This window comes from Sander lucioperca, chromosome 17 (genome assembly GCF_008315115.2).
Source record: "Sander lucioperca isolate FBNREF2018 chromosome 17, SLUC_FBN_1.2, whole genome shotgun sequence".
NCBI lineage: Eukaryota > Metazoa > Chordata > Actinopteri > Perciformes > Percidae > Sander > Sander lucioperca.
Window position 1 is genome coordinate 417,662 of NC_050189.1, and position 65,300 is coordinate 482,961.

The 65,300-nt window shown below is 41.4% G+C and overlaps 6 protein-coding genes across 9 annotated transcripts; 1 reads left to right on the plus strand and 5 right to left on the minus strand.

Annotated features, from left to right (window-relative positions):
- Nucleotides 1-1,968: 1,968 nt before the first annotated feature.
- LOC116064570 (myelin protein P0-like) lies at nt 1,969-9,616 on the minus strand. The gene is made up of 3 exons (XM_031319809.2): nt 9,494-9,616; nt 3,183-3,518; nt 1,969-2,175 (listed from the first exon to the last, which is right to left on the minus strand). The coding sequence occupies exons 1-3, from the start codon at nt 9,549-9,551 to the stop codon at nt 2,006-2,008; spliced, it is 564 nt and encodes a 187-aa protein (XP_031175669.1). The 5' UTR covers nt 9,552-9,616; the 3' UTR covers nt 1,969-2,005.
- Nucleotides 9,617-11,915: 2,299 nt separating this feature from the next.
- On the minus strand, nt 11,916-17,134 carry LOC116064569 (myelin protein P0-like). Of its 2 annotated transcripts, XM_031319808.2 has the most exons (3): nt 16,108-16,239; nt 13,883-14,218; nt 11,916-12,260 (listed from the first exon to the last, which is right to left on the minus strand). In XM_031319808.2, exons 1-3 carry the CDS (start codon nt 16,163-16,165, stop codon nt 12,079-12,081), a joined length of 576 nt encoding a protein of 191 aa, XP_031175668.1. In that variant the 5' UTR covers nt 16,166-16,239; the 3' UTR covers nt 11,916-12,078. The 2 variants fall into 2 exon arrangements, 1 of the variants encoding a protein (XP_031175668.1); XR_004895612.1 differs by lacking the exons at nt 11,916-12,260; nt 16,108-16,239 and adding an exon at nt 16,879-17,134 and having other exon boundaries at nt 14,090-14,218.
- Nucleotides 17,135-18,273: 1,139 nt separating this feature from the next.
- On the minus strand, nt 18,274-31,233 carry LOC116044070 (coxsackievirus and adenovirus receptor-like). The gene is made up of 4 exons (XM_035994298.1): nt 31,176-31,233; nt 30,161-30,520; nt 18,750-19,103; nt 18,274-18,623 (listed from the first exon to the last, which is right to left on the minus strand). Exons 1-4 carry the CDS (start codon nt 31,222-31,224, stop codon nt 18,445-18,447), a joined length of 942 nt encoding a protein of 313 aa, XP_035850191.1. The 5' UTR covers nt 31,225-31,233; the 3' UTR covers nt 18,274-18,444.
- Nucleotides 19,968-24,965, minus strand: LOC116064568 (myelin protein P0-like). Of its 2 annotated transcripts, none has more exons than XM_031319807.2 (3): nt 24,841-24,965; nt 21,265-21,600; nt 19,968-20,636 (listed from the first exon to the last, which is right to left on the minus strand). In XM_031319807.2, the coding sequence occupies exons 1-3, from the start codon at nt 24,896-24,898 to the stop codon at nt 20,455-20,457; spliced, it is 576 nt and encodes a 191-aa protein (XP_031175667.1). In that variant the 5' UTR covers nt 24,899-24,965; the 3' UTR covers nt 19,968-20,454. The 2 variants fall into 2 exon arrangements, with proteins under 2 accessions (XP_031175667.1, XP_035850201.1); XM_035994308.1 differs by having other exon boundaries at nt 21,265-21,594; nt 24,841-24,948.
- Nucleotides 31,234-35,869: 4,636 nt separating the features above from the next.
- On the plus strand, nt 35,870-40,463 carry LOC116044069 (Fc receptor-like B). The gene is made up of 5 exons (XM_035994225.1): nt 35,870-36,099; nt 36,657-36,692; nt 38,497-38,757; nt 38,837-39,079; nt 40,192-40,463. The coding sequence occupies exons 1-5, from the start codon at nt 36,063-36,065 to the stop codon at nt 40,461-40,463; spliced, it is 849 nt and encodes a 282-aa protein (XP_035850118.1). The 5' UTR covers nt 35,870-36,062.
- Nucleotides 40,464-47,614: 7,151 nt separating this feature from the next.
- Nucleotides 47,615-52,976, minus strand: LOC116061921 (HLA class II histocompatibility antigen, DP alpha 1 chain-like). Of its 2 annotated transcripts, none has more exons than XM_031316293.2 (4): nt 52,692-52,974; nt 52,036-52,284; nt 51,148-51,432; nt 47,615-48,101 (listed from the first exon to the last, which is right to left on the minus strand). In XM_031316293.2, exons 1-4 carry the CDS (start codon nt 52,762-52,764, stop codon nt 47,980-47,982), a joined length of 729 nt encoding a protein of 242 aa, XP_031172153.1. In that variant the 5' UTR covers nt 52,765-52,974; the 3' UTR covers nt 47,615-47,979. The 2 variants fall into 2 exon arrangements, with proteins under 2 accessions (XP_031172153.1, XP_031172152.2); XM_031316292.2 differs by having other exon boundaries at nt 47,998-48,101; nt 51,077-51,432; nt 52,692-52,976.
- Nucleotides 52,977-65,300: the final 12,324 nt, after the last annotated feature.

Sequence of the window (65,300 nt, forward strand, 5' to 3'; positions counted from 1 at the left end):
CCCAAACTGAAACAAAAGAAGCTGCATACTGTCGACTTTAACTTTTATGGACAAAGTGCTCCACAAGAGAAAGAGAAAACTGTAATGCAGACGCAAAACTTCTTCAAACACAGAAATGAAAATGGAAAAAGCTGAAGACCTTAAGTTTTTATCTTATTCTTTATTTTATAAAGGACAACACACATTAATTAACATTTCTGTAAATGTGCCAGTGTTTTGAAGCAACACTATATAACTTTTCCTCTTCGGTCCCCCTACAGGTTGGAAGCGGAATTGTCCCATTATGTCTCATTCGAACTACAGATCCGCTACCCGATCTGGCAAACTTGCATAGTGCTGTTATAGCCGGTAGAGGGCCGCAAAGCGAATGCAAATGCAGAAGTGCCGTTCATCCTGTTAAGAGTTGATGAACCACTGAAACGATTTTGGAAACATTATTTTAAGGTACAAAAGGTTCTCTAGTGTTGCTTTAAATGTACATTTTCAACTGTAGTCCTTTGGCCAGATGATTTTAGAACAGAGCAACAGGAAACAGCGAGACATTAGTACAGGTTAAACTATACAGACAGAAGTCAACAAGACACCACACACACAGCTAGAGCAACAAATAAGTTTCTCAGTAAGCCATGCGGAGCTACAGGAAGCAGCAAGACATTAGCACAGTTACACATCAATACACACAGTATAAGAAGCCATGCAAGCATCAAAACACAGCCAAGCAACACAGACCCGAGCCATCTTCTTACACCGTTCAACTATGCAAAGTAATTTACCCCCCCAAAAGAAATATTTCACAGGGTGTAAATCATTAATGAAGTTGTTTAACTTGATCATCTTATTGAAATGAAAACTAAAAGCAGCTCGACCAGCTGCAGAAACCACATCAGACAATGTGTCTGTACATGTTTATGAACAACGCGTGATGCCTTTGGGATTAATTTTCTCTCTTTGTTGCAGAAGTTAAACCAAAAAAAGAAAAGTTGTTTACAGACAGGAGCATGCAGTCGGCACCTCGTCCTCTTAACCCTCGTGTTGTCATCCCGTAGACCGTGAACTTCTTGTCCTTTCGGGTCAAAATTGAAAATTAAGTTTTTTTGGCTCTTTTTCCAATGTTTTTTGAAATGTTTTTGTCACTTTTTTCAAGTCTTTTTTTAAATACATGGTCAATAAACATTTAAATGACCTAATACCTATTTTTGTTTGTTTAAAAAAACTTGAATTGTGGATTATTTTGACTGATGGTTAAGATAAGAGGATGTTGAGTGGATCACAGTTTATTTCAAATGCTATAAAATTGAGAAAAAACGCCCACAATTCAATGAAAGTAATCATTAATTTTACCTGCCAAGAATGTTACATGGCTTCCACACAATGTACATCCACGCATTCATGTTGTTTTGGGGCAATTTGGTTCAAAGAAACACATAATTCTGATATAAAAATGGGTCAAATTAAAACTCAGATTAAAAACTTATTAGTTGTACAAAATGTACGTTTTGTCATTATCACGGCTAGGATTTTACAGTAATTTAAAAATAAGAGGAGAATAAGAAAGTCTAATGTCATGACGGGCCAAAACAAATAGGGAGGACGGGCCAAACTTTCCCCGCGGGCCCCAAATTGGGCGCCACTGATCCAGAACAACCACTTCATTAAAAAAAGGAAACGTTTTCAATCGTAACATATTTATTTACAGAATAAAACTCAAAACTCTTCATTCTCTAAAATAAAGTGCTGTGCACAAAGTAAAACATAAAGAACAAATCAATGCATTCAATTAACTGTCTGATCAACATTAATGAGCTTTCGCTGCAGATTATAGAACGCATTTCAGTTTTCAGATGCTGAAACTTGAGAAGTCAAAAGGTGTGATGCGATATGAAAATCACAAACGGCTGATATGAGCGTGTTAACGGCTGCGTTATCATTTCTACGAGCTTAACTCTTATTGAACAGATTTGTCTTTTCTAAACTGTTGATTCTTTCAGCAGGAGGACTCAGACACTCAGGTCACCTCGGTGCTTTCAGCAGCCGGAGCTTTGTATGAAGGATTCTTGGTGGGACCGTTACACCGTTTACAACACAGAACAGAAAGAACAACAAAAACAATAAGAAGAAAGCATCCAGCAACTGACACACAGACCAGATATCTGCCCTCCTGTCCAGCTGGGGGATCTGCAGAGCAGAAAACAAGAAGAGAGGAATCACTAAATCTCTTCAAGAACTCTACAAACTTGCGACGCACCGACGAATCGGCCGATGTTCGCCTCAATGTTTATGCAACAATGTGTTTTTTTTCTGCATCAATTTATGGTGCAAATGTCTTTACAGTATTGATGTAAAGGGAAATATAATTCCCCTGTTTTCTATTTCTATCTACAACAACCAATCTGTTAGAGAATGAGACTTTGTTAAAAGCAGAAGCTCCAAAGTTTAAATCTACACAAAAAGACATTTAAAAATCACAACAAAAAAAAATCAAATCTTGATTTTTCACAACCCCTGTTGTGTTTTTCAACCACCCTCCCCCCCCCCTGATGTCGCACAAGTAGAATTTATATTTCACCGTCAGATCGTTTATAGATCTCACCGTTTCCGAGCGCACTTGGGGTTGAAGGCAGCTTCATTTCACAGAAAACGAGAGAAAGAAAAGGGACGGAGGGCCTGAGAGGTTAGGATGGTACGATCCACTATGGGGGTGTCTGAAATTGTTGGGAAACACGTTTACAGATAGGAAGGATATATACATGTTTTGAGCCCCCTGAACAGGTATTTATTCCTCTTTTGGGGAGTACGTTGTCTTTCATTTTTTTTGAGGTCACTTCAGAGCTCAGAGGGTGCCGGGTGCCAGTGTTTTAGTACTCAAGATCGGTCTAAAATACTTTTTGAAGGTCTCGTCTCGGAATCAACCCCATTTTTACTAGTCTTGTCTCGGTGTTGGATGAAGAGGACTCCGGACTTTAGTTTGAGACCGGTCAGGACCACAACTGCAGGGACATCACTAAACTGCCTCTGCATTGTCTAAGTGTTTGTGTTCCCATCATTACTGTGATTGGATGTAAAACGTCCTGCTTCAAATGCAACCAATAGCTTGACTCATTTGTAATTTGAAATGTGTTACTGTGGCGGCCTTCTTGGCATCGCCGCAGAGTTTCACAATCGTCGCGTCTCTACAAACTCACCGGAGTCGGTGACGGTCAGGTCGATGAGCTGCCTGCTCTCGTTGCCCCCGGCGATTATGACTCGACAGTCGTACGTCCCGGTGTCGTTGACGCTGACGTTCTTCAGAACAACGGACACGTCTCCGTGCCTCATCTCCGGGTCTCTCAGCTCCACCCGACCCCGGTAATGCAGGTGCTGGTACTTCTCGTAAGCGCGCTGGTTCCTGTAGAAGAAGACGTAGCCGTCGTCCTTCAGGTCGCGTCTCTTCCACTCCAGCAGAGTGACGGCGCCGTCGGAGAGAGCCCGACACCCGAGAGTAACGTTATGCTCGGGCTTCACCGTTAACTCCTCTGGCTCTGAAACACAATCACATCAACACAAAAACAATCACACAAAAACATCAATAACAAAAACACAATTTCAATCACAACACAAATTACACTCTGTTATATCAGACACACACACTATGCATGTGATATAACACGCTGTGACTGCTGAACAGGCAGGTGGGTGGGTGGGGGTTCAAGAGGTGATCTGGCACCTCTCCAGCTACCAGTCCACACTCCGTACTTCAGTCCGTGGGGGGGACTTGAACCGTGACCCTATGGTTCCCAACCCAACTCCCTACGGGCTGAGCTACTGCCACCCCCTAGGCTCATTTATTGATATCTATGTAATATCCATATATTGTCCAGGCCGAGTCAGAACAAGTAGCCTACTCTATGGTGAGCAAAAGATAAAAGTCTAACCGTTGTAGTTTAGTGTGGAAGTAAATGTTGTTTCCTCTGTGCTGTCACATCATGGGATGTTCTGCTCATCATCACATGAGAAACAAAAAAGTCATCAAACTTCCCACTTTGTTCTATTCCTGATGTCTCTTATTCTGTCGCTGACGTTCACATTAAATATCTTATCTGAAGCCCTGGGAGGAGAGCATTGTTTTATCTCTAAGTGAAAAGGGACATCACTCCTCCTAACTAATGTAGCTCAGCGTAAATTCTTACAGGAAGACCTCATATTCCTTTTTCATCACTCCTAGTTGATCAGCTGTTTCTTGGCATGTCACTTGTCAGTAGTCAATCAGATTCAGCTGTGTCGTTAGTTAAACCAATCAGAGTTGGGCATTTGTCACGAGCCTATCACAGCATGACATCCTGTTTTAAATCTGCTCTCTCCTTTGCGGTTGTCAGTTGTCGTTTCAGGAATAGAGTGCGTCCCGCCTCCTCCCCTTCATCCACCGGAAGTCTCGCCCACTTCTTCGGGTATCGTCAGCGCTTGGCTCTTGATTGGTTCCTGTGCACTTCATCACCACCACCAGTGTCTGGACTCCATCGGGGGATATGTTTGGGTTCATCTACCCTTTTTATGACATAGCCTATGGTTTCGATGGAGTTCAATCTCCAGAGATTATATAATTCCCATTTCATGTTTGTCGATACAATAAATATGTCATATTTGCTAATGAAGTCTCTCCTGATTGAAATACGTGCATGTATTATTTATGATAATTTTTTTTCATTGGCAACTGTTGAATCATACTTTTCATTTCATTTGAAATGATTGGATTGATATTTTGGTTTTCGTCTCAGTAGCCTCGTTATGGTCCGCACAAATGCATATCAGGTCAATTAGCCTCTGGAGATTTAGTTACATTTCAATTAGGCTTTTATTTTCACTCCAAATGACTTGAATATTGTCAGATTTTTGCATTATTCATGGTCGTTATGACTACATTTATTCACTTTGAGTAGCAACTTCTTCTTCTTCTTCTTCTGGTCGGCTCTTCAAAGATACTGCATATCATTATTAATGGTCTTTGGATGTTTAAGACTTTTTCCAAATCATTTCAGCAAATGATCAGCTTTGTGTAAGCAGCGTTACATTAATTTCATTTTTCCACAGGTCTAAAAGATGTAGAACAGTTAATTAAGAGATGTATTTTCACATCCTGTATATGCAGTATATTTAGCTCTTCTCTTCTTTCTCTTCAATCTCTAAATATCTTTTTTTTTAATTTATATTATTTATTTATATTTATTTGTGAAAACAGGAAAAATATAATCCAATCTTACTCCCCTCATTTTAATTTTTTATTTGTGAAAATGTGCTCATTTTTGTTTACAGTCTCATTTTTTCTAAGATTTCTTTTTCATCTGTGAAAGAGTGTAAGGGCCCTATCTTGTACCCGATGCAGCGCAAAGCCCGACGCAAGTGTCTCTGCTAGTTTGAGACCGACGCAGTTGTCAGTTTCACAGGGGAGGTGTGTTCAGGTGCATTCTGGGCATGCTGGTCTTACAGGGAGGTGTGTTCAGGTGCATTCTGGGCCTGCTGGTCTTACAGGGAGGTGTGTTCAGGTGCATTCTGGGCGTATTGCTATCTTGAGGCAGCGGGAAGTGATGGCACCATTGACAAACAAAAACCTGGTCTAAAGTCAATAACGCAGCATTTCATTGTTATTTTAACAGAGCATTAGTAAAATGCTCCTAGGCTCGTGCACAGCGCGTGCACACTATGCTTGTTACACACACATGCAGAAGATTACAAATAAAAATATTAATGTGCAAATCCTCCATCATAACAGCAATGCTCCAAGGTGCAAAAGCGCCTGGCTTTTAAAGGGAATGGGAGATGATCTCTGATTGGTTGATTGCATGTTACGCCCAAAACACACCTCTGAATTAATGAAGACACTAAGTACAACCCTTTAGAACCATGCGCCCGGCACACGGACCCTTTTTTTCCGCCGTCAAACTAGAAAAAGTGGATTTGGACACGCCCTAAACACACCTGCGCCATGCGCTTCATGCCGTGCGCTTAGATCATTAAAATAGGGCCCTAAGTGTTTTGTTGTTGTAATACTCATTTTGGCCAAAACAATGATTTACATCAAGCATAAAACATACAAAGTGAATAAAAAGGGAATTCAACAATGATAAAACAACAACAGATTTGAAAACTTAAGAAGCACAGAAGCGTAGAAGAAGAATAGAGCTGGTGGATGCCCAATTTTACCAGCCACTTATATTTTTTACCAGCCACTTTTTCCGGACTTCAAATTTATAGAAGAAAGTGCAGTAGCATATTTTGAATTGCTTCAATACATTATTTTTTTTATTATTAATACATATTTTATTAATATAGGCAAATAAAAAGTGATGTATAAAAAAGCCTGCAAGACCATGGTAACATTTTGTTTGGTCAGTTTGGTCATATTCTACAGTAATTGTAGGCCTACATGTTTAATGAACAAAAGAAAATATTGACTCATCTCTCAGTAACATAGCATTAAACAGTCCCTCCAGGATTTTGCGGCCTTTTTTTTTGAGATTGTTGTGGCCCAAAATGCCTGATTTTGCGGGAGCTTTTGTAAAAAATTGCGATAAAAGTTGCAATGTCTTTGGTATTTTTGTTGCAATGAAGTTGTGAGAGACAGTGAAAGTTGCTTTTTTGTATACTTATTTAAAAAAATAAAAAGGAAACTTATTTTGGGGAGAATAAAATTACTCTGGGCTGAGTTTTTCCTAGGAACCTTTCCAAAAAGGCTCAGGATGCTGCAAATGTTGGTATAATATGAAAATGGCTGGTGGAAAAAATAATAATTTATTGAATTTTATCAAATTTGAACATTTCTGTCAGTGGCTTGTTGATCTTTACATTGTTAATTTCCTATCCTGGCCTGGGACACACATTCATACGGTTTGATAAAGTTCTTATTGGACTTTAACTTATCATTGCACTTATAATATTGACCGTAGCTGTCCTCAATTTAGGACATCGTGTAGTCTCATCTCCGGTTTTTCCTGCATCCACCGTGTGTATGTGTGTGTGTGTGTGTGTGTGTGTATGTTTGTGTGGTTGGGTGTGGGTGGGGATGGGTGGGTGTGGGTGCGTGGGTGTGTGGGTGGGTGTGTGTGTGGGTGTGGGTGTGGGTGGGTGTGGGTGGGTGGGTTAGGGTGTGGAACTGAGCAGCAGAGAGCCGACAGGATTAAAACAGCAGCAGCTTTCAGCGATTTGTCAATGCGGAAAGTATGCTAAATATCTACCTTCTCTTTTTCTTTACTTCGCCCTCAACAGTTTGTACATTCATAGCTAATGCTGACTCCGCGGCGGGCCTCTTAACACCGGGGATATGTCGCCATATGTTTGTTTTTGTTTTTTTTAAGATTATTTTTTGGGCTTTTCCACCTTTATTGATAGGACAGCTAGATGAGAAAGAGAGGGGGAGACATGCAGGAAATGGTCACAGGTCCGATTCGAACCCTGGACCTCTGCGTCGAGGCACAAACCTCTCAGTATATGTGCGCCTGCTCCACCCACCGAGCCAACCCAGCCACCGTCGCCACATGTTTTTAAGTGATAATTTTCCTTTCGTCTGTACCTCAGCTCAGCTACATGATGTCACGGACTAGCGCTGAAAACTACTTGACAAAAGTCTGGAGTTGACGGAAATATTGCGTGGTCAAAGCCCCGGCTGTGAACGGTTTTGAAAGTCCTCCGTTATTTTGGTAGTTGAATGTTTTTATTATGAAGCAGCGAAATCCGGAAATGCAGGGCATTCATTAGCAGTAACATAACGTGACTCCTATAAACATTGTGCATTGTTTCTTAGCAACAGCATTCTTTGACAAAAGCTGTCCAATCCGTCACAAGGAATGTTTTACAATCCACCCGCCACTGTGGCTGGTATACAAGGCAAAGTCACCCGCCACTTTGAAAAAGTACCCGCCATTGGCTGGTGGCGGGTGCTAATTTCCCACCCTGATCACAACGCTTATTATCTCTCTCTCTCTAAGAAGAAGAAGAACGGTTATCAATCGAGTATTGATTGGTCAGTAGGTGGTGCTTTAACACCAGTTGATCTCTAATCTCCAACATAACCTGCTCCCGACCAGGTTAGGTGTTCAGCATAAGTTACCACGGCGATTGAACCCGGTAACAACTAATCCACCGTCGTGCTACAGAAAACCCTGGGTTGAACCTGAAGTTAGCTCGTTAACGCCTAATCTTGCTTCGTAGTACAGGCCTCTGAAGAGTTATGGAAGTTTATTCCAGATCTGCAGTGAATAGAAACTAAAAGCTGCTTCTGCATGTTTACTAGAAGTAGTAGAAGGCTGAACCTGTCTGTCAGCATCAAAGGTTAATAAACTCCAACATGTAATCAACTCTCATGCTTTGATAGCTTTACTAAAAAAGTCTTCTGAATATGTCCTGTAATAATCCTGCAGGACTGCTTTTTTTTTTTTGCATTATTAACCCTTGTGTTGTCCTTCGGGTCCCTTTGTTATGTGCCTTCTGGTTTTTCCACCTACTGGTTTCCGAGCCTGTCCAGATGCCTTGTATACCTATCAACAGAGCCCACATCAGCAGTCAACATTTTACTGGCCTTTGCATGTCGCACCTCAATATAAACTGTACTGAACTGAACTGAATATCTGAGCACTAGAATGATCCGTGTCGCGCTAAATTCGAACCTTCCTCAGCAAAAATAACATTATGCAAGTCCACTTCGCTCTTCACTACACTATCAACACACATTCATTTTAAGGACATGACTTTGTTTTCTCTCAGTAGGCAATGAATCACTGTTTATCTGGGTACTCCGAAACAACAGGTTACCTTGATTTAGGCTTAAAAAAGTAACTATATCGTGCACTCTAACCTTCTGCTACACCTCTGCACTATCCGTATGCAAATATGTCATAAATTATACCAAGCAGCACACGGATTCTTAAACAATGGGTCTAAAACAACTGGTTACCCTGGCCTGGAAAAGCGTGATCTCGAGGCTCTCAAACAGCTACAATAACAAGTTCCTTGGATTTATGAAAAGAAGTAATATTTCTATTGACATGGCTCAAATGCCTACATCTACATTCCCAATAGCCTTCAATGTTATGTTTAGGCTATATTATGTCACCTATATATGCACTCTAAAATCAGTTTTGAAATTGGTGTAAGATGAAAGGTGAACGTTATTCAACAGTCGTCTTAAAAAGTGCATCGTTACAAGTCTGGACAGGCTCGGAAACCAGTATGTGGAAAAACCAGAAGGCCCATAACACCGGGACCCGAAGGACAACACAAGGGTTAATTCAGCACCTTAGTGCTTTTTTGTACAGCATTTTGGTCAGCTTAAGCTGTGTTTAAATGTGCTCTAGAAATAAAATTAACTTACTTACTTTAAAAGAGACAGGGTTTAGAGAGCAATCCTCAACAAAGTAAACAGAAGTACATAACCCTTGTTAAAGGGTTAAACATGCTAAATGTTTGATGTTGCATTCACGGTGCGACATGTCTGTGTGCACACACAAGGTGACACACAGCACTTTACCTTCAGAGGCAGAGAGCGGCAGGAGGAGCAGGAAAACCAGGACAGCGGAAGGCAACATGGTCAATGTTGAAACCTCAAACAGCTGTTGTGGTTTTCAAGAAGAAGAAGGAGCCCTAACCAATCCTCTGCTGCTCCAGTATGAAGCATGGACAGACTGACTCTGCTGTCTGTCACCTCAGACAGCATAGTGTCTCTCTCTCTCTCTCTCTCTCTCTCTCTCTCTCTCTCTCTCTCTCTCTCTCTCTCTCTCTCTCTCTCTCTCTCTCTCTCTCTCTCTCTCTCTCTCTCTCTCTCCTCTCTCTCTCCTCTCTCTCTCCTCTCTCTCTCTCTCTCTCAAAAGTTAGCATTATAACTTTTATTCTTTGTCTTTAGTGCTTTTTGCTGCTGAAATGTGCTCAATAAATACTACCGGTATATGTGCATGCAACCATGCAACATATATATATCCCCCATTCTGCCTAATCTTCCATTTCACTGTAACTAGTCGTTTTGGTGACTAAACATAACTGTCATCGCCGCATGACAGTCACCTTATGTCGCCTAAATTTTATTGCAACAGCCTGACAAGGGTCCTAATATATCTGTCTTAACCCATACATTACGCAGTTACTCACCCTCTCATGAAGTCGCTTCTTCCTGGTTGTTGCTGCCGGAGGAGCCGCGGAGCTTTCCGCCGCCACCGAGCGCGATGTCCGGATCCATCTGTCCGTCTCTGCCGGTGTCGGGCCGGAGATATCCCCCATTCTGCTTAATCTTCTGTTTTACTTCAACTAGTCGGTTTGGTGCCTATACGTAACTGTCATCGCCGCAGGACAGTCACCTTTTGTCGCCTAAATTCTTATTGCAACAGCCGATGAAAGGACCGTCCCCTCGCGGTGCTCTGTATCCAGCTCACAGTCACCCTTCCTCGGATAAATATATCTGTATAGACCGCTGAAAGCGAAGGGCAGGGGGGAGATTTTTGGCACAACACCGGAGGAGCCGCCGAGCTTTCCCCCGTCACCCAACGCGATTCCCGGATCTCTCTGTCTGTCTTTGTCGACATTATAAACCGCAGAGAACAGATCCATACTGTGGGGGAAATCCTCCGTGTTGTCGGTCTGTCTGTCTCCACGCTGCTCGCTATGAATGAAGACCTCCGTGCATGTGAGACCTCTGCTTCTCCTCAGCCAATCAGTGCCCGAGAAAGTTTGAGGTACTCTTTTTTTTATTTTGCTGCTGCTGTCAGGAGGCATGAAAAGCTGCTGTTATATATACAGGTTTACTGTCAGGTAGTCTGATATATACTGGTCTGTCAGGAGGTCTGGAGGTCTCACTGCAGCATTGGTTAGAGGAAAGCATTGGCACTCTGCCACACACACACACACACACACACACACACACACACACACACACACACACACACACACACACACACACACAGCAGGAAAACCTGATATGAGACTACACGATGACCTAAATTGAGGACAGCTACGGTCAATATTATAAGTGGGCAAGTGCAATAATGTATTGTATTATGCCTGTTCCACTTCACCATCAGAGAAAACAGAAAAACATAGAAATCACATTCCTGAAATATAAGGTAATCAAAGCTAACTATCTGTGTATCTGTGAGTCTATACATTATACAGGGAATACAACTTTAATACTAAGAATAAGAATCATTCCCTGACAAAACCAAGTAGGCCTGCCTTGTTGCACCGTCCACATTTACTTCAGAACTTGACATTTTCAGCGTGTAGCTCGCTAGCTACAAGTTTGTCAACAGAGTTAGACAACGGAAACACACAGAGAGCAGACATCAGGCTACATCCTGGAAATGTACTTCCGTTGATCCAGAAGAGAGGCGCCTCATTTCTTTCATATGAAGGGCCAAAATGTGTCTGGATGGACGGCCACGGGCCAAAAATAAAAGTTGAAGGATACCGCAAATCTTCGTAGACAACCTTCCGTATGTCCCAGCACTGCTTTACATCGCCGTAATACTCTGATTAAGTACTTTCTAGCTGCACAAAATGTACGTTTCGTCGTTATCACGGTTAGGATTTCACAGCACTTTCAAAATAAGAGGGGAATAAGAATGTCAAATGTCATGACGGGCCAAACTTGGCGGCATTGATCCAGAACAACCACTTCATTAAAAAAAAATAAAAGGAAACGTTTTTATTCGTAACATATTTATTTACAGAATAAAACTCAAGAGGTGAAATAAAGTGCTGTCTAACATAGTTTTAAAGTGCAGAAAGTGAAACCTAAAGAACACCGATAAACGTTCAATTATTGGTCTGATCAACATTACTATTTCAATCGTTGCCAGAGAAACAGAGAACATTAACAAGCTTATTTAACTGTTAGGAGAACATTAACAAGCTTTCATTACAGATAGTAGAAGACATTTCAGTTAGGGTTAGTTTTCAGATGCTGAAGCTTGAGAAGTCAAAAGATGTGATGGGATATTATGAAAATCACAAACGGCTGATATGAGCGTGTTAATGGCTGCCTTATCATTTCTACAAGCTTAACTCTTATTGAACAGATTTGTCTTTTCTAAACTGTTGATTCTTTCAGCAGGAGGACTCAGACACTCAGGTCACCTCGGTGCTTTCAGCAGGAGGAGCTTTGTACGCAGGATCCTTTGTGGGACCGTTACGCCGTTTATAAATTATATAATACAAAGAGACAGAAAGAAGAATAGCAAGAAGGCCTGCAGAAACTGACAGACCGACCACGAGTCCAGGATATCCGCCCTCTTGTCCAGCTGTGGGATCTGCAGAGCAGAAAACAACAAGAGAGGAATCACTAAATCTCTTCAAGAACTCTACAAACTCGTGATGCACCAATGAATCGGCCGATGTTCGCCTCGGGGACCGCCATCGGCAAACAAGATGGCGTTCACCGATCGCGGTGGCCGATGTTTGTGGGTTTTTTTGCGGTTGGACTCGGGGAGTCCGCTAGCACAAGGTGCTACGGCAGCAATCACCAGCTTACAGGGTTGTTTCGATTGCTTAAGCACTATTTTGAAAGCGGGGACCGGTTTTTCAAAACACTACACACAATCAGCAGAACACCTCAGACCCTTTGCAAAATTAAACACTCTTACAAAAACTATACACTAATTTATAAAAACCATATTTTGTTACCATATGAAACACACACGTTTCACATGACTTAGTTCAGTTTGACCCTGTTACCCACTGCTGTCGCTAACCTAAAACACTTTTAGTAATTCTACTTCTCAGTGATTAGAGTACTGTTAATGAAGTACACAGAGAAAGTGCAAATATACAATAAGTTCACCAAACACTACACAAGACCAATGCTGCAGACTGAGGAAAATATTTATATATATATATATTTCTCTCCATGTACCCAAATCAGTCAACATTAGGGGTGCACGATTCAGAAAATGTCATGATTCGATATCGATTTTTAGGCTCAAGATTCGATTCAAAAACAATTTTCGATTTTAAAAAAACGATTCACGGGCGCCCGGATAGCTCAGTTGGTAGAGCGGACGCCCATATATAGAGGTTTACTCCTCGATGTAGTGGGCCCGGGTTCGACTCCGACCTGCGGTCCTTTGCTGCATGTCATCCCCCCCCCCCCCCCCTCTCTCCTTTCATGTCTTCAGCTGTCCTGTCGAAATAAAGGCTGAAAATGCCCAAAAACAATCTTAAAAAAAAAACGATTCCCAGTATGTAAATGTAGTTACTTTCCCCATGTGATTGCAGTAGACATACAATAAAAAAATATATATATGAATCGATTTTGAATCGGTGGAGCTTGAATCGCGATACGATGTGAATCGAATTTTTTGCACACCCCTAGTCAACATGTCAACATGGAGAATCACAACAACAACAACAACAAGTCCCAGTTTTCATACAGCTACTACAGTACTGTGTATAACACTGTTAGCTCAGCAAACAACAGACACACATAAAATACTGTATCCAGTACAGGTTACAAGTACAGTAAAAAAAATAAAAGATCTGAAAAAACTGAAAAAAAAAACAGTACAGACAATACTAGACTTACCTGTTGCATTTTGATAGTGCTTAAACCTGATTGGTTTGTCTACAATTAAGCAGCCATGTGTTTGCGCAACTGATGGCTGTGTTTCACAGATTGGCTCATAGGTCATGTGACAGTCAGTGCTTTGGAATTGCAAGGAAGTGACATCATGATATACTTCTGTGTCTAATGTAAACAAGTGTGTTTAGTGTTTTGGGCCAATGTTTTGCTCCTTGAGTGTAAGGTTTTGATAATTGTGTAATACTTTTGATTTCTGTGTGTAAGCGATCGTCAAAAACTGTTAGCCCGCGCATTAAGGCGGCCTTCTCGGCATCAGCGCGGACTTTCACAATCGTCGCGTCTCTACAAACTCACCGGAGTCGGTGACGGTCAGGTTGATGAGCTGCCTGCTCTCGTTGCCCCCTGCGATTATGACTCGACAGTCGTACGTCCCGGTGTCGTTGACGCTGACGTTCTTCAGAACAACGGACACGTCTCCGTGCCTTATCTCCGGGTCTCTCAGCTCCACCCGGCCCCGGTAACGCGGGTGCTGGTACTTCTCGTACGGCTGCTGGTTCCTGTAGAAGAAGACGTAGCCGTCGTCCTTCAGGTCGCGTCTCTTCCACTCCAGCAGAGTGACGGCGCCGTCGGAGGGAGCCCGACACCCGAGAGTAACGTCCTGCTCGGGCTTCACCGTTAACTCCTCTGGCTCTGAAACACAACGTCAGGAACTAGTTAGAACGTCAGAAGAGTTTTACGGTGAGCAGAGAGAAGTCAAACTTAGTTTACAATATTCAAAAGCTAAGACGATGTCTAGTTTCATTTATTGATATCTATATAATATCCATATACTGTCCAGGCCGAGTCAGAACAGGTATTCTACGGTGAGCAAACAGCTCAACATGAAGGAGGAGTTGTAGATTAGTGTGGAAGTAAACGTTGTTCACTCTGTTTTTGAACAGAAGATCCCGTGATGTGCCGTCACACATCAGAGATGATGTTCATCATCACATGAGAAACACAAAGTCATCAAACCTCCCACTTTGTTCTATTCCTCATGTCTTTTATTCAGTCGCCGATGTTCAGATTAAGACACAAATATCTCATCTTAAGCCCTGAGGGGAGGCTCTTCTCTTCATCAATCTCTAAATATCTTTTTTACATTTGTGAAAACAGGAAAAATATACCGTATTTTCCGGACTATAAGTCGCACTTTTTTTCATACTTTGGCTGGTCCTGCGACTTCAAAATATCAATATCAAAATATTTATAATTTCACGTTTTTAAATGTTATTTCATGCTGAAAACATCACCGTCTAAAGCCGCCAGAGGGCGCTGTAGGCTTCTGACGACTAAATGCTGCTCCGAAAAACAACTGAGAAAGAAAAGAAACTGCAGGTGACTGCAGGTAGTAAAATATGCAGCCGAAAACGGTAATCGAGCAGCAGAAAGAAAGTTTGGAGTGAGAGAGAAACTTGTAAAGGTGACTCTTACTGCTATGAAGAAAACAAAGAAAGCTAGTCGCGCGCTGAAAGCAAGATGGCCAGAGCTGGAGGAACGAGTCCACAGATGTAGATGCACGTCAACGGTGCAGTTACGTCTCCACGCCCTGGTAGTTGTTCTGTATTCTGTTGTATAGTTGAATAACTGTTAATGTGTTACGTTAACATACCGGACACCTACCGTATTCAGCCCCTTGTTCTGTGTGCTATTGTGTAGTTGAATAACTTACCTTTCCAGATTAAATGTCTGTTCTTGGTCTTGGATTTTGTGAAATCAATTTCTAAATAAATGCGACTTATAGTCCAGTGCGACTTGTATATGTTTTTTTCCTCTTCATGACGCATTTTTTGACTGATGCGACTTATACTCCGGAGCGACTTATAGTCCGGAAAATACGGTAATCCAATCTTACTTTCCCCCCTCATTTTTATTTTTTTTATTTGTGAAAATGGGTTAATTTTTGTATACAGTCTCATTTTTTTCTAAGTTTTCTTTTTTCATCTGTGAAAGAGTGTTAAGTGTTTTTTGTTGTAATTTTGGCCACAACGATGCTTTACATAAGCGTTAAGTGAATAAAAAGGGAATTCAACAATGATTCAACAACAGATTTGAAGACTTAAGAAGCACAGAACAAAATAAATGAAAGAACAACAGTCAGAGCAGATCTGAATAGTTATGTAAGATTATCTGCAGAACAGAAACTGAAAGCTGCTTCTGCATGTTTACTTCTTCTGACCCTCCTGGAGACAGTCAGTCTCTCTTTACAGAAGTGAAGTGAAACAGCTGCTGCAGGCTGAACGATCAGTCAGCATCAAAGGTTAATAAACTCCAACATGTAAACAACTCGCATGCTCTGATAGCTTTGCTAAAAAGTCTCCTGAAGATGTCCTGTAATAATCCTGCAGGGCTGCTTTTTCTGCATTATTAAACATGCTAAATGTTTGATGTTGAATTCACAGTGCGACACGTCCGGAGTGTTTTTATCAAAAACACGGATGATTCAGCTTAAAGTGTGTGTGTGTGTGTGTGTGTGTGTGTGTGTGTGTGTGCGTGCGCGCATGTCTGTGTGCACACACACAGTGACACACAGTACTTACCTTCAGAGGCTGAGAGAGGTAAGAAGAGCAGGAAAACCAGAACAGAGGAAGGTAACATGTTGGTCAATGTTGAAACCTGTAACAGCTGTTGTGGTTTTCAAGAAGGAGAAGGGAGTTCCCCTTGTCACGTGTCAGCTCACGTGGAGCCCTAACCAATCCTCTGCTGCTCCACTATGAAGCTCTGAGTCTCAACTACACACGGAGAAGCAGCACTTTCCATGCTCGACATACTGTATAAAACGTATTATTATTATTATTATTATTATTATTATTATTATTATTATTATTATATGGAAAGAAACTCCCAGAACACTGCAGGTCCACAGCGACCCTCACTTCTTTTAAATAAAGACTAAAGATTTCGGTTTGATTCTGCCTAAAAAAAAACAAACAATAGTTCATTTCCTAAACTGCATTGCAACTTTTATTCTTATTCTACTTCAGCTTGTTTTTATATTCTATATTCTCTTTAGTGATTTTTGTTTTTAAATGTATTTGTTGAATGGTCTTGCTGCTGAAATGTGCTCAATAAATAAAGCTGCCTTGCCACGTTGGGGCAGCAGAAACAACTGGTGAACATAGGCTACTGTATATATTCCTGTATTGACGTGATGCTGAAGTCTTTTATCCAAATACTACCGGTATACGTGCATGCAACCACGCAACAAGACAAGCCCGAGTGCTTTTAAACTGATAGGCCTACAATGAAACGTCAAATTCACAAAGACAAGCATCATTAACTACGATGTCAAACTGTATGCGGTTAGTCACCCTCTCATGGTGTCCCTTCTTCCTGGTTGTTGCTGCCGGAGGAGCCGCGGAGCTTTCCCCCGTCACCGAGCGCGATGTCCGGATCCATGTGTCCGTCTCTGCCGGTGTCGGGCCGGAGATATCCACCATTCTGCCTAATCTTCCATTTCACTATAACCAGTCGTTTTGGTGCCTAAACGTAACTGTCATCGCCGCAGGACAGTAACCTGTTGTCGCCTAAATTAATAAATAAATAAATAAAAACAACCGGTGAAACGACCGTCCCCTCGCGGTGCTCTGTATCCAGCTCACAGTCACCCTTTCTCGGATAAATATATTTGTATAGACCGCTGAATGCGAAGGGCAAGGGAGACGGGAGAGAGGAAGAGATTTTCGGCACACCACCGGAGGAGCCGCCGAGCTTTCCCCCGTCACCCAACGCGATTCCCGGATCCCTCTGTCCGTCTTTGTCGACATTATAATCCGCAGAGAACAGATCCATACTGTGGGGGAAATCCTCCATTTTTCAGCGGATCTCTGGTCCACTAACGTCGGTCTGTCCGTCTCCACGCTGCTCGCTATGAATGAAGACATCCGAGCATGTGAGACCTCTGCTTCTCCTCAGCCAATCAGTGCCCGAGAAAGTTTGAGGTACTCTTTTTTTTTTTTTTTTTAAACAACTTTAACAGGTAAACACTAGTCTTGCATAAAACATAGTAAGTAGCGCAAAGCCAGGTAGGGCTGCAACTAATGATTTCACATGAAATGGATCTTCATTTTCAAACAGTCCTGACTTAGAAATAGTTTTATACCGATATATGTAAACAATGAAAGACAGAAAAGCCTCTCAACGTCTTGAATTAGCTTTAAATCTGGACGTACTGCTCCTTCTCTTTTACATGTTGTGATTTGTATAGTCACAGCATGTACAAATAACAAGGTCACATGACACACAGCCATCTTCTAACTGTATACATACTGGGAACTATATTCTCAGAAGGCGAAGCACTGCTACTTCTGCTACTTGGGCGGAGTGATTTGCTCGCAGCACCTGAAGCCCTGTGGTGAGGAGCAGAGAGTTTGCCTGGAGTTCGCTCAGAGTTGGAGTAATAGAGTCACCAATTAATAGATAGTAAAAGAATAGTGACCTTGTTATTTGTACACCTTGTGACTATACCAATCACAACATGTAAACAGGAACACGTTGGCGTTATTTTGTCACTTATTTGGAGCAGTAGGCTAGATGGAGCCAGTTACCTCCAGGATCTGTGCTAAGCTAGGCTAACGGTGGGGGCGTCAGACAGAGTTACAACACGCACAGAGATGAGAAGGGTATGTATGGACTTATCTAACTCTGGGGGATACGATGAATAAGACAAAGTTCCAATAAGTCGGCGTGTTCCTTTTAAGTAATAGAACTTTGACTTGAGTAAAATGTCTTTGTACTAACAGTACTTTTACTTTATAAAAAGTATGTGGATTTCATAGAGGGAAGAGATTGGTTGAGAAAAAACAAACAGCAGATTTAAACATGACATCACACCCACAGTAAGAGGAGTCTTTAATATACAACACGTGAGAAATCAGTCAGGTGTAAAGAGCTCTGAACTGAGCGGCCGATGCTTTATAATCATCATCAGCAGACGGTCCTGATCTCTTGTCCTTAAGTCTTTTATATGTCAGGACACCAGCCACTGCAACAGTTACAACAGCTGCTGCCAGTCCAAGGTATCTGCCTCCAGGAGAGGAGTTTCCATCCTCAGAACCTGAAGATAATAAAACATATGAGTCAGTAAATGTGTGATAGTGGAGCAGTCTTCATCCTCTCTGATGTTAGAAACTACAGCTACAACCTGATACTCAGAAAAACTCACTGAGAGAGACTACCTCACCTGTAACCTGCAGACGGATGATTCTGATTGGCTCAGAGTCAATGTTGGCTCTCTTTTTCCGTCTTGAACCATCTGGTTTAACTCGACACTCGTATGTTCCAGCGTCGATGCTGTTCACATTCTTCAAAATTAAAGACACGTCTCCGTCCTTCAGCTCTCTGTCCACCAGCTCCACCCTGTCCTTAAAGGATGGATGCTGGTAGGTTGGATCCAGGTGTCCGACAATGGTTAAGAGGATGTAGTCTGGTGGCTCCAGGTCAGTTCTGGTCCACTCTGCAGCTCTGATGGAGGAATCATCAGCCTGACATGGCAGAATGACATCATCTCCAGGATGCACTGTTACCTCAATCAGGTCTGAAAAACAATAATAATAAAACTTCATGTTATTTCAAAAGACCTCAACAGCCAGGACTCTGTAGAAAAGTAATTTCACAAAATCACTAGTTTCAAAACTAATTGAGTTGTAAAATTCAATTCAATTCAATTTTAATTATAGTATGACTGTACCTCCAAGGACCCAGCTGTCAAACTCTTAAAATTTGCAGACGACACCATCGTCGTAATACTCTGATTAAGTACTTCTGTTGGAGTTTTAATAAGTATATTGGTATTTATTCATTTCACTGAAAAACAAACAAGATGAGTTGTATTTATTTTTATTTTTCTATTTCATTTCTAAATTGTTAAATTAAAATTTTTGACTTTAAATCTAGAGAAATAATTACTAGAATACGCCAACCTCCGCTCCTCCTCCTAATTAGGTCACCTTCACAGGTATAATGAGGGGCTGGATGACAGCTTGGGAAGTTCTTTTGTTTGAGTAAGAGAGGTGGACAGAGAAACAGTTTAGTGACCGTAGTACAGTTTTAGTAAAGGTTTAAGTTTCTGTTGAAAGTCAACCATGGAGAATTTATTTTTTGACGTAATAAATCTCGCATTATTTGAACGAAACGTAAGGATCTCCGTGAGTGCTTATTTACCCTACGAGTCACAATCCACCTCAAAAAGGCGACTAAGGATATAAGATGAGTGAAGCAGTCGCCACAACAGCTTCTTAGCTGCACAAAACGTAAATGTCGTCGTTATCACGGTTAGGATTTCACAGCACTTTCAAAATAAGAGGGGAATTAAGAATGTCAAATGTCATGACGGGCCAAACTTGGGCAGCATTGATCCAGAACAACCACTTCATTAAAAAAAATAAAAGGAAACGTTTTTAATCTTAACATATTTATTTACAGAATAAAACTCAAGAGGTGAAATAAAGTGCTGTGCAACATAAGAACATAGATTTAAAGTGCAGAAAGTGAAACATAAAGAAGTCATACAGAGATATGACATTTATACATTCAATCAGCTGTCTGATCTACATTACAATTTAAATCTTTGAACACTTGTATACATTCAATTATCATCTGTCTAATCAATCTATTTAGATGTTTGCCAGAGAAACAGAGAACATTAACGAGCTTATTTAACTGTCAGGAGAACATTAACGAGCTTTCATTACAGATTATAGAAGACATTCCAGTTTTCAGATGCTGAAGCTTGAGAAGTCAAAAGGTGTGATGGGATATTATGAAAATCACAAACGGCTGATATGAGCGTGTTAACGGCTGCGTTATCATTTCTACAAGCTTAACTCTTATTGAACAGATTGGTCTTTTCTAAACTGTTGATTCTTTCAGCTGGAGGACTCAGACACTCAGGTCCCCTCGGTGCTTTCAGCAGCCGGAGCTTTGTACGCAGGGTCCTTTGTGGGACCGTTACACCGTTTATAACACAGAACAGAAAGAAGAACAATAACAATAAGAAGAAAAAGGCCTGCAGCAACTGACAGACCGACCACGAGTCCAGGATATCCGCCCTCCTGTCCAGCTGTGGGATCTGCAGAGCAGAAAACAACAAGAGAGGAATCACTAAATCTCTTCAAGAACTCTACAAACTCGCGATGCACCGATGAATCGGCCGATGTTCGCCTCGGGGACCGCCATCGGCAAACAAGATGGCATTCACCGATGGCGGTGGCCGATGTTTGTGGGTTTTTTTGCGGTTGGACTCGGACTTAGACTTCGAAAACTTTAATGTCCATGAGAGGCAATTTGTTGTACAGTACATGCATATTGACACATAATCCACAACACAACCATTGAACCAGACATCTACAGCACTATTTATCTAACACAATAACATACACACATCAATAAATAGAATAGAGTAAAAAGGAGTATGTTGCACTTCCCTAAAAGGCCTAATGTCATAAATAAATGAAACTACTGCACAGTACTTGACATATCTTCCTCCCCACATCTTAATTAATTGTGTTATTGCCATGGGAATGAATTAGTTTTTTGCTCGGTTGGTTCTGAAGTTAGGATATCTATATCAAAGAGTCCACTAGCGCGAGTTGCTACTGCAGCAATCCCCAGCTTGAGCCCCGGTGAGCCCGCGCATTAAGGCGGCCTTCTCGGCATCGGCGCGGAGTTTCACAATCATTGCATCTTTACAAACTCACCGGAGTCGGTGACAGTCAGGTTGACGAGCTGCCTGCTCTCGTTGCCCCCGGCGATTATAACTCGACAGTCGTACGTCCCGGTGTCGTTGACGCTGACGTTCTTCAGAATAACGGACACGTCTCCGTGCCTCATCTCCGGGTCTCTCAGCTCCACCCGGCCCCGGTAACGCGGGTGCTGGTACTTCTCGTACGGGCGCTGGTTCCTGTAGAAGAAGACGTAGCTGTCGTCCTTCAGGTTACGTATGTTCCACTCCAGCAGAGTGACGGCGCCGTCGGAGGGAGCCCGACACCCGAGAGTAACGTCATGCTCGGGCTTCACCGTTAACTCCTCTGGCTCTGAAACACAACGTCAGGAACTAGTTAGAACGTCAGAAGAGTGTTACGGTGAGCAGAGAGAAGTCAAACAGGAAGGAGTTGAGTAGAAAGTAGGAAGTACAGTGCTAAGCACAAGTGAATACGTACCATACTATGCATCCTGATGAAGTTCCCTTGGCCTTTGGAATTAAAGTACCCCCCACATCATCACATACCCTTCACCATACCCCCACATCATCACATACCCTTCATCATACCCCCACATCATCACATACCCTTCACCATACCTAGAGATTGGCATGGGGTACTTTCCATAAAATCACCTCTCAATGCAAATCAAACCAGCTATTAGGCTAACTGAAATAAAACCATGCCAATCTCTAGGTATGGTGAAGGGTATGTGATGATGTGGGGGTATGGTGAAGGGTATGTGATGATGTGGGGGTATGGTGAAGGGTATGTGATGATGTGGGGGTATGGTGAAGGGTATGTGATGATGTGGGGGTATGGTGAAGGGTATGTGATGATGTGGGGGTATGGTGAAGGGTATGTGATGATGTGGGGGTATGGTGAAGGGTATGTGATGATGGGGGGTATGGTGAAGGGTATGTGATGATGTGGGGGTATGGTGAAGGGTATGTGATGATGTGGGGGTATGGTGAAGGGTATGTGATGATGTGGGGGTATGGTGAAGGGTATGTGATGATGTGGGGGTATGGTGAAGGGTATGTGATGATGTGGGGGTATGGTGAAGGGTATGTGATGATGTGGGGGTATGGTGAAGGGTATGTGATGATGTGGGGGTATGATGAAGGGTATGTGATGATGTGGGGGTATGGTGAAGGGTATGTGATGATGTGGGGGTATGGTGAAGGGTATGTGATGATGTGGGGGTATGGTGAAGGGTATGTGATGATGTGGGGGTATGGTGAAGGGTATGTGATGATGTGGGGGTATGGTGAAGGGTATGTGATGATGTGGGGGTATGGTGAAGGGTATGTGATGATGTGGGGGTATGGTGAAGGGTATGTGATGATGTGGGGGTATGGTGAAGGGTATGTGATGATGTGGGGGTATGGTGAAGGGTATGTGATGATGTGGGGGTATGGTGAAGGGTATGTGATGATGTGGGGGTATGGTGAAGGGTATGTGATGATGTGGGGGTATGGTGAAGGGTATGTGATGATGGGGGGTATGGTGAAGGGTATGTGATGATGTGGGGGTATGGTGAAGGGTATGTGATGATGTGGGGGTATGGTGAAGGGTATGTGATGATGTGGGGGTATGGTGAAGGGTATGTGATGATGTGGGGGTATGGTGAAGGGTATGTGATGATGTGGGGGTATGGTGAAGGGTATGTGATGATGTGGGGGTATGGTGAAGGGTATGTGATGATGTGGGGGTATGGTGAAGGGTATGTGATGATGTGGGGGTATGGTGAAGGGTATGTGATGATGTGGGGGTATTTTAATTCCAAAGGCCAAGGGAACTTTATCAGGATGCATAGTATCCTGGATCCATGAAATAACTGACCTTTCAAAATAAAAGTCTGCCTTCCTCTATGGGAATTTAACATAGGGGTGTACTGACTTATGCCCCCTGTATTTTAAATAAGAACATTTATTTATTTACAATACATTATTCATTCACAAAGGAAATTGGTGTCCTTAAAGGTTGGATTTTTCCTCATTTTTTAATTAAGGCATTAAGATCAATTTCCAAAAGATGATTTTTTTTATTCCTCTTTTAAGTCAACCTTAGCATGGGTGTACTCACTTATGCTGAGCACTGTATATATATATGTGAAGTGTGAACTAGGGCTGGGCGCTATGGAGAAAATCAAATATAACGATATTATTAAACGAATATGACAAATAATCATCAATAACAGAAACAGACAAACAAACATTGTGAAATTGAATAATAGGCGCAGTGGACAGTTATATAAAAATACAAACTCATAAAACTTCCCACTTTGATTTTATTCCTGATGTCTTTTTTTATCTGTCGCTGCTGTTCTGACCGACGTTCACATTAAGACAAAAAAAATATTTTGATCTAAAAGATAACACTACGGAACGGAAGCCCTGAGAGGCAGACGAGCATTGGTCTTCAGGCTCCTCTCTTCTTCAGGCTCCAAATTTTGAAAACAAGTAAAAGAAAAACTCTCTTTTTTTCCCACTAATTTTGTGTGTTTGTGTGAAAATGGGTTCATTGTAGTTTTCAGTCACATTTTTTTCTAAGATTTCTTTTTTTATCTGAGTGTTTGTTGTTGTCATACTAATTTCGGCCACAAGAGGGCTTTACATAAGCATAAACTTACAAAGTGGATAAAACATCTGTAAAAACAGGTGACTTTTGTATTATGAATAAAACAGGACATTCAACAGGTAGCCTTTTTTTTTTTGCATAAAAGTGTATCTGAATGCAGGAAATTAAGTCGTTGATGCTTAAAACTTCCCTGGGGGAGGACACCCAGACCCCCCACTATGATATGCCCCCCTCCTCCCCCAAAGGCAGATTCTGGCCAATAAACAGTACAGTCCACCCACTACAATACATTAGACTAAACTGGTCACTTCCCCATCAGTCAGGCACAAGATCTGACCATAATTACGGTTTTACACCAGTTGATCTCTAATCTCCAACTTAACCTGCTCCCGACCAGGTTTGGTGTTCAGGATAAGTTACCACGGCGATTGAACCCGATAACAACTAATCCACCTTCGTAGTACAGAAACCCCTGGGTTGAACCTGAAGTTAGCTCGTTAACGCCAAATCTCGCTTCATAGTACAGGCCTCTGGAGACGTTGAGCGAGTCTGGAGACTGAGAGAAGCACAGAAGCGTATAAATGAAAGGAACTTCTCAGAAAGAGACTGAAATAATAATAATTATTATAATAATAACAACAGAGTAATTATCAAAATGACTGATCTGAGAGAGAAACGCTGAGATGAGTACACAACGCAGCAAGAAGGAAATACACAATGTTGAAGTGACGCAGCTGCTGCAGGCTGAACCTGTCATGTCAACAACTCTCATGCTTTGACAGCTTTACTAAAATGTTCTGCAGCAGTTATATGATTTCTGAACATTTCTTTGCATGATTAAAAACATGCTAAATGATTTTGTTGCATTCCCAGTGCGACATGTCTGGAGTGTTTCCGTCTAAACTGAACATTCAGCTTAAAGTGTGTGTGTGTGTGCGTGATTGTGTGTGTGTCTCTGTGCGCGCACACACACACACACACAGCTCTTACCTTCAGAGGCAGAGAGCGGTCGGAGGAGCAGGAAACACAGGACAGTGGAGGACAACATGGCGGTCAATCAAATGTTAAAGTCTGAACAGCTGGTGGTGTTATTGTTTTCAAGAAGGACGTTCATCGTGTCACGTTTTCAGCTCACGTTGAGCCCTACCCAATCCTCCTCCTCCTTCTCCGACCTGAACCAATCAAACATACCAGCTACATCTGTCTCTGAGTTGAGTTGGGTCTTTTATCCAAACACTACCGGTATATGTGCATGCAACCACGATACAAGTCCGAGTGCTTTTAAACTAACACATTAAAACGTCAAAGTCACAAAGACAAGGGTCCTAATATATCTGTCTTAACCCATACATTACGCAGTTACTCACCCTCTCATGAAGTCCCTTCTTCCTGGTTGTTGCTGCCGGAGGAGCCGCGGAGCTTTCCCCCGCCACCGAGCGCGATGTCCGGATCCATCTGTCCGTCTCTGCCGGTGTCGGGCCGGAGATATCCCCCATTCTGCTTAATCTTCTGTTTTACTTCAACTAGTCGGTTTGGTGCCTATACGTAACTGTCATCGCCGCAGGACAGTCACCTTTTGTCGCCTAAATTCTTATTGCAACAGCCGATGAAAGGACCGTCCCCTCGCGGTGCTCTCCATCCGCCGCACAGTCACCTTTCTCGGAGAAATATATCTGTATAGACCGCTGAATGCGAAGGGCGGGGGTCTTTCCCCCCGTCACCCAATGCGATTCCCGGATCCCTCTGTCCGTCTATGTCGACATTATAATCCGCAGAGAACAGATCCATACTGCGGGGGAAATCCTCCGTGTTGCAGCCGAACTCTGGTCCACTAATGTCGGTCTGTCTGTCTCCACGCTGCTCGCTATGAATGAAGACCTGCGTGCATGTGAGACCTCTGCTTCTCCTCAGCCAATCAGTGCCCGAGAAAGTTTGAGCGACTCTTTTTTTTTTAGTTTTTGAAACAACTTTATGAACAATAGGTAAACACTAGTCTTGCATAAAACATAATAAGTAGCACAAAGCCAGGTAGGGCTGCAACTAATGATTTCACATGAAATGGATCTTCATTTTCAAACAGTCCTGACTTAGAAATAGTTTTATGCCGATATATGTAAACAATGAAAGACAGAAAAGCCTCTCAACGTCTTTAATTAGCTTTAAATCTGGACGTACTGCTCCTTCTCTTTTTAATCAGGACTCAAGGAACTAAAATTACAGTTTTCTCTCTTGTTGTTCTCATGATTTCACATTCATCTTCAACAGATAACGATGTAAACATCTCAGACTGAAGTCTAATAAACGTGCAGATGAATAACATATAAGTGGTGTAGTCTAGTCTTTAGTAGTGAGTATACTGTGGTTTTTCCCTACCAGCCTCATACTCGCCCGTCCCAGTGCAACACGAAATTCTTGACCTTTCCTAGTGGGTATACGGCATATACCTGCGTATCACGTAGACTACACCACTGCATATAAATACTATTTAGTCTGTTTGTCCAGAACACACAATACTTTGTGCACCTAAAAAAAACGAATGTCATTCTTTAAAATCCATTTAAAGAAGGAATCTCAGTAATGCTTCTAAGGTAAAAAAGTTCAGAAAGTGTCCTCAGCACATACAAAGCAGACTTTTATTGTTTTGTAGGATTGGTTTTTACAATGATGACAATAATGAACGAACAAACTTCTTTTTTTGTTCCTGTCTGCTGAGAGAGAAACCACAGAGAGTCAGTGAAGGAGGGAAGATGGAAACAAGACGAACACTTCCCCTTCTGCCGTCGTTTCAATCTCAATAATTATATTCGAAGCATGTTATTGATATGAGAGGAAACCAGGCAGCGTAGAGGAATCTACAAGGAGCGTGAAATACATTCACTCACAGATTATGACAAACTCTATGCTCAAACTTTGACTCTCAAAAGTTGAGTTCACAAATAATGTGAAGGGTTTCATACCAGTGGTGTTTCTTCTATATACATTTAGTTTTTATTTTATTAGTTTATTTGATAGGGACCATGCATATTTATGAACATTGTTGTATAAAAAACACCATGTAAATATGCCAGAATTAGTAAAAAATAACTACTTTTCTTCTGCAGTCCCTAGGCAGGTAACATAGGACTAACATAGAGACAGCCAGCAGTCATACAGCACTCATTCACTATACATTAAAAAGGTACACATAATGGTGACATATTGACAAAACAAAACAAAAATACATGAGGACAAATATATTGTTCATCCACCTCGTTAGGGAAATTATGATACATACTTTCCCTCTTGTTATTATTAAACTGTTTGCATAGAATAGTATTATACTGAATACTCTAAACAAGATAACATGGGAGCTATTGTCTTGTCCTTGTCTGGAGCACGGTGTGATGCTGAGGAAGGAACAGGCGCTCCCTGACTAGATAAGGGAGACGTCATCGTCTCTTACCAGGTAACAACTGACGACACCAACTCTTGTATCATGATTTATTGCATTTCACTTGTTATTATAAAAAGCAGCTGTAGAGAGCTTTTCGTTAGGTCATTGTCTGTACTATTGTGGTGCGGAGACGGCCTCCTTTGTTGGCTTCTCAAGTAAAATGAACTTTAATATATCTTCAGTGGTCTCTGTCTATTCTTGATAATGAAAATATTCTAACACACCTCTATAGAGCATTCAATTTAACAGTGAGAGTGTATGGGTGATGAAATGTGTGACAGTTAAAAGTGAGTGAGTATTTTAAAGGTGTTGAATGTAGGACCCTCTCTTATTGGGAGGGGCGAGCTATTCCAGAGTTTACCTCCTATTATTGACAATACGTTTTGTCCAGAAGTGGTACGTCTAAATTGTATCACACAGTCCTCTTTTACAGAGGACCGTGTACTACCTCTGCTCTCAAGTCTTTGGAAAAAGCCATGCAAACAATCATACTTGAAATGTTTGAAATTGTCAAAGCTTAAAAATGTATGTCTCTCTAAGATATCACAATGGTGAAATGACAATGCCTTTTCATCAAGTTTTTAGATTTTTAGTTATGCTAGTTAATGACCAGTTTATAAAACAATACTCAGTATGTGAAAATATCACAGCATATAAGAACAACTTGGCAGCTTTGGTGTCAAGAAATGGCCTAACTTGTTTACAATTCTGCAAATTGAATTTAACTTTATTTGCCACTTTTTTTTACATGGCGTCTGAATGTTAGGGTGGACTCATATATGACTCCTAGATACTTGAATTCATTAACAATATCCAGCTCCTGTCCTCTAAGGAACACATTAGAATGTGACACCTCCATGTTTGGTTTGGTAAACGCCATACAGACTGTTTTGTTGGTGTTTAGGTAGAGACATGACTTAGTGAGCCGGTCATCAATGAGAGCCATTGCAGATGTAAGTGTGGATGCTATCTCTTGGTAGTTCTTAACATGTGTAAAGATTACAGCATCACCAAAACATCTGAACATCAACATGTTTACATGCCTCTGGCAGATCATTTATATACAGTGTAAACAGGATTGGACCAATCATGGAGCCTTGGGGGACCCCTACTGGACATTCACAGATTGGGGACTTTGCATCATTAATATGAACACATTGCTTTCTGCTGGACAGGTATGATTTCATCCAGTTTAGGTCTAGGAAGACAGCACCAACATAAGAACTCTTATCTAGGTAGCCTTTAACCTTTTCCAAAAACAAACAGTGGCTGTACAGTTGAAGGTCTTATTTAGAGACAGACTCGTCCTCTATGTCCCCTGAGATATTCTGAGCTGCATCAGATGATTTTATAATTACAATAACATCAATATTCACAATGTAATCAACTCCTCAGTTTAAACCATTCAAGGTTAGTTGCTGAAATTTCAAACTAAAGAAACAACATTGCCTGTTAACAGCTTGCTGTAATATATCAGCGCTGAGCAGGGCCTGAAGTTAACTTTTTTGGCCACACAGGCTTTTTACCGAACAATTTGTTTGCCTCATAAAAGGTGAAATACAGGAAATGCACGAGCATCGTTCTTGAACTTGTTAAGAATACACATTTAAGTGCTGTCAAGTTATTAACAAAATCAATATAATTAATGACTCTTATCAAACATATATTTTTTTATCTTTTTATTTAATGATTTCCTCTGTCAGAGACAGTTATCATATACCGACTGCTCCTCAAAAAAAGGAGCAGAGACACTCCTCTTCCTCTGAGCCGTACACACGACCGTCACAGCAGTACATTTGTTCTGTACTGCTGTCGTAAATCAGCACCTCATGAAGCTCGCCGTTGTCGCCAACTGTCCACTTGGTACAAAAACGTCTTTCTTTTCTTTTCTTCAAGTCCTCCTCCTCATCTTGTTGTTGGTCGCTTGTTTCAGCCGGCCTCTTCACCCCAGTAATGCGCCACCACATTTTTAAACTCAAATCCAAGGAAATGGCAGACTTGGTTGAAATGTGAAAGAACAACAATGGTAAAAAAACAACTCTGAATCACTCAATTCTCATTGGCTGCCAAGGTGGCAGGTAGATTGACAGTTTTACCCACCAATGGCAAAATTCACCCGCTTTTGGCCCGTGGTCGGGTGTTAATTTCAGGCCCTGGCGCTGAGTACAGCAGGTATGAAGTAATGGATTACATTTGCTCATTTAATGGAGTAAAGTATTTCTGTGTTCTGCTGCTGAGTTTATATTGTCTGAACATTTCTGTGTTGGCTGCTTCATTCTGCTCTTAAAGAACATTTTAACTGACTTCTCTTTTATCTGGTATGAAATAAGTAGCCTAACTTTGATTTTTACTACGTTCATTCATTTGTTTTTCTTTAAAGCAACAGTACTTTTACTCAAGTAAAATGCTGTAGTTCTCTGAAGGTAAAGATAATTTGAAGTGAATCTCTCTTAGTCTGACCCTCCTCTGGACCATCTCATCATGGAGACCCTACAGGATCTCAGAGCTCCAGATAACACAGATCCCAGACTCATCAGGTACACAACCCCCCCTGGGAGCTCTGGGAGTTGTCAGACGGGCTTATCGGCTGATGCTTTATCATCATCATCGGCAGGTGATGATCTCTTGTTCTTATGCCTTTTATACATCAGGACACCAACCACTGAAACAGTTACAAGAAGCAGTCCAACTGATACACCTGCTGCCAGTCCAAGGTATCGGCCTCCAGGAGAGGAGTTTCCATCCTCAGAACCTGAAGATAATAAACATATGAGTCAGTAAATGTGTGATAGTGGAGCAGTCTTCATCCTCTCTGATGTTAGAAACTGCAGCTACAACCTGATACTCAGAAAAACTCTCTGAGAGAGACTACCTCACCTGGATCTGTAACCTGCAGACGGATGATTCTGATTGGCTCAGAGTCGATGATGCCTCTCTTTTTATGTCTGGAACCACCTGATGCAACTCGACACTCGTATGTTCCAGCGTCGTGTCTGCTCACATTCTTCAGAATTAAAGACACGTCTCCGTCCTTCAGATCTCTGTCCACCAGCTCCACCCTGTCCTTAAAGGATGGATGCTGGTAGGTTGGATCCAGGTGTCCGTCTCTGTATAAGAGGACATATTCTGGCTCCTCCAGGTCAGGTCTGGTCCACTCTACAGCTCTGATGGAGGGATCAGCAGCCTGACATGGCAGAATGACATCATCTCCAGGATGTGCTGTTAGCTCAATCAGGTCTGAAAAACAATTATAATAAAACTTCATGTTATTTCAAAAGACCTCAACAGCCAGGACTCACTTAGATCGTTAAAATAGGACACATGTGTTTGGTGTGGGAGCTCCGGCTCCGATTCCTACTGAGATACAGCAACCAATGTGTCCCTGAGAAGACACCGTGTGGCCTCTGACATACAGAGCAAATGTAAGTCGCTTTGGATAAAAGAGTCAGCTAAATGACATGTAATGTAATCATCAGATATGGCAGCACGATATGAACCCTCTCAGTCCAGTCACAAGATCTCTGTCTCTCTCTTTAACCCTTTTTAAAAACTACTCCGTTAGAAACAGTGTTCTCGATCACTCTTATATTTAATTAACTGAAAAAGTCAAAAACAACAATTGTTAATGATAACAAAATGACATTACACAATAATTCATATAGTCCTACATTTTGAAATATCACATGAAATATATAGGTATGTTACACTTTTTTTTTTACACCAAAATCTAGTCTCATTATCATAAAATTTTTATCATTGTCAGAACAAATTAAGTATTTTTTTTTTTTATCAAAGTATATAATTAATCCTTGTTTCAAACACATTCACCATAACAACACAGGTCAGAAATAAAGTCTTCATGAGTCTTTTCACAATCAAAGCTGATATTTACCAGAAGCTGCTTCAGACAGAAGGACCAACAGGAGCAGAAATATATCCATGAGAGCTGAGAGAGTCATGAAAAGCTCAGGCTACAGTATATATATACTGGTTTACTGTGAGGCTGTGGGCCATGTGCAGAAGTGCAGAAGTGGGATGATCTCACTGCAGCTCCACTAACAAGAAAGCAGTCAGGGCTTGGCTCTCTGCCAATGTTTTCTGTGTCACAACAGAAACTCCCTAAATCTGCAGCCCTCTCTGAGCATCTTGTACAGATCTGGGATTTAATTCTTAAAGAATCCATTCAGTCAGAGTAGGAACAGGCTGTCAACTTTAAAATAAATAAAAATAAATTGGAAATAACTTCTGCAATATATGAAGTACAATTTGTGTTCCTGTTTTTTTTTGTTATTTAGGTCATTGATATAAATGGGTTGGACAAAATAATGGAAACACCTGTCAGTGTAACACATGACACAAACTACATCCTCCACAATGACTCTATCAACACAAACTGGTGTGTGTGTGTGTGTGTGTGTGTGTGTGTGTGTCTCTGTGTGTGTGTGTTTGGTGTGTGTGGCTGTCTGTGTGTGTGTGTGTGTGTGTGTGTGTGTCTTTACATGAGCATAAACTTACAAAGTGGGAAAAACATCTGTAAAAACAGGTGACTATTATTATGAATGAAACAGCGTATAAATGGCCGTCCCTAAGGGAAAGTTTTCAGTCTCCATTTCAAAGAACAACAGAGTCAGAGCAGATCTGAAGAGTTCTGGAAGTTTATTCCAGATTTGCAGTGAATATAAACTTAATAAATTCCAACATATAAACAACTCTCATGCTTTGAAGTCCTGCAGCAGTTATATGTTTTCTCAACATTTCTTTGCATGATTAAAAACATGCTAAAAATGCTAAAAGTTTTTGTTGCATTCCCAGTGTGACATGTCTGACGTGTTTCTGTCTAAACTGAACATGCCGCTCGGATGATTCATCTTAAAGTGTGTGCAGCACTTCCCTTCAGAGGCAGAGCGCGGTCGGAGGAACCGGAAACACAGGAAACACAGAAACACTCACATCCTATTAGGTCCGATTCTGATTTAATAAAATGTTATCAGACCCAAATATCAGCTGGTACACAGTCTCCAGCTGTTTTTATTGATCTGTTGCTGATTTGAATTAACAACAGACTGTAGATGATCTGTAATCTGACCAGATTTAGTCTCTCTGACTTCTAAACATAACTATCAGTCACACAACATGTGTTCTGTACAGAATAAGCCTTTAAATCAGACAAATAGCTGTTACAATCCCTCCGATTCAAAATAAAAGAAAGTTTATATAAAACGTCATCATGTTGAGTCGATTCTCAACCAATCAGCTGTTAGATCAGCTGAGAGGCCGGCGTTTCCCAGCATGCCCCTGGGTCCGCCTGGTAAAGGAGGCAATCAACATGGCGGCCACAGCAAGTAGTGACGTCACGACGCCCAAGCCCTATTGGTGCATAATTATTTTCGGCACACCACCGGAGGAGCCGCAGAGCTTTCCCCCGTCACCCAACGCGATTCCCGGATCCCTCTGTCCGTCTTTGTCGACATTATAATCCGCAGAAAACAGATCCATACTGCGGGGGAATCCTCCTTGTTGCAGCCGAACTCTGGTCCACTAACGTCGGTCTGTCAGATTTCCCGGAACTAACACTTTGCGTGTGACCGTAGTGCTCGTGCACGCTTTTTAACGTGAACATGTACCAGCCCAGGTCAGACATGACACAGACAGACTAGACACAATTTTGCCAACAGCACACGTAGGTCTACTGCTCACAACATAATGGGGTATCTCAGTTAATATTGATGAATCTTCTTGGTATGTAGTCTACATATCTAAGAAATAATGTTAAAAGACATTGAGTGAGTTTTGTGTGGGACCAACTTTATTTTTCAGAATTAAAGCATTCTTTTGGAAAATACACCCACTGAACTTGTGAAAAACTTTGTGAAAAGGTATTTTTCATTGCATGGCACTAAACGAATGATTTGGAACTGCTGCCACAGGCTTGAACTACAGTTATGAAAACATTTTACGGTAAGGGTAGATGAATTATGAATTCATGCATGAATTAATTCATGTTTTGTGCATTACTTCATTCCTTTATATCTTATGAATCATGAGGAATTGACATGAGTTCATAGCTTTTCATTTATGACCTCATACATGAACAACACATCAACTAAAGCATTAGGTAAGGTGGGGACAAGTTGTATGATAATAATGAACTCTTCGAATGTTTTGTGTGAAACAATATTAATCTGTAAAGTAACTAAATCTTACATATAAATGCAGTGGAGTAGAAGTAGAAAGTGGGGTGAAAAAAACTACAAGTACTTATAAGTACAATGCTCGAGTAAAACTTGAAAGGTCCAATATGTAATACATTTATTGTATTTAATCAAGAAATGTCCACAATATTTCAACAGATATTAAGGAAACATGCTAAGTTGAAATACTATATTTTCTCCATATTTAAACGCAAACACACATAAACAAGGTGCTGGCTGCAGCGATGGTAGCAGCAACCAAACAAACAGGATTAACAGAGATACATTCATTCTACCCGACCTTAAAAAACTCTGCATCTTTTCTAAACAGTTGCATAACCAGAGAAGAGGTAAAACATGGGTAAATATTGGAGATGTAAAAGGTGGAGACAGCTTAGAGCCCAAAAGGATGTAGAGTTGGCCCATTTTTTCCTAACTTAACAGGTAAGCTTCATTCATTTATATCACGGCTAACGTAGTAGGGATGGGCATTATCAGTCATTTCAACAATTCATGTGCTCACATTAAATTATATAGAGTACTCGAGTTAGTTACTCGCGATATAGCTTAACTGTTAAACGAGACAAATGAAGAGGCACTGTTTACAAATATACATTGTAACGCTGGCTGCACAGATTATGCAGACGCAGACCGCTACGACAGACTGACACACACACACACACACACACACACACACACACACACACACACACACACACACACACACACACACACACACACACACACACACACACACACACACACACATTGTTACAATCATACGCTGAAGGCTTTATTAGTCTTTCTACAGCTGGGACCATTTCATAGTGGTTGGTGTAAACCGGGACATTTTAGTGTCCCAACAGGCTTTTGTCAGAACTCGGGACACGCAAAAAAAACCCTCAAAATTGGGACTGTCCCGGTCAAAACCGGGATGTCTGGTCACCCTAGTGTCTCTCCACGCTGCTCGCTATGAATGAAGATATCCGGCTTCTCCTCAGCCAATCAGTGCCCGTGAAAGTTTGAGCTACTCTTTCTTTTTGTTTTTGAAACAACTTTATTTACAACAGGTAAACACTAGTCTTGCATAAAACATAATACAAGTAGCACAAAGCCAGGTAGGGCTGCAACTAATGATATCACATGAAATTAAATGGATCTTCATTTTCAAACAGTCCTGACTTAGAAATAGTTTTATGCCGATACATGTAAACAATGAAAGACAGAAAAGCCTCTCAGTCTTTAATTAGCTTTAAATCTGGACGTACTGCTCCTTCTCTTTTTAATCACGACTCAAGGAAATAAAATGAATTCTCTCTCATTGTTCACATGATTTCACATTCATCTTCTACAGATAACGACATAAACATCTCACACTGAAGTCTAATAAACATGCAGATGACTAAAATATAAATACTATTTAGTTTATTTCACCAGAACACACAATACTTTGGTCCAATCTGCACCTAAAACAAAACAAATGTTATTCTTTTTTCCTCAGCACATACAAAGCAGACTTTTATTGTTTTGTATGATTGTTTTTTACATGATATATACATTTATATATCAGTTTAAAGTCAGAATTTTAAGAATGAAGACTTTCTATCTCAAACAACTCAAACACACACATTTTTCACATGCTACCAGTCCACACTCTGTACTTCGGTCCATACGGGGACTTAAACCAGCGACCCTCCGGTTCCTAACCTAACTCCCTATGGACTGAGCTACTGCCACCCCAAAGTATAAGTACCTCAACATATGTACTTAAGTTCAGTACTGGAGTAAATGTACTTAGTACATGTGTGCTTTTAGTTTGTGTTCACTCAGCTGGATGAGTCAAAGCTACATGCTTGTGTGGGTGACTCCACTTGAAAGGGTTTTTGGTATTATAAAGTCATTTCAGCAGCAAATCTGTTCTACTTTGGTTCTTTTCAGTTTAGCACAGCAGCAGTTTTAGTCACAGTAATACTTCCCATTCAGGTCAGTGTTGGAAGCTTTGTTTTAAAGGGTGATCCCAGTATTCTTCACCCTGGACCCGTTTTTCCCATGCATTGGTGTCTAATGTTAACAAAAAGTATTTGACGTTGGTCCAGTATTGAGCGAAAACGCTGTAACCGGCAGCCGTGAACCGGGCTGTGATGTAACCCTACAGGACAAATGTTCGGCAACAGTTAGCATCCACTAAAAGTTGTGTTTTTGCCGCTGACATACCAGATTATTATTCTAAGTGTCTGACAACATTATGAAAGGATCCCTACAGAGATATAGCTTTATGTTAAAGAGTAAGATCCTTTTAGTTTAACATGTACTCTGTAACTACTACTACTACTACTCTTCCGTAGTCTTAAGATATCTTTTCAGGTAAAAAAAATCTCCTGTGATGCCTTCAACTCCCCTGGTTTATTTGCATTCTGTCTCTGTGTGTTGAATAAAGCCCCTCATGGTTCATAATGAGTGAACAAACTTCTTTTTTTGTTCCTGTTTGCTGAGAGAGAAACCGCAGAGAGTCAGTGATCTCACCTCAGAGGAAGGAGGGAAGTTTAACTGCTGCTGCGACGGACGGAAACAAGTCAGTCTGTGGTACGATGGGACGGACGCCTCCTCTGCTGCTGCTGCTGCTCTGTGAGTACAAAACCTGTCGTTTCAATCGCAAATAATTATATTCAAAGCATGTTATTGATATGAGAGGAAACCAGGCAGCGTAGAGGAATCTACAAGGAGCGTGAAATACAACATTTACTCACAGAAATGATAAAATCTATATGCTCAAACTTTGACTAATTTGACAAATAATGTGAAAGATTTTATGCCATTGGTGTTTCTTCTATATAAACAAATCTACAACAGGAGGTTTAAATGTAACTAAGCTGTGCGTTAAACTCTCTAAAATGTCAGATTAAATGAAAAAAACCTCAACAGTGTTAAACGACATTCTCACCTCGAGCCACGAAACACATCCTGCCAACCTTTGTTTTAAAGATCAGCAGAGAGTCTGTGGTCAACGCTCCGGCTCATATTCTCTGTTCAAACTTAAATATCATTTATTGGAATGTTTATTAAACGCAAACAGATACAATTTCATTTCATCAGAAAGCCAAAATTTTCCATCTTCAGATCAAATGTAACAGCTTTTCGTTGTGAGTTTATTTTTTTGTGATTTGAGTCTCATTTCTCTTCAGTTCTGACATCACTGCTGAGCTGCACAACAAACCAAGGTCAGTAAACTAAAGGCTCTGACACACCAACCTGACGGCAGACCTTCGGCAGAAAAGGCAGTCGGACTGACCGCCTCCCCAAGTTAAAAAAAGTGCGGCGACTTGAGCGTACCTGCGCGCGTGAGAGACGTAATACGTCTCCATAACAGCAGGCGGCGCTAATGTGTATTGGCGCCCAAAAAATGAAAACCGGCAGCTGATTGGACAAACGCGTCACGTGGGTCTGGCTGCTCCCGGATTTCATTTCCGACCATAATTGCGGCTTGCTCTTGTATTTTATGAAAATAGTTCACTGAAACGTGTTTCTGAAAACATGTTTACATTTACATTTTAGAAATAGGCCGTGCAGTTGCTGAATCTGTCTTCATTTCAGATCGACAAAGGTCAGTTTAAAAGATTTTCGTCAGATTTTGAGAGGGGTTTGTCACGCTCATCTCGCTCGTCATTTCCGGTAATTGGTCATTGAGTCCGACTGCCCACTGGCAACAAGTCAAATCAGCCCAAATTAAAGCCGATGGCTCCTCCGACTGACGACAGCACAGAACACACCAAACAGACTTGAGTCACCGACCTCGCCAGACACACAAAGAGTTCAGATTAAAGGCAGGGTTGATAACATTTTCCAATATATATATCCATCCATCCATCTTCGTCCGCTTATATCTTGTCGCGGGGGTAGCAGCTCCAGCAGGGGACCCCAAACTTTCCTTTCCCGAGCCACATTAACCAGCTCCGACTGGGGGATCCCGAGGCGTTCCCAGGCCAGGTTGGAGATATAATCCCTCCACCTAGTCCTGGGTCTTCCCCGAGGCCTCCTCCCAGCTGGACGTGCCTGGAACACCTCCCTAGGGAGGCGCCCAGGGGGCATCCTTACCAGATGCCCGAACCACCTCAACTGGCTCCTTTCGACGCGAAGGAGCAGCGGCTCTACTCCGAGCTCCTCACGGATGACTGAGCTTCTCACCCTATCTCTAAGGGAGACGCCAGCCACCCTCCTGAGGAAACCCATTTCGGCCGCTTGTACCCTGGATCTCGTTCTTTCGGTCATGACCCAGCCTTCATGACCATAGGTGAGGGTAGGAACGGAAACTGACCGGTAGATCGAGAGCTTTGCCTTCTGGCTCAGCTCTCTTTTCGTCACAACGGTGCGATAAATTGAATGTAATACCACACCCGCTGCGCCGATTCTCCGACCAATCTCCCGCTCCATTGTCCCCTCACTCGCGAACAAGACTCCAAGGTACTTGAACTCCTTCACTTGGGGTAAGGACTATATATATATATATATATATATATATATATATATATATATATATATATATATGCATATTGTCTGAAATGGTCTTAACACCCCATCAGCAATAAATAACTCCTAGGCTCTAAAACATATCGATCATCTGTAGCTTCTGTAGTCGTGTCTAAAAACACCAACCAATCAAACCAAAAAGTGCCGCTTTTTAAGAACCAATGAAATGCCTCCTTGCCCCGCTGTGCATACTCTACCCGGGGAGGAAACTTAGCAAAGGCTCATCAGGGACTTTAATCACAATTATCTCACACACTACTGAAAAATGATACGCTCACATACTACTACTGTAACACTGGTGGTCCTTTCTCTGCCCTGTTCTGAAGTTCTGTGTTTTGGGCGGAGCCCCAAGGAGATGCTACTTTTCAACATTACCAACCCTGCCTTTAAATTACTCAAACTGGAGTCCTGGAATGTTTTACCATCTTCCATCTTTCTATCTTTTTTTTAACATTGAATGTTTTGCTCAAAACATAATTAAATATTTGCTCCCTCCAGCCTCTCTGACTGTGAGTCCCAGCAGATCTCAGATGTTTAGAGGACAGTCTGTCTCTCTGAGCTGTGAGGAGGACGACAGCTCTGCTGGATGGACTCTGAGGAGGAACACAACCAGAGAAAACAGAGCTGAGTGTAAAGACTGGGGAAAACCTGCCGATTCGTCCTGTATCCTCAGCGCCATTATCCCTTTGGACAGTGGAGTTTACTGGTGTGAGTCCAGAGAGGGAGCAACCAGTAACAGCATCAACATCACTGTCACTGGTAAGATCAGACTGTGGAGTCAGTATTGATGAAGCTGTGTGTGAATGGATGACATGCTGTAGTTTGTCTCTGTGTTGAGGTGGACCAGTGATCCTGCAGAGTCCTGTCCTCCCTGTGATGGAGGGAGAAGACCTCACTCTGCACTGTAAAACAAAGACGTCCTCCAACCTCCCAGCTGATTTCTATAAAGATGGCTCCTTCATCAGGAATGAGCCTGCAGGTCACATGACCATCCACCATGTTTCCAGGTCTGATGAAGGCCTCTACAAGTGTTACATCAGCAGTGATGGAGAGTCTCCACCCAGCTGGGTCTCTGTCACAGGTGAGGAGGTTAAAGGTCAGTATTGTGTCAGATATTGGCATAAAGACTAAAAAATGGCTGAACAGTAGATACATGACCACAAGAGACACAAAACAAAGGCATGCCAAAGCGCTACAAAAAGACCCAAAATGACGAAGAGACGCAACAAAGAGACAAAGTGATGGAACAGGAACAGATACAAAAAATGACTACAAAAAGAGAAAAAACAACTACAAAGACGTGCAAAACAGACAAAAAGGCAGACAACACACTTGACCCTAACCCAGCCAAAAAAAGACAAAAGGACCACAAAGAGAAACCAAATGACTATGTAGAGACGCAAAACAAAGACCCCAAAGAGTAAGAGTAAAAGAGACCCACGACTGCAACTGATTGCAAAACAACAGATTTGAAAAAAATGATGCAACAAACTGATGCAAAAGACCAAAGATACACAAAACAACTACTGAGACAGAAAAAACTATTACAAAGACCAAAATGGCTACAAAAAGATGCAAAAAACGGCTACAAACAGAAACAAAAAAGAGTCTTAAAATCACCACAAAGATACACCAAATGACTAGTCATGTTTCCATTCCAAAATTATGGAATGATGAAAACATGACAAAAACTACAAAGAGCAATGAGACTCAAAACAACTACTAGGAGTTTAAAAAACCCCACTAAAAGACAAAAAACAACTACAAACAAATGCAAAAATAGCAAAAATATAGAGACAAAGTGATGCAACAGTCCACAGATACACAAACGCCTACAAAGAGAGAAAAACAAAAACCTGCAAATTAGCCACAAAGACACACAAAACAGCTACCAAGAGGTGCAAAACAGCTACCTACAGACACAAAAAAGAGATACAAAACGGCTACATAGAGTCTTAAAATGATCACAAAAAGACCCAAAACCACTACTAAGAGACTCAAAACACACAGTCGCAAAACAAAGACATGCCTAACGGCTACAAAAAGACCCAAAACGACTACAAAAAGAGATAAAAAATGACTTCAGTCTTTAAATGACAACAAAGAGACACAAAGCAATGACAAAGAGACGTAAAATGACCTAAAAAAAAGTGCTTTTAAGTATTTTTTCTATTTATTTGATCTTTTCTTCAGGGAAACCCACCATCCCTCCACCTCCTCCATCCCCCTCCAGCCCTGGCTCCTCCTCCTCGTCTCCTCTGTCCTCGTCTCCTGCTCTCCTAGCGTCCTTTCTGTCTGTTCCAGTCCTCTGTGGTCTGGTGCTGCTGGTCGTTCTGGTCCTACTGGTGAGACGATGTGTCCACAGGAAACACTCAACAACAACAACAACAACAACAACAGGTGAACCTTTTCTAAATCCGTTTAATATTATTTGCTTTTTAAGTTTCACAGTTACATGCAACTAAAGCCTGGTTCACACGGCAGGATAATTAGGCCGATTTTAGCCCCGATTCACCCCTTCCGACAATCTTAAGGATGCTCCGATTATCGTAAAATAATCTGATCAGATATTCCTGCCGTGTGTGGTGTGTTAAGACTGCTCTCGTCTGCTCGGAAGGATCTCAAATCGGGGATATCCAACATGTTGGATTGTTTTGGCCCGATTCCTCCTGGTGTGTGGTGTCCCCCCGGGGACAAACGAGCACGCAGCCTGTGGACTGTGGCGTGTAGCCAATCAGAAAGCGAGGTGACAAGGGCGGCGAGGAAAGCACCGGGAAACAAAATCAAAACAGCCGGCGGCACGGCGCACCAGAAAGTCCGGTGGACGTCGGAGATAAGTAGAGCAAGTATAGTCCATGCTCGCGTTGTCTCCACTTCTTTGACCGTCGCCTTTTCTTTTGATAACGTTTTTCGGTTAAAAACAAACTACAAATTATCGCCACTGCATCCTCTTCGTCCGCCATGAGTGTTTACTCTGAAGTCACGTTTGATCTCGAGGGATTTTGTGAGATTTCCGTCTGACCTGGGAATGTGGGGAGTCAAATCGGTTCGTGTGTGATGTGTTGATTTTGCCGTGTGCTGCTCACCACACGCTGTACGACCAAAACGTTAGACCGTGATTTTTATCGCCGTGTGTGGGGTCTCTCAGGATTGGAAAATCGGCCGACAATTTTAAAATCGTCCCGTGTGAACCAGGCTTAACAGCCATGCTGTACAGTGATGTTCCAATATTTCAAAATAAGAGCGTGTGTTTATATCTACCTTTCTGAGGGTCAAAACCTTGATTAAGATTTTATTATTTGAAGTGCGGTTGGGGGTTAAGATTGATTTAAGTATATTCTTACTTTTTAATCATTTTACCTAGAACTAAAAAAGCTCAAACAAGTCAAAGTCAATTGAACAAAGTGAGTAACTAAAGCTGTAACAGATGAATGTAGAGGAGTAACTAAAGTAACTAGTAACTAAAGTAACTAGTAACTAAAGCTGTAACAGATGAATGTAGTGGAGTAACTAAAGTAACTAGTAACTAAAGTAACTAGTAACTAAAGTAACTAGTAACTAAAGCTGTAACAGATGAATGTAGTGGAGTAACTAAAGTAACTAGTAACTAAAGTAACTAGTAACTAAAGCTGTAACAGATGAATGTAGTGGAGTAACTAAAGTAACTAGTAACTAAAGTAACTAGTAACTAAAGCTGTAACAGATGAATGTAGTGGAGTAACTAAAGTAACTAGTAACTAAAGCTGTAACAGGTGAATGTAGTGGAGTAACTAAAGTAACTAGTAACTAAAGCTGTAACAGGTGAATGTAGCGGAGTAACTAAAGTAACTAGTAACTAAAGTAACTAGTAACTAAAGCTGTAACAGATGAATGTAGTGGAGTAACTAAAGTAACTAGTAACTAAAGTAACTAGTAACTAAAGCTGTAACAGATGAATGTAGTGGAGTAACTAAAGTAACTAGTAACTAAAGCTGTAACAGATGAATGTAGCGGAGTAACTAAAGTAACTAGTAACTAAAGCTGTAACAGATGAATGTAGTGGAGTAACTAAAGTAACTAGTAACTAAAGCTGTAACAGATGAATGTAGTGGAGTAACTAAAGTAACTAGTAACTAAAGCTGTAACAGATGAATGTAGTGGAGTAACTAAAGTAACTAGTAACTAAAGCTGTAACAGGTGAATGTAGTGGAGTAACTAAAGTAACTAGTAACTAAAGTAACTAGTAACTAAAGCTGTAACAGATGAATGTAGTGGAGTAACTAAAGTAACTAGTAACTAAAGTAACTAGTAACTAAAGCTGTAACAGATGAATGTAGTGGAGTAACTAAAGTAACTAGTAACTAAAGCTGTAACAGGTGAATGTAGTGGAGTAACTAAAGTAACTAGTAACTAAAGCTGTAACAGATGAATGTAGTGGAGTAACTAAAGTAACTAGTAACTAAAGCTGTAACAGGTGAATGTAGTGGAGTAACTAAAGTAACTAGTAACTAAAGCTGTAACAGGTGAATGTAGTGGAGTAACTAAAGTAACTAGTAACTAAAGCTGTAACAGATGAATGTAGTGGAGTAACTAAAGTAACTAGTAACTAAAGTAACTAGTAACTAATGCTGTAACAGGTGAATGTAGTGGAGTAACTAAAGTAACTAGTAACTAAAGTAACTAGTAACTAAAGTTGTAACAGGTGAATGTAGTGGAGTAACTAAAGTAACTAGTAACTAAAGTAACTAAAGTTGTAACAGATGAATGTAGCGGAGTAACTAAAGTAACTAGTAACTAAAGTAACTAGTAACTAATGCTGTAACAGGTGAATGTAGTGGAGTAACTAAAGTAACTAGTAACTAAAGCTGTAACAGGTGAATGTAGTGGAGTAACTAAAGTAACTAGTAACTAAAGTAACTAGTAACTAAAGCTGTAACAGATGAATGTAGTGGAGTAACTAAAGTAACTAGTAACTAAAGTAACTAGTAACTAAAGCTGTAACAGATGAATGTAGTGGAGTAACTAAAGTAACTAGTAACTAAAGCTGTAACAGATGAATGTAGTGGAGTAACTAAAGTAACTAGTAACTAAAGCTGTAACAGATGAATGTAGTGGAGTAACTAAAGTAACTAGTAACTAAAGCTGTAACAGATGAATGTAGTGGAGTAACTAAAGTAACTAGTAACTAAAGTAACTAGTAACTAAAGCTGTAACAGGTGAATGTAGTGGAGTAACTAAAGTAACTAGTAACTAAAGCTGTAACAGGTGAATGTAGTGGAGTAACTAAAGTAACTAGTAACTAAAGTAACTAGTAACTAAAGCTGTAACAGATGAATGTAGTGGAGTAACTAAAGTAACTAGTAACTAAAGCTGTAACAGATGAATGTAGCGGAGTAACTAAAGTAACTAGTAACTAAAGTAACTAGTAACTAATGCTGTAACAGGTGAATGTAGTGGAGTAACTAAAGTAACTAGTAACTAAAGCTGTAACAGGTGAATGTAGTGGAGTAACTAAAGTAACTAGTAACTAAAGTAACTAGTAACTAAAGCTGTAACAGATGAATGTAGTGGAGTAACTAAAGTAACTAGTAACTAAAGCTGTAACAGATGAATGTAGTGGAGTAACTAAAGTAACTAGTAACTAAAGTAACTAGTAACTAAAGCTGTAACAGATGAATGTAGTGGAGTAACTAAAGTAACTAGTAACTAAAGCTGTAACAGATGAATGTAGTGGAGTAACTAAAGTAACTAGTAACTAAAGCTGTAACAGATGAATGTAGAGGAGTAACTAAAGTAACTAGTAACTAAAGTAACTAGTAACTAAAGCTGTAACAGATGAATGTAGTGGAGTAACTAAAGTAACTAGTAACTCAAGCTGTAACAGGTGAATGTAGGGGAGTAACTAAAGTAACTAGTAACTAAAGTAACTAGTAACTAAAGCTGTAACAGATGAATGTAGTGGAGTAACTAAAGTAACTAGTAACTCAAGCTGTAACAGGTGAATGTAGGGGAGTAACTAAAGTAACTAGTAACTAAAGTAACTAGTAACTAAAGCTGTAACAGATGAATGTAGTGGAGTAACTAAAGTAACTAGTAACTAAAGCTGTAACAGATGAATGTAGTGGAGTAACTAAAGTAACTAGTAACTAAAGTAACTAGTAACTAAAGCTGTAACAGATGAATGTAGTGGAGTAACTAAAGTAACTAGTAACTAAAGCTGTAACAGGTGAATGTAGTGGAGTAACTAAAGTAACTAGTAACTAAAGTAACTAGTAACTAAAGCTGTAACAGGTGAATGTAGTGGAGTAACTAAAGTAACTAGTAACTAAAGTAACTAGTAACTAAAGCTGTAACAGGTGAATGTAGTGGAGTAACTAAAGTAACTAGTAACTAAAGTAACTAGTAACTAAAGCTGTAACGGATGAATGTAGTGGAGTAACTAAAGTAACTAGTAACTAAAGTAACTAGTAACTAAAGCTGTAACAGATGAATGTAGCGGAGTGACTAAAGTAACTAGTAACTAAAGTAACTAGTAACTAAAGCTGTAACAGATGAATGTAGTGGAGTAACTAAAGTAACTAGTAACTAAAGCTGTAACAGATGAATGTAGTGGAGTAACTAAAGTAACTAGTAACTAAAGTAACTAGTAACTAAAGCTGTAACAGATGAATGTAGTGGAGTAACTAAAGTAACTAGTAACTAAAGTAACTAGTAACTAAAGCTGTAACAGATGAATGTAGCGGAGTAACTAAAGTAACTAGTAACTAAAGTAACTAGTAACTAAAGCTGTAACAGATGAATGTAGTGAAGTAACTAAAGTAACTAAAGCTGTAACAGATAAATGTAGTGGAGTAACTACAGTAACTAGTAACTAAAGTAACTAGTAACTACAGTAACTAGTAACTAAAGTAACTAGTAACTAAAGCTGTAACAGGTGAATGTAGTGGAGTAACTAAAGTAACTAGTAACTAAAGCTGTAACAGATGAATGTAGTGGAGTAACTAAAGTAACTAGTAACTAAAGTAACTAGTAACTAAAGCTGTAACAGATGAATGTAGTGGAGTAACTAAAGTAACTAGTAACTAAAGCTGTAACAGATGAATGTAGCGGAGTAACTAAAGTAACTAGTAACTAAAGCTGTAACAGATGAATGTAGTGGAGTAACTAAAGTAACTAGTAACTAAAGTAACTAGTAACTAAAGCTGTAACAGATGAATGTAGTGGAGTAACTAAAGTAACTAGTAACTAAAGTAACTAGTAACTAAAGTAACTAGTAACTAAAGCTGTAACAGATGAATGTAGTGGAGTAACTAAAGTAACTAGTAACTAAAGTAACTAGTAACTAAAGCTGGAACAGATTTATGTAGTGGAGTAACTAAAGTAACTAGTAACTAAAGCTGTAACAGATGAATGTAGTGGAGTAACTAAAGTAACTAGTAACTAAAGTAACTAGTAACTAAAGTAACTAGTAACTAAAGCTGTAACAGATGAATGTAGTGGAGTAACTAAAGTAACTAGTAACTAAAGCTGTAACAGATGAATGTAGCGGAGTAACTAAAGTAACTAGTAACTAAAGTAACTAGTAACTAAAGCTGGAACAGATGAATGTAGCGGAGTAACTAAAGTAACTAGTAACTAAAGCTGTAACAGATGAATGTAGCGGAGTAACTAAAGTAACTAGTAACTAAAGCTGTAACAGATGAATGTAGTGGAGTAACTAAAGTAACTAGTAACTAAAGTAACTAGTAACTAAAGTAACTAGTAACTAAAGCTGTAACAGATGAATGTAGTGGAGTAACTAAAGTAACTAGTAACTAAAGTAACTAGTAACTAAAGTAACTAGTAACTAAAGCTGTAACAGATGAATGTAGTGGAGTAACTAAAGTAACTAGTAACTAAAGTAACTAGTAACTAAAGCTGTAACAGATGAATGTAGTGGAGTAACTAAAGTAACTAGTAACTAAAGCAACTAGTAACTAAAGCTGTAACAGATGAATGTAGTGGAGTAACTAAAGTAACTAGTAACTAAAGCAACTAGTAACTAAAGCTGGAACAGATGAATGTAGCGGAGTAACTAAAGTAACTAGTAACTAAAGCTGTAACAGATGAATGTAGCGGAGTAACTAAAGTAACTAGTAACTAAAGCTGTAACAGATGAATGTAGTGGAGTAACTAAAGTAACTAGTAACTAAAGTAACTAGTAACTAAAGTAACTAGTAACTAAAGCTGTAACAGATGAATGTAGTGGAGTAACTAAAGTAACTAGTAACTAAAGTAACTAGTAACTAAAGTAACTAGTAACTAAAGCTGTAACAGATGAATGTAGTGGAGTAACTAAAGTAACTAGTAACTAAAGTAACTAGTAACTAAAGCTGTAACAGATGAATGTAGCGGAGTAACTAAAGTAACTAGTAACTAAAGCAACTAGTAACTAAAGCTGTAACAGATGAATGTAGCGGAGTAACTAAAGTAACTAGTAACTAAAGCAACTAGTAACTAAAGCTGTAACAGATGAATGTAGTGGAGTAACTAAAGTAACTAGTAACTAAAGTAACTAGTAACTAAAGTAACTAGTAACTAAAGCTGTAACAGATGAATGTAGTGGAGTAACTAAAGTAACTAGTAACTAAAGTAACTAGTAACTAAAGTAACTAGTAACTAAAGCTGTAACAGATGAATGTAGTGGAGTAACTAAAGTAACTAGTAACTAAAGTAACTAGTAACTAAAGCTGTAACAGATGAATGTAGCGGAGTAACTAAAGTAACTAGTAACTAAAGCAACTAGTAACTAAAGCTGTAACAGATGAATGTAGTGGAGTAACTAAAGTATATATATATATATATATATATATATATATATATATATATGCTGCGTGGACATGCTTAAAAACAACCAAAAATAAAATATTCCAAAGATAAAATATATATTAGAGAAATGTTGAATTATGGGATTCAACATTTCCATAAAAATACTGTGAATTACGTTTTTCCTTTTTGTTATGTTTATGTCATAACGTTGTTATACTGCCCAGAAGACATTTAGGAGTTACTCCCACTCCTAACCCTAAAGTATGTACCGGTGTCAAACATACGGTCCCTGGGCCAGAACCGGCTCTCTAAAGGGTCCATGTAGGCCCACTGGGTGACTCAGCAAAGTCTCAACATTACAGAGATCTAATTAATTCATATTCTTAATTTATCACTTTAATCTCTGAGAATATCAGAGTTCTCTTTCAGTGAATTTACGACTTTAATCTTTGATATTAGAGAAGACATTTTTTCTCAAAATATTGCCCTTCTCTCCCAGACCGTAACATTATTCATATTTTCCTACGATGGCCTTAGCTGTCGTACCAGAAGCAACTTGTGTTTGCCAACATCCAACTGACAAGAACCTCTGTGGCAGATAAAGTTCCTGATGTTTCTGGAGAGGTGTACTGGTCCGGCCCACTGGAGATCAGATCAGATCAGATCAGATTAGGGGATGTGATCCATCAACTAAAACGAGTTTGAAGTCCCTGTTGTAAAATAATAAAACTTACAGAAGACCTAACAACAATGTTACCATCACTAGGTTAGTGTTAGAGTGGTTAACCCTAACCAGGTCAGACTGGTTATAATAACAAACAGGACACACTAATGTTACACAGACTTCACCTTTATTCATATTGATTAACATTGATTTACATTCATTGGTTAAATCAGTTATTTTATTTGTGTAGTTTGTTAACATTAACATTTCATACCAGCAGTAATTCATGTGAGAATGTTTCTAAAATGATTATTTATTGAGATAATAACAACACAGATCATTAGTTTAAAATATGAATTTCCTGCAGAGAACATCAGAGAGTTTGTGTAGAAGCTGTTAATAACATTCAGATATATTTAATATCTCTATGAAGCAGAAAGAACCAGTTAAATCTTCAGGAAGCAGCTCCTCACATCTGTACCACATCTGCTCTACATAACCCTAATGACATCATCATCAGTCCCAGCCAATCAGCTGCACTCGTTTCCTTTGATGAGGAAGAAGGTTCCAGCAGCCACACCGAGCAGACCCACAGTCAGACCCAGTCCACAGAAAACTGCAGGTCCAATACCGGGCTGAGTCTTCTCCACATCTGGAGACAGAGACACAGAGACATTAAGATCCACATCTGGAGACAGAGACACAGAGACATTAAGATCCACATCTGGAGACAGAGACACAGAGACATTAAGATCCACATCTGGAGACAGAGACACAGAGACATTAAGATACACATCTGGAGACAGAGACACAGAGACATTAAGATCCACATCTGGAGACAGAGACACAGAGACATTAAGATCCACATCTGGAGACGCAAACACAGAGACATTAAGATCCACATCTGGAGACACAAACATTAAGATCCACATCTGGAGACGCAAACACAGAGACATTAAGATCCACATCTGGAGACACAGAGACAGAGACATTAAGATCCACATCTGGAGACACAGAGACATTAAGATCCACATCTGGAGACAGAGACACAGAGACATTAAGATCCACATCTGGAGACAGACACACAGAGACATTAAGATCCACATCTGGAGACAGAGACACAGAGACATTAAGATCCACATCTGGAGACAGAGACATTAAGATCCACATCTGGAGACACAGAGACACAGAGACATTAAGATCCACATCTGGAGACAGAGACACAGAGACATTAAAATCCACATCTGGAGACAGAGACACAGAGACATTAAGATCCACATCTGGAGACAGAGACATTAAGATCCACATCTGGAGACAGAGACACAGAGACATTAAAATCCACATCTGGAGACAGAGACACAGAGACATTAAGATCCACATCTGGAGACAGAGACACAGAGACATTAAGATCCACATCTGGAGACAGAGACACAGAGACATTAAGATCCACATCTGGAGACAGAGACACAGAGACATTAAGATCCACATCTGGAGACAGAGACACAGAGACATTAAGATCCACATCTGGAGACAGAGACATTAAGATCCACATCTGGAGACACAGAGACATTAAGATCCACATCTGGAGACAGAGACACAGAGACATTAAAATCCACATCTGGAGACAGAGACACAGAGACATTAAGATCCACATCTGGAGACAGAGACATTAAGATCCACATCTGGAGACAGAGACACAGAGACATTAAAATCCACATCTGGAGACAGAGACACAGAGACATTAAGATCCACATCTGGAGACAGAGACACAGAGACATTAAAATCCACATCTGGAGACAGAGACACAGAGACATTAAGATCCACATCTGGAGACAGAGACACAGAGACATTAAGATCCACATCTGGAGACAGAGACACAGAGACATTAAGATCCACATCTGGAGACAGAGACACAGAGACATTAAAATCCACATCTGGAGACACAGAGACATTAAGATCCACATCTGGAGACAGAGACACAGAGACATTAAGATCCACATCTGGAGACACAGAGACATTAAGATCCACATCTGGAGACAGAGACACAGAGACATTAAGATCCACATCTGGAGACAGAGACACAGAGACATTAAAATCCACATCTGGAGACACAGAGACATTAAGATCCACATCTGGAGACAGAGACACAGAGACATTAAGATCCACATCTGGAGACAGAGACACAGAGACATTAAGATCCACATCTGGAGACACAGAGACACAGAGACATTAAGATCCACATCTGGAGACAGAGACACAGAGACATTAAGATCCACATCTGGAGACAGAGACACAGAGACATTAAAATCCACATCTGGAGACAGAGACACAGAGACATTAAGATCCACATCTGGAGACAGAGACATTAAGATCCACATCTGGAGACAGAGACACAGAGACATTAAAATCCACATCTGGAGACAGAGACACAGAGACATTAAGATCCACATCTGGAGACAGAGACACAGAGACATTAAGATCCACATCTGGAGACAGAGACACAGAGACATTAAAATCCACATCTGGAGACAGAGACACAGAGACATTAAGATCCACATCTGGAGACAGAGACACAGAGACATTAAGATCCACATCTGGAGACAGAGACACAGAGACATTAAGATCCACATCTGGAGACAGAGACATTAAGATCCACATCTGGAGACAGAGACACAGAGACATTAAGATCCACATCTGGAGACAGAGACACAGAGACATTAAGATCCACATCTGGAGACAGAGACACAGAGACATTAAAATCCACATCTGGAGACAGAGACACAGAGACATTAAGATCCACATCTGGAGACAGAGACATTAAGATCCACATCTGGAGACAGAGACACAGAGACATTAAAATCCACATCTGGAGACAGAGACACAGAGACATTAAGATCCACATCTGGAGACAGAGACACAGAGACATTAAAATCCACATCTGGAGACAGAGACACAGAGACATTAAGATCCACATCTGGAGACAGAGACACAGAGACATTAAAATCCACATCTGGAGACAGAGACACAGAGACATTAAGATCCACATCTGGAGACAGAGACATTAAGATCCACATCTGGAGACAGAGACACAGAGACATTAAGATCCACATCTGGAGACACAGAGACACAGAGACATTAAGATCCACATCTGGAGACAGAGACATTAAGATCCACATCTGGAGACAGAGACACAGAGACATTAAAATCCACATCTGGAGACAGAGACACAGAGACATTAAGATCCACATCTGGAGACAGAGACACAGAGACATTAAGATCCACATCTGGAGACAGAGACACAGAGACATTAAGATCCACATCTGGAGACAGAGACACAGAGACATTAAGATCCACATCTGGAGACAGAGACATTAAGATCCACATCTGGAGACAGAGACACAGAGACATTAAAATCCACATCTGGAGACAGAGACACAGAGACATTAAGATCCACATCTGGAGACAGAGACACAGAGACATTAAGATCCACATCTGGAGACAGAGACACAGAGACATTAAGATCCACATCTGGAGACACAGACACAGAGACATTAAGATCCACATCTGGTCAGTGATTGGTTAATGAGCTGATTGTATTTAGTGTGAGTGTTAATAAAGTTGTCTGACCCCAGATTCTGGTCAGTGGTTGGTTAATGAGCTGATTGTATTCAGTGTGAGTGTTAATAAAGTTGTCTGACCCCAGATTCTGGTCAGTGGTTGGTCCAGGGCCAGATGTTTGACTGTACAGCTGTAGATGTCTCCCAGCTGTGGGATGAACTCCAGTCTGGAGAACTGGTTGAAGGAACCGTCTTTGTTGGGGTAGGGAACGTTGGTGCTGGTTCCTTGGGTGACGTTCTCTCCGTTCTTTGTCCAGTAGAAGTTGACAGGAGCAGGATAGAAACCAGTCACATAACAGATGAGGGTGTTCTTCTCTCTGAGCTCCACGTCTTCTTTGGGGTAGACCATCACACTGGAAGGAGGGTCTGGAGACAGACACAGATCATTAATATATATTTATGTCAATTTAAAATCTCAAGGTGGAAACATTATAATTATCATTGTAAGTCAGGTGAAGTCAGTTTTATATATATGTATCACAACTTTGTCTCAGGGGTCTTAATAATGTGTAAATTATAGTAATACCCACCCCAATATCATCAGGGAGATAGAGTAAGGAGGGATCTGACAGACAGGCAGTAGAATGGGAAACTCAATCTTAAATTCAGATCTGTTAAAGTCATCAACAACTTAAACAGGATGGAGATCTGTCATCACAGGGTTGGTTCTTAATATCTGGTTTGGTGTTGCTGATAACTAGTTTCATATAACCATTCACACATTAAATCAAAAGAAGATGTTTTCTGCTCCCTGAAATTTAATTAAATTAAAATATTTGATTAAAACACAAAATAACAAACAAATCAGTTAAATAAATCAAAGACATTAGTATGTTAATGCTTTTTATTTACTTCATAGGACTGCTGTTAAATACTTTCATATTACATATTTATTACAGAAAGTCAGACATTAAATGAAATCTGAAAATAAATAAAAGAGAGTGAAGTATGAGATGTGTTTGTTGTTACCGTGCTCCACTGGGAGGTCCTTCAACGCTTCACGTAAAGTCTTCAGGTTAGATCTGCAGATCTGTAGATTAGCCACAGCTGATTCATAAGTTCCTTCCTGGTAGGTAATATGATCTATGAAACTGGGCTGAGGCTCGACTCCTCTCTTGTTGATGAAGTCTGCGTACCACTTCTCTTCACCATCCAGAGTATACACCATCTCTCCATCAGACTCTGAACAGCCGCCGATATTAAGGTCCTGATGTAGAACTGGAGAGAAACCAGACAGAAGATCAGCTGCTGAAACTCTGACTGTTGTTAGACTAACAACCTGTTTACTGTTTACACCATCAGAGATTATATCTGACTGATATATGAGATTATATCTGACTGATACATGAGATTATATCTGACTGATACATGAGATTATATCTGACTGATACATGAGATTATATCTGACTGATACATGAGATTATATCTGACTGATACATGAGATTATATCTGACTGATACATGAGATTATATCTGACTGATATATGAGATTATATCTGACTGATATATGAGATTATATCTGATTGATATATGAGATTATATCTGACTGATACATGAGATTATATCTGACTGATATATGAGATTATATCTGACTGATATATGAGATTATATCTGACTGAAACTTACCGTCAGCTGAGACACAGAGGAGACCAGAGAGGACGAGGACCATCATCATCTTCATCATCTTCATCATCTTCATCTCTCTGTAGACCTGAACCTGTCTGAGACTCTCTGTAGACCTGAACCTGTCTGAGACTCTCTGTAGACCTGAACCTGTCTGAGTCTCTCTGTAGACCTGAACCTGTCTGAGTCTCTCTGTAGACCTGAACCTGTCTGAGTCTCTCTGTAGACCTGAACCTGTCTGAGTCTCTCTGTAGACCTGAACCTGTCTGAGTCTCTCTGTAGACCTGAACCACAGTCTGAAGACGACTGACAGAAACTCCAGCAGCAGCTGATCTCTTACACTCTGAGCAGCCAATCAGAGAGCAGAGATGAGATGATGTCATCAGTGTCCAGGTAGAGCCAGGCTGCTGCTGCTCACATGAACTGTAATACTCAGACATGATGACAGATCAGAGAGAAATACTGTTATAAAGTCTTTTAATGGGTACTTTTAAACTGTTTCTAGTTTGAAGTGTTTTTAAAATAAAGTCTTTAAATTCAGATGTTGATGTTGAGTTAAAAACTTCGTATAGTTTGACTAGATGATATTTTTATATAAAGTAATATAAAGGTGGTGTTCAGTTGTAGAAAGTCCTTTAATAATATCAGATGTTCTTTAGTATTTTAATAATAACAGATGTTCTTTAGTATTTTAATAAAAACAGATGTTCTTTTGTATTTTAATAATAACAGATGTTCTTTAGTATTTTAATAATAACAGATGTTCTTCTTCCTGTTGTTAGAGTCCTACAACACAGACATGATAACACCTGGTCTCAGGTCTGTTCAGGACTCCACAGAGTGAGGAGGGAGTTTGTGTGTTAATGATCTAACATTAGAACCAGACTTACTGTTGTTAGCAGTAGCAGCGACCAGTAGCTCCCCTGATCTTCACTACAGTATTAGTTATAAACTGTTGTCTTTCTGTCTTTGTTACTGGAGAACGTCTCAGAGGATCATTATATATATATATATATATATATATATATATATATATATATATATATATATATATATATATTAGGGCTGTTAATCGATTAAAAAATGTAATCTCATTAATTACAGACTCTGTGATTAATTAATCAAAATTAATCACATACATAATTAACGGTACCTGAACCGATACTTTTTAAGAAAGTAAAAAAAGAAAAGAAAACAAAGGTACTAAACAACAGTTGGTGACATTAAAGAACAGCTTGTTTATTGCTAAGGCCATATGGTCAAAATTAAATGATTTCATAATAATGTATAACAATAACAATAACTTATTTCACTAGTAAATTACTGTTGAACGACAAAAACAACCACCGAGGACATTTACAATAACTTCAAATGCACCATGAAGCTGTAGTTTACCAGTTTTATTGAACGCACCGTCTGTGTTGTTCCGACAACAGCAGCTGCAGATTGTTACATCCTGGTGTTGAATCCTCTACAGTAAAACACAGTCACACTTTACACCGTTCAGCGTTAGCTGTCAGCATTGTAACTGTGTTTAACCCAGCTACTAGCTAGTGGTAGGCTAACGTTAGCTGCTGTTGAGTGTAGTGTTAACTAGCTAGCGGTAGGCTAACGTTTGCTGTTGAGTGTAGTGTTAACTAACTAGGGGTAGGCTAACGTTAGCTGCTGTTGAGTATAGTGTTAACTAGCTAGCGGTAGGCTAATGTTTGCTGTTGAGTGTAGTGTTAACTAACTAGGGGTAGGCTAACGTTAGCTGCTGTCGAGTGTAGTGTTAACTAGCTAGCGGTAGGCTAACGTTAGCTGTTGTCGAGTGTAGTGTTAACTAGCTTGCGGTAGGCTAACGTTAGCTGCTGTTGAGTATAGTGTTAACTAGCTAGCGGTAGGCTAACGTTAGCTGCTGTCGAGAGTAGTGTTAACTAGCTAGGGGTAGGCTAACGTTAGCTGTTGTCGAGTGTAGTGTTAACTAGCTAGCGGTAGGCTAACGTTAGCTGCTGTTGAGTATAGTGATAACTAGCTAGTGGTAGGCTAATGTTTGCTGTTGAGTGTAGTGTTAACTAGCTAGGGGTAGGCTAACGTTAGCTACTGTCGAGTGTAGTGTTAACTAGCTTGCGGTAGGCTAACGTTAGCTGCTGTTGAGTATAGTGTTAACTAGCTAGCGGTAGGCTAACGTTAGCTGCTGTCGAGTGTAGTGTTAACTAGCTAGCGGTAGGCTAACGTTAGCTGTTGTCGAGTGTAGTGTTAACTAGCTTGCGGTAGGCTAACGTTAGCTGCTGTTGAGTATAGTGTTAACTAGCTAGCGGTAGGCTAACGTTAGCTGCTGTCGAGAGTAGTGTTAACTAGCTAGGGGTAGGCTAACGTTAGCTGTTGTCGAGTGTAGTGTTAACTAGCTAGCGGTAGGCTAACGTTAGCTGCTGTTGAGTATAGTGATAACTAGCTAGTGGTAGGCTAATGTTTGCTGTTGAGTGTAGTGTTAACTAGCTAGGGGTAGGCTAACGTTAGCTACTGTCGAGTGTAGTGTTATATAGCTAGCGGTATGCTAACGTTAGCTGCTGTCGAGTGTAGTATTAACTAGCTAGCGGTAGGCTAACGTTAGCTGCTGTTGAGTGTAGTGTTAACTAGCTAGCGGTAGGCTAATGTTTGCTGTTGAGTGTAGTGTTAACTAACTAGGGGTAGGCTAACGTTAGCTGCTGTTGAGTGTAGTGTTAACTAGCTAGCGGTAGGCTAACGTTAGCTGCTGTTGAGTATAGTGTTAACTAACTAGCGGTAGGCTAATGTTTACTGTTGAGTGTAGTGTTAACTAACTAGGGTTAGGCTAATGTTTGCTGTTGAGTGTAGTGTTAAATAACTAGGGGTAGGCTAACGTTAGCTGCTGTTGAGTGTAGTGTTAACTAGCTAGCGGTAGGCTAACGTTAGCTGTTGTCGAGTGTAGTGTTAACTAGCTTGCGGTAGGCTAACGTTAGCTGCTGTTGAGTATAGTGTTAACTAGCTAGCGGTAGGCTAACGCTAGCTGCTGTCGAGAGTAGTGTTAACTAGCTAGGGGTAGGCTAACGTTAGCTGTTGTCGAGTGTAGTGTTAACTAGCTAGCAGTAGGCTAACGTTAGCTGCTGTTGAGTATAGTGATAACTAGGTAGCGGTAGGCTAATGTTTGCTGTTGAGTGTAGTGTTAACTACCTAGGGGTAGGCTAACGTTAGCTACTGTCGAGTGTAGTGTTATATAGCTAGCGGTAGGCTAACGTTAGCTGCTGTTGAGTATAGTGATAACTAGCTAGCAGTAGGCTAACGTTAGCTGTTGTCAAGTGTAGTGTTAACTAACTAGCGGTAGGCTAACGTTAGCTGTTGTCGAGTGTAGTGTTAACTAGCTAGCGGTAGGCTAACGTTAGCTGTTGTCGAGTGTAGTGTTAACTAGCTTGCGGTAGGCTAACGTTAGCTGCTGTTGAGTATAGTGTTAACTAGCTAGCGGTAGGCTAACGTTAGCTGCTGTCGAGAGTAGTGTTAACTAGCTAGGGGTAGGCTAACGTTAGCTGTTGTCGAGTGTATTGTTAACTAGCTAGGGGTAGGCTAATATTAGCTGCTGTTGAGTATAGTGTTAACTAGCTAGCGGTAGGCTAACGTTAGCTGCTGTTGAGTATAGTGTTAACTAGCTAGCGGTAGGCTAACGTTAGCTGCTGTTGAGTATAGTGATAACTAGCTAGCAGTAGGCTAACGTTAGCTGTTGTCAAGTGTAGTGTTAACTAACTAGCGGTAGGCTAACGTTAGCTGCTGTTGAGTATAGTGATAACTAGGTAGCGGTAGGCTAATGTTTGCTGTTGAGTGTAGTGTTAACTAGCTAGGGGTAGGCTAACGTTAGCTACTGTCGAGTGTAGTGTTATATAGCTAGCGGTAGGCTAACGTTAGCTGCTGTCGAGTGTAGTGTTAACTAGCTAGCGGTAGGCTAACGTCAGCTGTTGTCGAGTGTAGTGTTAACTAGCTAGGGGTAGGCTAACGTTAGCTGTTGTCGAGTGTAGTGTTAACTAGCTAGCGGTAGGCTAACGTTAGCTACTGTCGAGTGTAGTGTTATCTAGCTAGCGGTAGGCTAACGTTAGCTGCTGTTGAGTGTAGTGTTAACTAGCTAGCGGTAGGCTAATGTTTGCTGTTGAGTGTAGTGTTAACTAACTAGGGGTAGGCTAACGTTAGCTGCTGTTGAGTGTAGTGTTAACTAGCTAGCGGTAGGCTAACGTTAGCTGCTGTTGAGTATAGTGATAACTAGTGGTGTGTCTCAAATCGCGCACTTCTGCACTTATACTAGCTTTTTGAGTACACTCAAAATGTCACTCGTCGAAATGTGGTAAATGCAGTGCACTACAAGTACCCCGATGGTGCACTCATAACGCTCAAAAAATTGAGTGTGGATCGATGGACACTTTCCACACTCAACGGTCGCCATCTTTGCTACGTAGCGGAAGGGGCGGAGCTAACAAAAGTTTAAAAAACTTTCGATAATGGCGGCCGAAGACGCGACAGCGATCGAGCATTACAAATGTAAGTTTAAATCATTTTGCTATACTTGTATAACATATAAGCCACCTGGTTATGTATATTAAGGTAATTTTGCAGTCGGTGATGATTTTTGTACCGCGAATTATAACGTTTATATGTACCGTAATTTGACGTTCTATCAAGCTAGCTTTAGCTAACCTTAGCTAGCTATCTTACAGCGGCACAGTTAAACCAAAGAGTATGAAGTTACTTCTATACCCCTGATGTTCACAAAAAAATGTGTTAAATTGAAATCCGACACAATTGTTAGCTTTATTAGACCTTGGGGTAGATGTTACGTAAGTGGCGTGACGAAATTCAAACTGTAAATACTCTAATTACGCCGAAAATGAGGCTATCTAGCCACACTATCGTCCTCACTGTAGAAGATTTAGTGTTAGATGTGTGATCTTGTAAATATAAATTACATATTAGCAGTAATGTTACAGTACGTTAATGCATGTAATGTTGTAACGTATTAACAGTGCTGTTTCTGTCCTGATCTGACTTATATAATCGTTAGGGACAGACGAGGACACAAGGTCCCTCATCCAGTGGAGGAGGGTGAATGCCTCCAGCTTTACGGGCAAGCGGAATGCTGCCCTGAATGGATATGAGTAAGTAAATGTGTATAATATCTTCCTATCGTTATATATTGTACTGTGGCCCTATACTTTACATTGCTGGCCTCATACAAATTGTATTTTCATTAGGGCGTACGTTGAAAGTCGAGGGCTGCAGGACAGGCTTACCCCCCTTTTTTTAAAAAAAAAATGGGAGAACCTGAAACAAAAATACAAGGTTGGTTAACTGTCAGAATAATTGTGAGTTAATCAGCCCTAAGGATGTAAGCATTTAATTTTAGTTTGTTTTGATCTTAAATTGAAGTGTTTTCTGTTTTGTCCGTAGGATCTCAAATGCCCCAGAACTGGGGTCAGCACTGAGGGGGGTGAGGCAACCGCTGCGTCCTGGAAGTGGTATGCTTTGATGGATGAGGCAATTGGGGGCAGGCCGTCTGTAACGCCGCCTGTCCTCATTGCCTCATCATCCCAGGACGTGGCGGTTGTTGAACCCCCCTCGGTGGTGACCCCAGAAAGGGACACAGCCAGGGCTTCCACGGCATCCACTCCAAAACGGAGGCGAGTGGATGTCGTGGAGGCCCTGAAGGAATTAGAAGAGAGGGAGCAGATGTATGAGCAGGAGATGAAGAAGATGGAGGAGAAGGCAAGCGAGAGAGAGGAAGCAAGAGATGAAAGAGAGGAGAGGTGGCACCGTGAGGCAGTGGAGAGAGAGGAACGGCGTTTCGCAGAGATGAGGGAGAGGGATGAGAGAAGAGACAAAGAGATGAGGGAGAGGGAGGAGAGGAGAGACAGGGAGGTAGGCATGAGGGAGGAGCGCTTCCTGTCTTTGCTGGAGAAGCTTGTAAATAAATAAATGTAATTAATAACTATATGATCTGTCTGTTATTACTGTACTCTGAAAGTGTGATGGTTACCCTCATATATATATATATAAATAAAATATGGGGGTGTGATGAACAGTGGCAATAATAATCACAGTAAAGATAATGGAACAGTGACTAGAAATAGATGTAGTAGTTCATGGCACTGCAGGGCGATACAGGATGTAGCAGGACACTGCAGGGCACTGCAGGGTGTAACAGGGCATGCATCAGGACCACGGCATCAGCTGCAATCATGATTTAGGTGCCACCCTAATCCAAGGAAATATGCTGGGCTGAAAAAAAACAAACATAATGACTCCGGGGAGTAAACTCCCCGGAGCTAAGTTAGTAACAAGCATTTCTGGGATTGCTTAAATTTTTTTGAACTGATTATTGAACTGATTAGTGAACTGATTAGTGAACTGATTAACAAGAACAACATAAGATTTCACAAAAGAACAAGAACAGCAGAAGAACAAGAACAGCAAAAACAAAAAAAAACAACATTTAAATTGCATAATCGTGGTCCGGTACAACACACGTCATTGCCATCCTGTGCCTGTCCTCTGCTCCACAGATAGCACCTTGAGGGGCTGGTTGTGGATAGTCCCCTGCTTCTCCCTCCACATCATCTTCTGCCTCCAACAGGTCCCCATTGCTCAGGCAGATGTTGTGCAACACTGTGCAGCAGGCAATGACCTCCGGGACATAGAGGACATCCACCTCCAGCGCCTTCAAAAATATGGACCTCCATCTGGTCTTCAGGATGCCAAAGGCTCTTTCCACAACACACCTCGCTCTAGACAGGTGCCCGTTGAAGCGGACCTGGAGTTGGTTGTGTAGAGGCTGCCTGTAGGGAGTCATGAGGGCGATGGGTTGCCTGAGGCAGGGGTAGCCACCATCCCCAATGATGCAGAAACCAGGTGGAGGGTACCTTTGCTGGTAGTACAGGGGGCTGTGTTTTAAAACCCTCGCATCATGAGCCGACCCGGGGAAGCCAATGAAAACGTCGATGAACTTCGCTGTGTGGTCACACACAGCCTGAAATTGAACAGAATAAAAAATCTTCCTGTTCAGGTAACAGGCTGCGTCATCGATGGGGGGCGTCACACGGACATGGCATCCATCAATGCTGCCGACAACCCTGTTGAAGGCCGCTGACCCGGCCAATCGTGCAAAACCTGCACCAACATGAGGCAAGTCCTCCTCTGATGGAAGGCGAACGACCTGGGGGAGGAGAGAGAGGACTCCCTGCTGGTCTGGTGGACAGCACGGTGCACAGTGGCCCGGGGCATAGCAAAGGCTCTGGCTACAACACGGTAAGAGGTACCGCTGGCGAGCCAAAAGAGGAAGACGAGGGCCTCGATGACAGGTCCCCAGCCATGGTCACACGCCGTGCCGAGGATGGCCATCAGACCGTTGAAGGATCCCCTGGAGAGTCTGAAGTCTACCCTCATGTCGCTTTCCCCATCAAAATACAGGGCCAGCAACGGCACCGTGTTGTTGAGCTGGCAGTACTGCCTGGGGTTGGGAGCCTGTAGAACAATTAACACAGGACCATCTTTTAAAATAAAATTGTATTGAACGTATTTCATGTGGTGTGTTATCTTTAGCGTTGTACTTTGCATGACTGTAGCTAGAATCTATTTAAATGTCTATTGGGTTTCCTATGCATTTATTGTCACTGTAAGTGGCTAGCTAATAGATGAATCATTAAAATTAAACATTCTTATATAAACATAATATGACTATCTATATTAACGTTAGCTAATATCAGTTGGACACAATTTTATTCCTCCACTTTTGCTATAGTAACTCATAATGGTCATTTTGGGGTATTTAAAAAAAAAATGAATTAAGAGCAAAGTATGAATATCAACATACCGGTATGTTTTCCGCTAAAAGGAGTTGGATGACACGACGGCGTCGTCGCAATCCTCTCATTCTCGCGAAAAACAGAGGGCAAATACAAGCAACAATAACAACAATAGCATTCATTTTGAAGAACAAAGCAGAAAAATGTAAGTTTCGCGGGCGACAACAGGTGGCGGGAATGCTCTGCCCTGGGTACAATTCACATTTTCACAGAAGAAGAAAGAGGAGGACTGCGATGTTTTGATCGTCACTTCCGGTAAGTACATAAGACAGAGCGCGATTTGAGACAACACTCCCCTGTCAAATTTTACGCACTACGCAAGTAAGTACATAGTGTACGAAGTGCACTTCCCTTAGTGCACTAAGGGAAGTGCGCGATTTGAGACACACTACTGGTCTCAGGTCTGTTCAGGACAGCTTCCTGTTGATAGAGTCCTAGAACACAGACATGATAACACCCTGGTCTCTGGTCTCTGGTCTCTGGTCTCTGGTCCCTACCTCCCAGTTTGACCTCTGGTCTCTGGTCTCTGGTCTCTGGTCTCTGGTCTCTGGTCTCTGGTCCCTACCTCCCAGTTTGACCTCTTGTCTCTGGTCTCTGGTCTCTGGTCTCTGGTCTCTGGTCTCTGCTCCCTACCTCCCAGTTTGACCTCTGGTCTCTGGTCTCTGGTCTGGTCTCTGCTCCCTACCTCCCAGTTTGACCTCTGGTCTCTGGTCTCTGGTCTCTGGTCTCTGGTCTCTGGTCTCTGGTCTCTGCTCCCTACCTCCCAGTTTGACCTCTGGTCTCTGACCTCTGGTCTCTGGTCTCTGGTCTCTGGTCTCTGGTCTGGTCTCTGCTCCCTACCTCCCAGTTTGACCTCTGGTCTCTGGTCTCTGGTCTCTGCTCCCTACCTCCCAGTTTGACCTCTGGTCTCTGGTCTCTGGTCTCTGGTCTGGTCTCTGGTCTCTGGTCTCTGGTCTCTGGTCTCTGGTCTCTGGTCCCTACCTTCCAGTTTGACCTCTGGTCTCTGGTCTCTGGTCTCTGGTATCTGGTCTCTGGTCTCTGGTATCTGGTCTCTGGTCTCTGGTCCCTACCTCCCAGTTTGAACTCTGGTCTCTGGTCTCTGGTCTCTGGTCTGGTCTGGTCTCTGGTCTCTGGTCTCTGGTCTCTGGTCTCTGGTCTGGTCTCTGGTCTCTGGTCTCTGGTCTGGTCTCTGGTCTCTGGTCTCTGGTCTCTGGTCTCTGGTCTCTGGTGTCTGGTCTCTGGTCTCTGGTCCCTACCTCCCAGTTTGACTTCTGGTCTCTGGTCTCTGGTCCCTACCTCCCAGTTTGACCTCTGGTCTCTGGTCTCTGGTCTCTGGTCCCTACCTCCCAGTTTGACTTCTGGTCTCTGGTCTCTGGTCCCTACCTCCCAGTTTGACTTCTGGTCTCTGGTCTCTGGTCTCTGGTCCCTACCCCCCAGTTTGACCTCTGGTCTCTGGTCTCTGGTCTCTGGTCTCTGGTCTCTGGTCCCTACCTCCCAGTTTGACCTATGGTCTCTGGTCTCTGGTCTCTGGTCTGGTCTCTGGTCCCTACCTCCCAGTTTGACCTCTTGTCTCTGGTCTCTGGTCTGGTCTCTGCTCCCTACCTCCCAGTTTGACCTCTGGTCTCTGGTCTCTGGTCCCTGGTCTCTGGTCTCTGGTCTCTGGTCTCTGGTCTCTGGTCCCTGGTCTCTGGTCTCTGGTCTCTGGTCTCTGCTCCCTACCTCCCAGTTTGACCTCTGGTCTCTGGTCTCTGGTCTCTGGTCCCTGGTCTCTGGTCTCTGGTCTCTGGTCTCTGGTCTCTGGTCTCTGGTCCCTACCTCCCAGTTTGACCTCTGGTCTCTGGTGTCTGGTGTCTGGTCTCTGGTCTCTGGTCTCTGGTCTCTGGTATCTGGTCTCTGGTCTCTGGTGTCTGGTCTCTGGTCTCTGCTCCCTACCTCCCAGTTTGACCTCTGGTCTCTGGTCTCTGGTATCTGGTCTCTGGGCTCTGGTATCTGGTCTCTGGTCTCTGGTCTCTGGTCTCTGGTCTCTGGTCTCTGGTCTCTGCTCCCTACCTCCCAGTTTGACCTCTGGTCTCTGGTCTCTGTCTGGTCTCTGGTCTCTGGTCTCTGGTGTCTGGTGTCTGGTCTCTGGTCTCTGGTCTCTGGTCTCTGGTCTGGTCTCTGGTCTCTGGTCTGGTCTCTGGTCTCTGGTCTCTGGTGTCTGGTCTCTGGTCTGGTCTCTGGTCTCTGGTCTCTGGTCTCTGGTCTGGTCTCTGGTCTCTGGTCTCTGGTGTCTGGTCTCTGGTCTCTGGTCTCTGGTCTCTGGTCTGGTCTCTGGTCTCTGGTCTCTGGTCTGGTCTCTGGTCTCTGGTCTCTGGTGTCTGGTCTCTGGTCTGGTCTCTGGTCTCTGGTCTCTGGTCTCTGGTCTCTGGTCTGGTCTCTGGTCTCTGGTCTCTGGTGTCTGGTCTCTGGTCTCTGGTCTCTGGTCTGGTCTCTGGTCCCTACCTCCCAGTTTGACCCCTGATCATGTGGATCAGGTCTCACAGCAGCAGTTCACCTTCTCACTATGGTTCTGGTTATATTAATCCATAGTTAACATGCTGAACCGTCTGTTACACCACTACTGATTATTTAACATCACACACAATGTATTGATCAATAGAAAATGTTTTTAAAAATAGAAAACCTTCTCTTATTTTATATTATTATATAATATTATAGTATGATTGTAATAATAAGCTACAACAGTAATCTCAGTTCCCTCATGTCCCTCTCTAGATGATCTAAAGGTCTGATTCTCTCTTCTTCTTGGTGACCAGTGAAGACGTCTCTCAACATTAAGCTGGTTACACTTCTTCTTCTAGTCTTTACTGGTCACCTCAATATATTCATATATTACTCTTTTATTATTATGATGGAATATGTTTTCATGTTTCTCTAAAGATTTAATATTTGACGTATTTTGTTGTATATGCTCCTTTATTTCCTCTGAGCAATGCATTGTGGGAAAATAATTTCCAACATGAACAGATTAAACCAACAAGTGTTTAACAAAAGAAATGGACATTAATCAGATTAATATATAAATAATACGTATAATATTATTTAATAATGTGTTAGTTTCTCTGCTGCCTTTATAAATGAATGAAGAGATGAAATGATGAGGATGATGTGTTAGTGTGTTATAATACAGCAGCTGTAGAGAGAATCATAACAACTTGATCTGTGAGTCTGGGTGTGTTTGGTGAACTGGTTCCTCGTTCTCTGGTCACCACCAAAACCAGTCAGACCACACGATGCCTTCAGGTGTCTCTGTAAAACCAGGAGTTTACCACCTCCTCCTCTGACACTGAGGATCAGCTGTAACACTCAGTTATTATGAAGACACTGAGATTTCCTGCAGCACCTGAACACAGCAGCGTCTGGAAAGTCCCGACTCTTTACTTTGACTTCCAGGACAGCAGCCAATCAGAAGCAGAGCTGCTGATGAGTCATCAGTTACCAGGAGCAGCAGAGAGAGAGAGGAGGTCAGTTAGTTATGAAGTTGATTTCTATATCTGTGATCACAGACAGACCACTTCAGTAAATACATTCATACTAATGACGTTTCTACAGTCTGGGAGCTGCAGGTTTAGACTCCAGCTGGAGTCATGAGGTGACCTTTGACCCCTCAGACCTCCATCATCAGTCTGATTCACCTTCCTCATGGTTTATTATTCAAATATCCCAGCATGCATTTCACATCAGCCTGCAGTGATGGAGGACTCAAGACAGCAGCAGGACAATTAAACTATAAAACATTAAAGAGCCGTTACAAACAATTAATAACATCTGATAAAGAGAAAATAAAAACAGATAACAGAGAATAATACTGGTATGAAATAGAAAAAGAATAAAGTGAGAGTGTGTAGTGTAAGAAATGATTTAAAGAAAGGCAGCATCAATCAGAGAAGTTGCATCAAGTCCATCCTCTGCAGTTTTGGGGACAGAGCAGCTCCCAGGCTCTGGACCTCCCTCCCCCAAGAGATCAGCACCTCTGAGTCCCTCTCCATCTTCCAGTCCCCCCTCCAGACCCATCTCTTCACCTCTACCTATCCCTAGCCCCCCCCTCCCTTCATCTGGGCCTGAACTTTGTTTTTTGTTTTGCATTGTTTTTATTATCTACCTGCCCTGTAAAGAGACTTTGAGTTTGTGAAAAGCACTTTATAAATTCAATTCATTATTATTATTATTAGAAAAGTCTCCAGACTTGATTTAAAAGAAGTGAGACCTGCAGTTAGATCCAGATCCAGTATGTGGAGCAGAGACACTGAACCTCTCTGGTGAGTTGTGACTTTGGGGACAGGAAGCAGAATCTGACCCAGACCAGCTGAGAGGTCTGGATGGGTCATAATCAGTGTTACAGTAACAAAACTACTTTTTTAAGTTAACGCGCTACGTAACGAAACGTAGTTCCTTTTTCACTTCGGCTCAACGTTACTTTTCCCAGGGACAGATCTGACAGCGACACCGCCTTCTCACAAGCTCCACACGGCCGTGACAGAGGCTGTAGCAGAGTGACCATGGCCAGCAGGAAGCAGCCAACGCTAACTTTAGAGAGCGTTTTAAGCTTCGTGGCTTTTTGCTGGACGGCGCTCTGAGCAGAGAGCTACGTGACACATGCCACAACATGGCTGAGGACTGGCGGTTCAATCAGCCGTCCTACAAACAGAGCACGCCAGGCAGACACAAAGCTGACAACCTCATTGATGGACGCGGTGGAGACGGGCTCATACATACACGCAGCGGACCGCTGGGGACT

Excerpts from the sequence above, each read along its gene's own strand:
- LOC116064570 (XM_031319809.2), bottom strand. The coding sequence starts at position 9,551 with ATGTTGCCTTCCGCTGTCCTGGTTTTCCTGCTCCTCCTGCCGCTCTCT. Across the intron at positions 3,519-9,493 it reads GCCGCTCTCTGCCTCTGAAG|AGCCAGAGGAGTTAACGGTG; the intron begins GTAAAGTGCTGT and ends ATTGTGTTTCAG. Across the intron at positions 2,176-3,182 it reads CCTGACCGTCACCGACTCCG|ATCCCCCAGCTGGACAGGAG; the intron begins GTGAGTTTGTAG and ends TCTGCTCTGCAG.
- LOC116064569 (XM_031319808.2), bottom strand. The coding sequence starts at position 16,165 with ATGTTACCTTCCTCTGTTCTGGTTTTCCTGCTCTTCTTACCTCTCTCA. Across the intron at positions 14,219-16,107 it reads ACCTCTCTCAGCCTCTGAAG|AGCCAGAGGAGTTAACGGTG; the intron begins GTAAGTACTGTG and ends GTTGTGTTTCAG. Across the intron at positions 12,261-13,882 it reads CCTGACCGTCACCGACTCCG|ATCCCACAGCTGGACAAGAG; the intron begins GTGAGTTTGTAG and ends TCTGCTCTGCAG.
- LOC116064568 (XM_031319807.2), bottom strand. The coding sequence starts at position 24,898 with ATGTTGTCCTCCACTGTCCTGTGTTTCCTGCTCCTCCGACCGCTCTCT. Across the intron at positions 21,601-24,840 it reads ACCGCTCTCTGCCTCTGAAG|AGCCAGAGGAGTTAACGGTG; the intron begins GTAAGAGCTGTG and ends GTTGTGTTTCAG. Across the intron at positions 20,637-21,264 it reads CCTGACTGTCACCGACTCCG|ATCCCACAGCTGGACAGGAG; the intron begins GTGAGTTTGTAA and ends TCTGCTCTGCAG.
- LOC116044070 (XM_035994298.1), bottom strand. The coding sequence starts at position 31,224 with ATGGATATATTTCTGCTCCTGTTGGTCCTTCTGTCTGAAGCAGCTTCT. Across the intron at positions 30,521-31,175 it reads TCTGTCTGAAGCAGCTTCTG|ACCTGATTGAGCTAACAGCA; the intron begins GTAAATATCAGC and ends ATTGTTTTTCAG. Across the intron at positions 19,104-30,160 it reads TCTGCAGGTTACAGATCCAG|ACCTGATTGAGGTAACAGTG; the intron begins GTGAGGTAGTCT and ends ATTGTTTTTCAG.
- LOC116044069 (XM_035994225.1), top strand. The coding sequence starts at position 36,063 with ATGGGACGGACGCCTCCTCTGCTGCTGCTGCTGCTCT. Across the intron at positions 36,100-36,656 it reads TCTGCTGCTGCTGCTGCTCT|TTCTGACATCACTGCTGAGC; the intron begins GTGAGTACAAAA and ends ATTTCTCTTCAG. Across the intron at positions 38,758-38,836 it reads CATCAACATCACTGTCACTG|GTGGACCAGTGATCCTGCAG; the intron begins GTAAGATCAGAC and ends CTCTGTGTTGAG.
- LOC116061921 (XM_031316293.2), bottom strand. The coding sequence starts at position 52,764 with ATGAAGATGATGAAGATGATGAAGATGATGATGGTCCTCGTCCTCTCT. Across the intron at positions 51,433-52,035 it reads GGACCTCCCAGTGGAGCACG|ACCCTCCTTCCAGTGTGATG; the intron begins GTAACAACAAAC and ends GTCTGTCTCCAG. Across the intron at positions 48,102-51,147 it reads ACCACTGACCAGAATCTGGG|ATGTGGAGAAGACTCAGCCC; the intron begins GTCAGACAACTT and ends CTCTGTCTCCAG.